Source organism: Salvelinus alpinus, chromosome 18 (genome assembly GCF_045679555.1).
Source record: "Salvelinus alpinus chromosome 18, SLU_Salpinus.1, whole genome shotgun sequence".
In the NCBI taxonomy this organism is placed as follows: domain Eukaryota; kingdom Metazoa; phylum Chordata; class Actinopteri; order Salmoniformes; family Salmonidae; genus Salvelinus; species Salvelinus alpinus.
In genome coordinates this window covers 30,991,777-31,063,865 of record NC_092103.1, presented here as the reverse complement: position 1 = coordinate 31,063,865, position 72,089 = coordinate 30,991,777, and positions in this window count along the sequence as shown.

The following is a 72,089-nucleotide window of genomic DNA, read 5'->3' as shown; positions in this document are numbered from 1 at the left end:
GGAACAAGGAAATAAGAGAAAAAGCTAGCTACTGAAATCATGTTGACAAATACGGTGAACTTAACCTTTGCTGTTCCTCTCTCTCATTCTCTGTCTGTCTGTCTGTCTGTCTGTCTGTCTGTCTGTCTGTCTGTCTGTCTGTCTGTCTGTCTGTCTGTCTGTCTGTCTGTCTGTCTGTCTGTCTGTCTGTCTGTCTGTCTGTCTGTCTGTCTGTCTGTCTGTCTGTCTGTCTGTCTGTCTGTCTGTCTGTCTGTCTGTCTGTCTGTCTGTCTGTCTATCCTCCCTCCCGCCCTCCCTCCCTCTCCTCTAGTGTCCCAGCCTTGATCGTGCACCCATTAGAGTGCATGTTTATATTATTCATCTCTGGCCTCAGACTCCCTAACACAAGCTGACTTACTCTCCCATTTCCATACCGCTCGTTACCATATATCTACTATTCATACATGCCTAACCTTAACCTGAACTCCCCAGGCCCCTGCGGTCACAAGTCCAACACCCCACAACACTTCCCCTTCACCCTTATTATGACACTTCCTTTTATACACCTCCTGGTATCCCAGGGTGATGGTGACAGGAGGAAAGAATAGTTCCTGTTTTAGTGTAGGTTAGCAGCACGAGCTCGCCCTGAGGTTATAAATACCATCAAGGATCAGGCCAGGAGTTTTTCCAGACTAGGATGTTGCCTGGTCAGGAAAAGGAACAGCTCTGGACCCCAGTTACGGTACGAAGTAATAAATGGTAGGAACTAGTGAAATGGCAACAAATTAATGATTTTATTCACCAAGCACCTCTTGAGAGTCACAATGATCTAATTACTCTCTGTTGGTTTCCTGTTCAGGACTGATTAGAACAGCGTGATGAATCTGTCATTACGGAGACTGAGGGCTTGCTGATGAGCCACACCACAAATCAGCTTTATGGGGGAAGCCAGTGGAGTGGCGTTGACAGCTTTACGACTCCCCCAGGATTAATGAACTGGACCTCTCTGCTCTGCATAGCTCTATCCAGTGTAGTGAGTCCCGTATGAGATGTTTGATAGTAGGGCCCATTTCAGATACTCCTATAGCCCTGAGCTATGGTCTACATCTACTGGTGCTCTGGTGATGACCATGTTGAGCTCATCTGGCTGATGCTAGTCAATAAGCTAGTCCTAAATATACAGTACCAGTCAAACATTTGGACACACCTACTGTACTCATTCAAGGGTTTTTCTTTGTTTGACTATTTACTACATTGTCGAATAATAGTGAAGACATCAAAACTATGAAATAACACATATGGAATCATGTAGTAAACAAAAAATGTTAAACAAATCAAAATATATTTTAGATTCTTCAAAGTATCCACCCTTTGCCTTGATGACAGCTTTGCACACACTATCAAAAACTAAAAGCGTTGTATTTGGGACATATCACTCTCTTATCCCTAAACCTAATTGAAATATTGTAATGAATAATGGGTCAATTGAGCAAGTTGAGAAGACTACTTATTGGTGTAACCCTAGATTGTAAACTGACATGGTCAAAACATAATGATGCAACGGTTGCCAATATGGGAAAAGGTCTGTCCGTGATAAAGCACTGTTCTGCTTTCTTGACATCACAATCAACCAAACAAGTCCTGCAGGTCCTAGCTTTATCACACCTGGACTACTGTCCAGTTACTGCATTTTTGGTTAAGGGCTTGTAAGTAAGCATTTCACTGTAAGGTTTACACCTGTATTCGGCGCATGTGACAAATACAATTTGATTTGATTTGAGTTATATGGTCAAGTGCTGCTAAGAAGGACATAGGAAAATTACAGTTGGCCCAGAACAGAACAGAATGGCTGGCCCTTAAATGTACATCAATGACATGCATGTAAATCTCTCCTGGCTCAAGTAGAGGAGAGATTGACTGCATCACTGCTTGTCTTTGTGACAGGTATTGACGTGTTGAACGCTCCGAGCTGTCTGTTCAAACTACTAGCACACAGCTCAGGCACCCATACATACCCCACAAGACATGCCACCAGGGGTCTCTTCACAGTCCCTAAGGCTAGAACAGAGGCTGGGAATTGCACAGTACTACATAGAGCCATGACTACATGGAACTCTCTTCCACATCAAGTAACTTAAGCGAGCAGTAAAATGTGATTTTAAAAAACTGATAAAACAACACCTCACGGCCCAATGCGAACTGTGAAAAGACACACACACACACACACACACACACACACATACAAATACACATATTCTGGCACACACACTCTATACACACGCACACATTGGAATATTGTAGTAGTTGTACTGCTGTAATATTATAAATGTTATATTGTACATTTGTAATGGTGGAGCAGTGTAAATGTGTATAGTGCACAATGTATTATGTGATGTATTATTTTATTCATGATGTAGACTATTGTTTTGTTGTTATATGTTGTTTTGTGGCTGCCTTGGCAACAGCTAATGGTGATCCTAATAAAATACTAAATACAATACTAATTACTAATGGGTGTTTGCAGTGACAACATAAGAACAAGGTTTCAGTATGTGTGTATGAGTGAGTGTTTGAGTGTGTGCAACAAGACGAGTTAGTCAGAAGTGATTTTCACCACAGATGGTGTACGCTCCATGACATGTACCCCTCTGCAGTGTTAACATACTGATACACAGCTCTTGCTACTGTTTATTAGTTCAAATTTACTGTATGTCCATGTTTGAAATAGAACACGGCTAGACAATAAATATTATGCAATATTTTGAATTCACGTCTCCAGACTCTATAAATACATTTCATTGTTATATTTGTAGGTGTTAACTAGTCCCCTCCAACCCATTTAAAACTAGCTTTCTGTTAGCTATGACCTCCTGTTGCACTTGGTATATGAAAGTCATGCTAACCTAACCTAACCTAACCTGCAACTAAACCTTTTAGTCTAAATCATCTCTAGATTATGTTAATAATGGTAAGGGAAGCAGCTGGAGGAGAGACAGTATTCCACTAGCTCCATATTAGAGCCATAATGTCAGATGTGCTTAAAGAGGCACCACTAATAAATACACACTATTTACATACCTCATTAATAACAAACAGAGGCTAGCCATTTATCTGCTGTGGTGCATGGTTCTTTGATTACTTCTCCATCAGTTTTAAACAGATAAACAGATGTACCATAGATAATATAAGTATGGAGAGTCTGAGGTCACCTTTCAGGCTGGTGAAAATACTATTACAGCAGCAGTAAATTCAAGCAGATTGCTTTCAAATGAGAGGGACGGGAAACAATATTAGAGAAGCACAAGAACAAAAACAAAAGTAAGCCAAAGGGAGACACAGTGGGGCGTCAGGCTCTCTCTCCCCGAAATGAGTTCTATCCAAAGCATAGAGCACCTACTGAATACTGAATACCATCTATCCCGCTGCCAGAACAACTCGATTTACAGACAAGATCTGATCTGCTTCATTCCCTCTGTGTGTGTGTGTGTGTGTGTGTGTGTGTGTGTGTGTGTGTGTGTGTGTGTGTGTGTGTGTGTGTGTGTGTGTGTGTGTGTGTGTGTGTGTGTGTGTGTGTGTGTGTGTGTGCGTGTGCGTGTGCGTGTGTGTGTGTGGGTGGGTGGACATGTTTAACTATACTTGTGGGGACCACAAGAATAGTAACAAACAAAAATGTGGCCAACTGGGAACATTTTGTTAGTCCCCACAAGGTCAAATGCTATTTCTAGGGGGTTTAGGGTTAAGTTTAGAATTAGTATTAGGATTAGAATTAGGTTTAGGGTTAGAAGCTAGGGTTAGTTTTATGGTTATGGTTAGGAGCTAGGGTTAGGTATAGGGGTTAAGGGTAGGGTCAGGGTTAAATTTAGGGACAGGTTTAGGGTTATGGAAATTAGGACTTTGAATGGGACGGAATTGTGTGTCCCCACAAGGTTACTTATACAAGACTGTGTGTGTGCGTGCATGCATGGAGTGTGTAGCCATGAGCGACATGTCTTAGTATGACATTTCTCTGACAGAATTTCCCTGGTTTGAAAATCCAACCACACAACATCAACTAACATTTACCCTATAATCTAATGTCTAAAAAGGCACACCCCAGAAAGACCAACCTCAACTGTGAATCTCAGAGTCTTAGCCAACGAGTTTTTTGTGCGTGTGCATGTGTATGAGAAACAGAGATGAAAGAGTTAGTGTGTGTGTTTATGTGCGTGCGTGTGTGTTTTTTGTTTTTCAATATGATCAAGCAGGCATGTCCAAATGCGGTAGTGAGAGAATCACAGCTTGTGTGTGTCATTTTTTCCATTAAGAGAAATTCATCCATATTCATGGTCTATCATCAATGAAATATTCATGGAAATGACAGTCAATCATCAAATGCACATCTGAGTGTGTGTCCCAAATGGCATCCTATTTCCTATATAGTGCACTACTTTTGAGCAGAAACCTATGGACCCTGGTCAAAAGTAGTGCACTATAAAGGGAATAGGGTGCCATTTGGAACATACATGTGTCTATTCATGTCTAAAACAGCCTCAAAGGCTGATACCTGTGATCATACCTCTCACTGAATGAATCATCTCACTTCAGAAACTGTACCATCACATCCTAGTAGCTCTGAGCCATTAGTGCTTTTTTGAAGTCGTTTCGTTTCGGTTCAATTATTAAAAAGTAACCACGGTTTTCGATTTTGGTTTTGACAAATTTTTTAAACATTAAACACACTTATGCATTATGTGGGTTGAATGCTGTAACAACACAGAATATAACAATTAATACAAATCCCATGATGGTAGTGACTGCACATTATGGCTCATCACTTATTAAACATAATTTATTCACATTACTTTACTTTAATAAAATATTTAAATTGTTGTGTTGACTTTATTATTTCATTCAAGGTCATCATTTCATATCTAGAGAGCTGCTGCCTATGCTGTCTGACAATATCACTATTTTAGTAAATAAGTTATTGTGCTGATGTTGCTTTCAGAGGCAGTTTGGAACTCGGTAGTGAATGTTGCAACCGTGGACAGACAATTTTTACGCGCTGCGTGCTTCAACACTCGGCGGGACCATTCTGTGAGCTTGTGTGGCCTACCACTTTGCGACTGAGACGTTGTTGCTCCTAAACGTTTCCACTTCACAATAACAGCACTTACAGTGGACCAGGGCAGCTCTAGCAGGGCAGAAATTTGAGGAACTCACTTGTTAGAAAGGTGGCATCTTATGACGGTGCCACGTTGAAAGTTAAGTAAGGCCATTCTACTGCCAATGTTTGTTTATGGAGATTGCATGGCTGTGTGCTCGATTGTATACACCTGTAAGCAAAGGCTGTGGCTGAAATAGCCGAATCCACTCATTTGATTGGGTGTCCACATACTTTTGTATATATAGTGTATCTCAGTCATAGTAAGTACAGTTTTCCTCAGTAAAGTAGCTATCAGCAAAGTCCTGAAATTGAAATAGCCATTGTGGCAATATTGAGGATTTCCACTTGTATATTGCCCTGTACTAAATGGAAGAGTTGGACTGTAAAGAACTGCGACCACAACCAAGTACAGGTATTTACTGTATACAAATTTTCCATCCATATCCATGTGTCTGTTTGCGCAAGATCATCGAGCTAACCTTACGTTCCCAGGAAATGTCTAATCAAATAAGAATAAACTTTCATTTGATTTGATTTGAAATTATGTTCTCTGGTAACGGAAAGTTACCTTGTGGTTCTTATTAAAAAAAAATCTCTCTCTCTCTCTATATATATACACTGCTCAAAAAACTAAAGGGAACATTAAAATAACACATCCTAGATCTGAATGAATGAACTATTCTTATTAAATACTTTTTTCTTTACATAGTTGAATGTGCTGACAACAAAATCACACAAAAATTATCAATGGAAATCAAATTTATCAACCCATGGAGGTCTGGATTTGGAGTCACTCAAAATTAAAGTGGAAAACCACACTACAGGCTGATCCAACTTTGATGTAATGTCCTTAAAACAAGTCAAAATGAGGCTCAGTAGTGTGTGTGGCCTCCACGTGCCTGTATGACCTCCCTACAACGCCTAGGCATGCTCCTGATGAGGTGGCTGATGGTCTCCTGAGGGATCTCCTCCCAGACCTGGACTAAAGCATCCGCCAACTCCTGGACAGTCTGTGGTGCAACGTGGCGTTGGTGGATGGAGCGAGACATGATGTCCCAGATGTGCTCAATTGGATTCAGGTCTGGGGAACGGGCGGGCCAGTCCATAGCATCAATGCCTTCCTCTTGCAGGAACTGCTGACACACTCCAGCCACATGAGGTCTAGCATTGTCTTGCATTAGGAGGAACCCAGGGCCAACCGCACCAGCATATGGTCTCACAAGGGGTCTGAGGATCTCATCTCGGTACCTAATGGCAGTCAGGCTACCTCTGGCGAGCCCATGTAGGGCTGTGCGGCCCCCCAAAGAAATGCCACCCCACACCATGACTGACCCACCGCCAAACCGGTCATGCTGGAGGATGTTGCAGGCAGCAGAACATTCTCCACTTCGTCTCCAGACTGTCACGTTTGTCACATGTGCTCAGTGTGAACCTGCTTTCATCTGTGAAGAGCACAGGGCGCCAGTGGCGAATTTGCCAATCTTGGTGTTCTCTGGCAAATGCCAAACGTCCTGCACGGTGTTGGGCTGTAAGCACAACCCCCACCTGTGGACGTTGGGCCCTCATACCACCCTCATGGAGTCTGTTTCTGACCGTTTGAGCAGACACATGCACATTTGTGGCCTGCTGGAGGTCATTTTGCAGGGCTCTGGCAGTGCTCCTCCTGCTCCTTCTTGCACAAAGGCGGAGGTAGCGGTCCTGCTGCTGGGTTGTTGCCCTCCTACGGCCTCCTCCACGTCTCCTGATGTACTGGCCTGTCTCCTGGTAGCGCCTCCATGCTCTGGACACTACGCTGACAGACACAGCAAACCTTCTTGCCACAGCTCGCATTGATGTGCCATCCTGGATGAGCTGCACTACCTGAGCCACTTGTGTGGGTTGTAGACTCCGTCTCATGCTACCACTAGAGTGAAAGCACCGCCAGCATTCAAAAGTGACCAAAACATCAGCCAGGAAGCATAGGAACTGAGAAGTGGTCTGTGGTCACCACCTGCAGAACCACTTCTTTATTGGGGGTGTCTTGCTAATTGCCTATAATTTCCACCTGTTGTCTATTCCATTTGCACAACAGCATGTGAAATGTATTGTCAATCAGTGTTGCTTCCTAAGTGGACAGTTTGATTTCACAGAAGTGTGATTGACTTGGAGTTACATTGTGTTGTTTAAGTGTTCCCTTTATTTTTTTGAGCAGTGTATATATATATATATACATTACCAGTCAAACTTTTGGACACACCTACTCATTCAAGGGTTTTTCTTTATTTTTACTATTTTCTACATTCTATAATAGTAGTGAAGACATCAAAACTAAGAAATAACACATATGCAATCATGTAGTAACCAAAAAAGTGTTGAACAAATCTAAATATATTTGATATTTCAGATTCTTCAAAGTAGCCACCCTTTGCCTTGATGACAGCTTTGCACACTTTTTGCATTCTCTCAACCAGCTTCATGAGGTAGTCACCTGGGATGCTTTTCCAATAGTCTTGAAGGAGTTCCCAGATATGCTGAGCACGTGTTGGCTGCTTTTCCTTCACTCTGCGGTCCAAGTCATCCCAAACCATCTCAACTGGGTTGAAGTCAGGTGATTGTGGAGGCCATGTCATCTGATACACTCTCCTTCTTGGTCAAATAGGCCTTACACAGCCTGGAGGTGTGTTTTGATGTCTTCACTATTATTCTACAATGTAGAAAATAGTAAAAGTATATCCCTTGAATGAGTAGATGTATCCAAACTTTTGACTGGTACTGTATGTATATTTATTTTTTATGGGGTAGATCAGCTTTAATATTGCAGAGGTTCTGGAGGTTCTTATTGATAGTCATGAGTTATGATGACATTATAGAAGCTCACATACACATTCCTTGTAGAAACCGAGCACTCTAGTCAACATTTTAATGGTATTGCGGAAGGAATTGAATGTTCCGCCAAGCACTCACATTCATCTTGAAGTGCAATTAGTGGCGATAGATTTGCTCCACACAAGTCCTGTGAAGTATGTCCATGGTCTTTTTCAAAGGACCCGGGGCTAATTTGCGTAAATGTCTTTCTAAATTCTGGCGTACGTGGAGATTCTTGGATTTGCCTATTCAGCTAATTATTGTGATTTATAAAACTGTCGCACGCAACATATACATGTTTTCATTGATAAATCAGAGCCATACTGTAGTTGTGTGCATGTGAACAAGTGCTACAACCTGGCCTGGAAAACGCCCTCCATTCACCTTTTTTGGTAACAAAAACGCCCTCATTTTCTGTATGATTTGGAGATGGAACTGGGCCATGATCATTTTGACTGCATCCCGAGTAGGCTATAGCATTATCCAATCATACAAACTTTGTAACAGCAGTCAAACAAAAGTCAAATTATTAAAGTTGCTAAGCTTGTTAGATAACCTCATTCAACAAATGACAGAATATTTCCTACATTTGGCAAAATTGAGTAGAAAATTATTTACTTTGTACTTATAAGCCATAAAATGTGCATTCTCCCTACTTCCTCTCACGCTACAACCAGCACTGCAGCTGCAATGAATGAGTATAGCAAAGGGTTTTGATAAGCTTGCATTGTTATTATTAGCGTCTTGTCTCTTTTCATATCGAGTAATATTTCACTTTATCTGGATATCGGATTAACAACATTAATTGGTGCATGAGGCAGAAATAATGCAGTGCGACTTGCGTTTCTCCATCATCTGGAAGACTCTGTCCCCGTTTCTCAGCGGAGGGAGAGAGAGCGGGGGAGAGGCAGCCTCACCGCTGCTCCCTCCCCTCAGACTGACCATCAGATGCAGGCCATCAGTCCAGTAAAAAAAAAAAAGCTAATTATTATGTCACTCAGCTGTGCCTCACAAGTAATACAACAAATTATCTATTATCCGTGTGATCATTTACCCAATTTTTTAAAATGTAATTTCAAAATTGTCTTAGAAGAACGACATTGGCAGGGAAATCCAAGCATCGCCAATATTCAGTGATAATGTACTCGGCATATAGCCTACTAGAAATCTCATTGCTACAGAACTGTAGAACAGAATTGTTTTAAGTTAATGTTGCTTAGGCTCATGTTTTTTTTTTTTTTATCTGAGCGGTAGATCTCGGCTTGCATTTTGACTCAGAAAGTGATCCTGACACAGAAAAAGTTATCGGTGACCACTGCTGTAGAGGTTTCCTGTATGGTTTATTAAAACCTCTTGACGCTAGGGGTCAGATTATTATTATTTTTTTAAATAACGTTCCCAAGGTAAACAGACTATTTCTCAGGTCCAGATCGTAGAATATGTATATAATTTACAGATTAGGATAGAAAACACTCCAAAGTTTCCAAAACTGTCAAAATATAACAAAACTGATTCTGCAGGCAAAAACCTGAGGAAATCTAACCTGGAAGTGATTCTTTTTTTAAAATCTGTGTTTCCTGGCCCGTCTTTCTTCCATTTAAAGGGGTATCAACCAGATTCCTTTTCCAATGGCTTCCTCAGGCTGTGACCAGGCTTTAGACATAGTTTCAGGCTTTTATTTTGAAAAATGAGCGAAAACTAGTCAGGTGTCCTCTGATTAGTTCCTGCGTGCGAGAGGGGTAGCTCTCCATTTTCTTTTTCTCTCTTATTGAATAGGTTACAGTCCGGTTGAAATATTATCGATTATGTTTGTTAAAAACAACCTGAGGATTGATTATAAAAAACATTTGACATGTTTCTACGAACATTACGGATACTTTTTGGAATTTTCGTCGAACGGAACGAGGCTTTGGTTTTCTGAACATAATGCACATCCCAAATGGCGGCTTTTTGTTATAAAAGTAATATTTATCGAACAAAAATAACATTTGTTGTGTAACTGGGAGTCTCGTGAGTGCAAACATCCGAAGATTATCAAAGGTAAGCAATTCATTTTATTGCTTTTCTGACTTTCGTGACATTGCTAATTTTGGGCTAGCTGTTGTAGCATTGATTGATACACTCACAAAAGCTTGGATTGCTTTCGCTGCAGAGCATATTTTCAAAATCTGACACGATAGGTGGATTAATCCCTCCTATAGGATGCACTATTTAGGGAATAGGGTGCCATTTGTGATAAAACCGTTATCTCCCTCAGTGTGTGTGATGTAATCCCCAGGTCTGTCTGCACTAATGGTATTACAGAGATGGGATTTAGTGTTAAAGCTTGAAGACCTGGACCTGAACTATTTCCTTGATTATAATATATCCAGTATATTCTAGAAACATATTTACACAAAAAAATCATCAGTAGTACACATCACATCTCAAAGCACTGTGTGTTAACTCTTTACTCTCACAGGAAGTGGGTCATTCTGCGGTCTCATGGTGAACTTAGTAGAGAAGACACTGTGCTTTGGTTAATAGTCATTTAAAGCAGTTGCCGTGGTAGCATCAATGGCCATAAGGTTGAAGCCTGGATCACAAGACGGCCTGAGCAGTGGCAGACATCATCATGGGATCCAGTATGATTGTCACAAGATGGTGATAAAATGGTGACAGCCAGCATCACATGTTATATGAATCAATCCCTACAAGACATAAGACTGAACTGATGTTTCCTATTGACCAATGAGAATGTATACATAGTTCTGTACGACCAATGACATGTTGTGTATGACAGTATATAAGGAGATGTAAGGAGATGGTTTGCAGGTGACCGGCAGGTGTATTATTAAACAAGTTGAACTTTGAGAACTGTCTGAGGTTCCTTGATTTGTTTCCTTACTCGTCTACAAGTCTGAGCATTGTTTGGCCTTCATGCTCTTCACCGAGACCTGGCCTGTTGCTCTGGCAGATGGCCAAGGGGGTGGATGTGTGTGTGTCTCATTTTCCTCTGCCATCAGCAGAGAGATAAAGAGGAAGGAGTCAGACCGGAAAGATAACAGGTACAGTAGTCTAACCTTTGCCATGGCAGTGATCAGACAGGATAGGATACTAGGCATTAATAAGCAAGCAGCAACAGCGAGCAGACTGGGAGGAGTAGAGGGCTCCAAATCATTGAAAACAACTCAGTCACAGATGAAACCGACTCACATCAATAGAGGACAACAAGAAAATAGATTTTGTGTAAAAGTCACTGTTATTCTATAGGTGATGCCAAGAAACAAGCCAGAGAAGACTAATAATGAGTCAGGTGAAGTGAGAGGGAAAATGTCTGTATACAGTATGTTAGAGCATGTGTCAAACAAGGCCTGTGGACAGAATCTGGCCAATGACACATCTCTATCTGGCTCACACAAGGATTTTGGGTTGTCAATTAATTCCATACCTCCAATCATGCACTATACTTCAAGTTACAGCAAGCACTGCCAATGTGCTGCACGCCAAACGGCAGTGCATTGCCATACACAGCCACCCCCCTCTTCCCAGACCCACACCTACACACGAGCCCCAGCCAGTGCACTGTATCATCTTATCACAAATGGAACTGACCAAATCTTCTACCAGACCGAAAGTTTAAAGGTGTTGTAAGCTAAATGTCCATGCCAAGTTTCGGTTCCAACAGGTCGTGGCTGTAGCCTACAGAAAATGTAATCTTGGTTGTCAAAAGGTTATAAGATAAAGGATTCACACGCGAGTATAAATTATACCTAGAGGACAATAGGACACACAAGCGAGTATAAATGAGACAACAGTTGAGTCATCTACTTCATGAAATTACAGCCTGATACGCTAGCATCGATGAGTTTAACTTCCATTGCGCTGCTTTCGTGTGTCCTGTTTATAGCATGCAGCATAGGTAAAGTGTACAGACACAAACCACAGTCCTAGCTAGGCTACTAAAGTGTTGCAGTCTGGCTTCGGATTTTAAAGCTTGACAATGAATAACCAAAAATCTAAGCCTGCAACAAAATGCAGAGGAGAAACATGTAGGCCTATTACAGCAACATTTGAACAGTAGCCTAGGCTGACTACTCAATTACAAGACTACAAGAGCGCACCATACAGCAATACTGCATTCAACTGCACCAGTGATGCGGTACAAAAAAATGTAAAACATGTTTTAATTTGAAATATTACAACAACCTAGCTACATTTTTGTTATTTGGAGTTGTTACATCCTTTTTGATTAGGGTTGCACATTTTCAAGCATAGCAGCAAAGGCTGGACAAATATTATCTCTTATGTTTAGTTTTAATATGTTAAAATGCTACATACAGCATCCTATATACAGTGGGGAGAACAAGTATTGGATACACAGCCGATTTTGCAGGTTTTCCTACTTACAAAGCATGTAGAGGTCTGTAATTTTTATTATAGGTACACTTCAACTGTGAGAGACGGAATCTAAAACAAAAATCCAGAAAATCACATTGTATGATTTTTAAGTAAATAATTTGCATTTTATTGCATGACATAAGTATTTGATCACCTACCAACCGGTAAGAATTCCGGCTCTCACAGACCTGTTAGTTTTTCTTTAAGAAGCACTCTTGTTCTCCACTCATTACCTGTATTAACTGCACCTTTTTGAACTCGTTACCTGTATAAAAGACACCTGTCCACACACTCAATCAAACAGACTCCAACCTCTCCACAATGGCCAAGACCAGAGAGCTGTGTAAGGACATCAGGGATAAAATTGTAGACCTGCACAAGGCTGGGATGGGCTACAGGACAATAGGCAAGCAGCTCGGTGAGAAGGCAACAACTGTTGGCGCAATTATTAGAAAATGGAAGAAGTTCAAGATGACGGTCAATCACCCTCGGTCTGGGGCTCCATGCAAGATCTCACCTCGTGGGGCATCAATGATCATGAGGAAGGTGAGGGATCAGCCCAGAACTACACGGCAGGACCTGGTCAATGACCTGAATAGAGCTGGGACCACAGTCTCAAAGAAAACCATTAGTAACACACTACGCCGTCATGGGTTAAAATCCTGCAGCGCACGCAAGGTCCCCCTGCTCAAGCCAGCGCATGTCCAGGCCCGTCTGAAGTTTGCCAATGACCATCTGGATGATCCAGAGGAAGAATGGGAGAAGGTCATGTGGTCTGATGAGACAAAAATAGAGCTTTTTGGTCTAAACTCCACTCGCTGTGTTTGGAGGAAGAAGAAGGATGAGTACAACCCCAAGAACACCATCCCAACTGTGAAGCATGGAGGTGGAAACATCATTCTTTGGGGATGCTTTTCTGCAAAGGGGACAGGACGACTGCACCGTATTGAGGGGAGGATGGATGGAGCCATGTATCGCGAGATCTTGGCCAACAACCTCCTTCCCTCAGTAAGAGCATTGAAGATGGATCGTGGCTGGGTCTTCCAGCATGACAACGACCCGAAACACACAGCCAGGGCAACTAAGGAGTGGCTCCGTAAGAAGCATCTCAAGGTCTTGGAGTGGCCTAGCCAGTCTCCAGACCTGAACCCAATAGAAAATCTTTGGAGGGAGCTGAAAGTCTGTATTGCCCAGCGACAGCCCTGCAACCTGAAGGATCTGGAGAAGGTGTGTATGGAGGAGTGGGCCAAAATCCCTGCTGCAGTGTGTGCAAACCTGGTCAAGAACTACAGGAAACGTATGATCTCTGTAATTGCAAACAAAGGTTTCTGTACCAAATATTAAGTTCTGCTTTTATGATGTATCAAATACTTATGTCAGGCAATAAAATGCAAATGAATAACTTAAAAATCATACAATGTGATTTTAGATTCCGTCTCTCGCAGTTGAAGTGTACCTATGATAAAAATTACAGACCTCTACATGCTTTGTAAGTAGGAAAGCCTGCAAAATCGGCAGTGTATCAAATACTTGTTCTCCCCACTGTACATCAGTGGACATTATAAAGGGCCATATTTTTTTCAAATAAAACAGTGACTGGTTTGGGTCGCATGTCTGGCCTGCGAATTCGAGCAAAGATTTATTTGAGAGAGTGGTTAGGGGTAAAATAGAGAGACTAACAGGATGGAGGGGAAAGGATGGAGAAAGAATGAGAGAGAGAAGGAGAAAGGATAAGAGAGAAAAAGAGAGAAAGAAAGAAATATAAATAAGATGTAGAAAGAAATATGAAGTATATGCATCCCCACCTAGGCACTGTTCCAGAGGGGTAGAGATCGTGTCTAGACCTGGGCTCCCTGACTGCCATCCATGCTGATTGGGCATTGTTTGTTTTACACTTCAAATGTCAGGAGGAGACAGACAGAGCACTAAAATGTCAGAGTCAGTCTCCCAGTCAGCACACAGGTTTCATATTTACACTGCAGCAGCCATCACCACAGCTCGTCTCCCAGGAAAGGTAAATCTAATTCTTAATTCACCTGCAGGGTAGAAATCAATAACTCCTCTCTCTCGCCCCTCCCCTCTCTCGCTCTCTTTCGCTCTCTTTCGCTCCCTCTCTCTTCCCCTTCTGTGGAAAGGTTGTGGACATGGTTTAATTTTTCCGGCTTTGTGAGAAATACCCAGGGGTAGGATTTTACAGTGAGAAGGCAACAATGCAGAACTGATTTTTCTTGCCAAGAGCTGTTTATTTGCAAGTGAAGTTAAAAATAGCCGGCGACGGTACAATATATTTACAAACAAAATAACAAACAGGCTTTAGAGCAAGTAGATCAAATTACCATAGAGATCTGTCAAAGAAAAACACAGGCTTAAACTATGCCTGTACCCGGCCACATGCCGACCTTACGCTGTCTGTGTGTCTCTGTCTGGCAAACAAAGTAATGACAGGTGCTAAAATAGGACTATGTATATATGTATATACTGTACTCTATATCATCTACTGCATCTTGCCATCTTTATGTAATACATGTACCACTAGCCACTTTAAACTATGCCACTTTATGTTTACATACCCTACAGTACTCATCTCATATGTATATACCGTACTCTATACCATCTACTGCATCTTGCCTATGCCGTTCTGTACCATCACTCATTCATATATCTTTATGTACATATTCTTTATCCCTTTACAGTTGTGTGTATAAGGTAGTAGTTGTGGAATTGTTAGGTTAGATTACTTGTTGTTATTACTGCATTGTCGGAACTAGAAGCACAAGCATTTCGCTACACTCGCATTAACATCTGCTAACCATGTGTATGTGACTAATAAAATTTGATTTGATTTGATTTGACTACCCATCATGCATCTGACCAATGAGAAAAATGCGTGACACAATGATAAATTAACATTGAAAAGTCAATAATTACAATACTCACATGTTCAGGCCCCGGTTTCCCAATAACGATGGAACTTAGGCTTGTGAGTGTTTTAACGATGCATCTTTCCTACAAAGAAGATGTAACAAGGGTTTCCAAATAAACACGCAGAGTAGGTTCGCTAAGTAAATTGTTGAGGCCTGTGTCAAAACTGATAGGATCTAAAGAAAGGCACCAGCGTTCTCCATTTCCAATCTAGAATTATACCACAATACTGACGATGGATCAGCTCCAAGAGAGATATTATCACCTATGGCTACAAATATTGAGGTGGCTTATTCTAATGCTTACCCTACACATCATGAAATATACAGTGCCTTCGGAAAGTATTCAGACCCCTTCATTTTCCCACATTTTGTTACGTTTCACCTTATTCCCAAATTGATTGAATTGTTTTTTCTCCTCATTAATCTAGACACAATAACCCATAATGACAAAGCAAAAACATATTTTTAGAATTATTTTGCTCATTTATAAAATAAAAAAACAGAAATAAAATCAAATTGTATTTGTCACATGCACCAAATACAACAGGTATACAACTACAAAACTACCAAATACAACAAACCCTTGTTACTGTAAAATGCTTACTTACAAGCACTTAACCAACAATGCAGTTAAGAAAATAGAGTTTAGAAAATGTATAAAATAAACTAAAGTAAAAAAAAGAAAAAGAAAGAAAATAAGATAATAGTTACAATAAAAGAACTATAACGAGGCTATATACAGGGGGCACCAGTATTGAGTCAATGTGCGGGGGTACAGTTTAGTCTAGGTAATTTGTACATGTAGGTAGATCTACAGTAACTATGTATAGATAATAAATAGTGAGTAGCTGGGGGGGTGGTAGAAGATGTTCAGGAGTCTTATGGCTTGGGGGTAGAAGCTGTTAAGGAGCCTTTTGGAGCTAGACTTGGTTCTCCGCTCCGGTACCGCTTGCTGTGCGGTAGCAGAGAGAACAGTCTATGACTTGGGTGACTGGAGTCTTTGACAATTGTTGGGGCCTTCCTCTGACATGCCTAGTATATAGGTCCTGGATGGCAGGAAGCTTGGCCCCAGTGATGTACTGGGCCATATGCACTACCCTCTGTAGCGCCTTACGGTCGGATGCCAAGCATTTGCCATACCAGGCGGTGATGCAACCGCTCGGGATGCTCTCGATGGTACAACTGTATAACTTTTTGCAGATCTGGGGTCCCATGCTAAATCTTTTCAGTCTCCTGAGGGGGAAAAGGTTTTGTCGTGCCCTCTTTTCAACTGTCTTTGTGTGTTTGAACCATGATAGTTTGCTGCTAATGTGGACACCAAGGAACGTGAAACTCTCGACCTGCTCCACTACAGCCCCGTCGATGTGAATGGGGGCATATTCGGCCCTCCTTTTCCTGTAGTCCACGATCATCTCCTTTGTCTTGCTCACATTGAGGGAGAGGTTGTTGTCGCTGACCTCCACCCTATAGGCTATCTCATCATTGTCGGTGATCACGCCTACCACCGTTGTGTCGTCAGCAAACTTAATGATGGTGTTGGAGTCGTGCTTGGCCACGCAGTCGTGGGTGAACAAGGAGTACAGGAAGAGACTAAGCATGCGCCCCTGAGGGGCCCCGTGTTGAGGGTCAGCGTGGCAGATGTGTTGTTGCCTACCCTTACCACCTGGGGGCATCCCGTCAAGAAGTCCAGGATCCAGTTGCAGAGGGAAGTGTTTAGTCCCAGGGTCCTTAGCTTAGTGATTAGCTTTGTGGTCAATAGGATGTTGAACGCTGAGCTGTAGTCAATGAATAGCATTTGTCCAGGTGGGAAATGGCAGTGTGGAGTGCGATTGAGATTGCGTCATCTATGGATCTGTTGGGGCGGAATACGAATTGGAGTGGGTCTAGGGTTTCCAGGATGATGATGTTGATGTAAGCCATGATCAGCCTTTCAAAGCAGTCATGGCTACCCACGTGAGGTAGTCATTTAGGCAGTTTACCTTCGCTTTCATGTAGGTACTACAGACTCGGTCAGGGAGAGGTTGAATATGTCAGTGAAGACACTTGCCAGTTGGTCCACGCAAACGGTTTTATAATCAATCCTCAGGTTGTTTTTAACATAAATAATCGATAATATTTCAACCGTACTGTAAACTATTCAATACGATAGGGAAAGAAAATGTTGAGCTACCACTTTCGCATGCAAGAACTAATCAAAGGACATCTGGCTCTCCACTGATGCTTTTTGATAAATCTCGCTCATTTTTCAGAATAAAAGCTTGAAACTATGTCTAAAGCCTGTTCACAACCTGTGGAAGCCATTGTAAAAGGAATCTGGTTGATAACCCTTTAAATGGAGGATAGGCTGGCAATGGAACAGGGATTTTTCAAAATAAGAGGCACTTCCGGGTTGGATTTCCTCAGGTTTTTGCCTGCAAAATCAGTTCTGTTTTAAACCGACAGATAATATTTTGACAGTTTTGGAAACTTTAGAGTGTTTTCTATCCTAATATGTCAATTATATGCATATTCTAGCATCTGGGCCTGAGAAATAGGCCGTTTACATTGGGAACGTTACTTTTCCAAACATAAAAATTCTGCCTCCTCGAGTCAAGAAGTTAACTGACTTGTCTAGTTAAAAAAAGGTTGTTCGTAATAGTTTACAAGCCCTACAACATCCAACGAGCATCAGCACAGGTGTAGTATGATTCAATCTTAGTCCTGTTTTGACACTTTGCTTGTTTGATGGTTCGTCTGAGGGAATAGTGGGATTTCTTATAAGCGTCTGGATTAGTGTCTCGCTCCTTGAAAGCAGCAGATCTAGCATTTAGCTCGGTGCGGATGTTGCCTGTAATCCATGGCTTCTGGTTGGGAAATGTACGTACGGTCACTGTGGGTACGACATCGTCAATGCACTTTTTGATGAAGCCGGTGACTGAGGTGTTGTACTCCTCCATGCCATTGGATGAATCCCGGAAGATTTTCCAGTCTGTGCTCACAAAACAGTCCTGTATCGTAGCAGCCGTGTCATCTGGCCACTTCCGTATTGAGCGAGTCACTGGTATTTCCTGCTTTAGTTTTTTCTTGTAAGCAGGAATCAGGAGGATAGAATTATGGTCAGAAATTGAGGGCGAGGGAGAGCTTTGTACGCATCTCTGTGTGTGGAGTAAAGGTGGTCTAGAGTTTTTTTCCTCTGGTTATACATGTGACATGCTGGTAGAAATTAGGTAAAAGGGATTTAAGATGGCCTGTATTAAAGTCCCCGCCTCTAGAAGCACCACTTCTGGATGAGCTTTTTCCTTTTTGCTTATGAACTTATACAGCTCGTTGAGTGCGGTCTTAGTGCCAGCGTCGGTTTGTGGTGGTAAATAGATGACTACGAATAATATAGATGAGAACTTTCTTCGTAGATAGTGTGGTCCACAGCTTATCATGAGGTACTCTACCTCAGGCGCACAATACCTCGAGACTTCCTTAGTATTAGATTTCGTGCACCAGGACCACTTTGTTGAAGCACCTTTGGCAGCGATTACAGCCATGACGCAATATGCATGGCACACCTGTATTTGGGGAGATTATTTTATTGTCAATACGGGGGCGCTGTTTTCACTTTGGAAAAAATCGTGCCCAAATGAAACGGCCTCGTACTCTTTTCTAGATCATACAATATGCATATTATTATTACTATTGGATAGAAAACACTCTCAAGTTTCTAAAACTGTTTGAATTATATCTGTGAGTAAAACAGAACTCATTTTGCAGCAAACTTCCATACAGGAATTGAAAAATCTGAAAACTAGGCTCTGTTTCAGGGCCTGCCTATTCAACTGGCTTTTATTTATCGATATGCATGCACTTCATATGCCTTCCACTAGATGTCAACAGGCAGTGGAAGGTGGAATGGGGTGTCTAGCTTGATCTGAGGTTGAATGAGAGCTTTTGGAGTGACAGGTCCGGAATTTTCTTTGTCTTCTAAGGCGCGCGGCGGAGCTCGACATTGTCTTCTGAATAGCGTTACGTATACACGGCGAATATCTCCGGCTCTGATTTTATTTGATACATGTGATAATAACATCATAAAGTAGGTTTTTTCAACCGAGTTTTATCAGTTTATTCATAGTTTATTGGGACTTTTGGAGTTTTCCGTTCTTTGCGTCAAGAGAGGATGGGAATGTTAGCAACCTTGGCTAGCATTGTGGCGCGAATTCGACAGAAGAAATGGACATTCTAAAACCAAACAACGATTTATTCTGGACCAAGGACTCCTTGTACAACATTCTGATGGAAGCTCAGCAAAAGTAAGAAAACATTTATGATGTTATTTCGTATTTCTGTGTAAAATGTTGAGTCCTATTCTCCGCCGTTTTGGTGAGCGCTGTCTCGCAATAACGCAAGCTGAATGTTATGGTAAAGTTTTTTTTTTTATCTAACACAGCGGTTGCATTAAGAACCAGGGTATCTTTCATTTGCCATACAACAAGTATTTTTATGTAAAGTTTATGATGAGTTCTTTGGTCAGATTAGGTGAGTGTCCAAAATATCTCCGGAGATTCTGGTGTATCGATGCTACGTATTCACAATGTATAACCAGGATTTGTAGCTATAAATATGCACATTTTCGAACAAAACATAATTGTATTGTATACCATGATGTTATAAGACTGATCTGATGAAGTTGTCCAAAGGTTAGTGATTCATTTTATATCTTTTGCTGGTTTTTGCGAAAGCTACCTTTGCGGTGAATAAATGCGTTTGTGTGTTTGGCTATTGTGGTAAGCTAATATAATTCTATATTGTGTTTTCGCTGTAAAACACTTAAAAAATCAGAAATATTGGCTGGATTCACAAGATGTTTATCTTTCATTTGCTGTACACCATGTATTTTTCATAAATGTTTTATGATGAGTATTTATGTATTTCACGTTGCTCTCTGTAATTATTCTGGCTGCTTTGGTGCTATTTTTGATGGTAGCTGCAATGTAAAACTATGATTTATACCTCAAATATGCACATCTTCGAACAAAACATAAATGTATTGTATAACATGTTATAAGACTGTCATCTGATGAAGTTGTTTCTTGGTTAGTGACTAATTTTATCTCTATTTTGTCGGTTTTGTGAAAGCTACCTATGCGGTGGAAACATGGTGAAAATATGTGGTTGTGTGTTTGGCTATTGTGGTTAGCTAATAGAAATACATATTGTGTTTTGGCTGTAAAACATTTTAAAAATCGGAAATGATGGCTGGATTCACAAGATGTTTATCTTTTATTTGCTGTATTGGACTTGTGATTTCATGAAAATTATATTATATGATATCCCTGTCCCGTTAGGCTAGGCTATGCTAGTCAGCTTTTTGATGAGGAGGATCTCGGAGAGAGAAGCGGTAGAGGTTATCCAATTCTTCTCTGCAGATCCTTTCAAGCTCTGTCAGGTTGGATGGGGAGCGTAACTGCACAATATGTTTATGTCTTTCCAGAGATGTCCGAACTGTTTCACGTCTGGGCTCTAGTTGGGCCACTCAAGGACATTCAAAGAATTGTCCCGAAACCACTCCTGCGTTGTCTTGGCTGTGTGCTTAGGGTCGTTGTCCTGTTGGAAGGGGAACCTTCTCCCCAGTCTGAGATCCTGAGTGCTCTGGAGCGGGTTTTCTTCAAGGATCTCTCTGTACTTTGCTCCGTTCATCTTTCCCTCTCCTGACTAGTCGCCCAGTCCCTGCCACTGAAAAACATCCCCATAGCATGATGCTGCCACCACCATGCTTCACCGTAGGGATGGAGCCAGGTTTCCACCAGATGTGACACTTGGTATTCAGGCCAATCTTGGTTTCATCATACCAGAGAATCTTGTTTCTCATGGTCTAAGTCCTTTTGGTAAACTCCAAGCGGGCTGTCATGTGCATTTTACTGAGGAGTTGCTTCAGTCTGGCCACTCTACCATAAAGGCCTAATTGGTGGAGTGCTGCAGAGATGGTTGTCCTTCTGGAAGGTTTTCCCATCTCCACAGAGGAACTTGAGAGCTATGTCAGAGTGACCATCGGGTTCTTGGTCACCTCATTGACCTACGCTAGGAAGAGTCTTGATGGTTCCAAACTTCTTCCATTTAAGAATGATGGAGGCCACTGTGTTCTTGGGGACCTTCAATGCTGCAGAAATGTTTTGATACCCTTCCCCAGATCTGTTTCTCAACACAATCATGTCTCTGAGCTCTACGGACAATTCCTTTGACCCCGTGGCTTGATTTTTGCTCTGACATGTATTGTCAACTGTGGGACCTTAATTAGACAGGTGTGTGCCTTCCCAAATCATGTCCAATCAATTGAATTTACCACTTGTGGACTCCAATCAAATCAAATCTTAGGATCATCTCAAGGACAATCAATGGAAACAGGATGCACCGGAACTCAATTTCAAGTCTCGTAGCAAAGGCTCTGAATACTTACGTAAATTATTTATTTATGTATTTTATTTTTAATACATTTGCTAAAAAAAAATCCTGTTTTTGCTAATTCATTCAAAATAATAGCGAGGCGATTTCTATGTAATACGTTGTCTGTTGCCTAAATGGTCTGCTGGAATAACATATTGAGAATAGGAGTCGTATCTAAATAACTCAATCAAAGAAGAGACAGTTACCTAAATCGAATGAATTCTAATAATAGCGGAGAGGTAATAGCGATAGAGTTGTGCCCACCGAAATGTGTTTTTTATTGTTATGGATTGACTGATGTATTTTATAAATTTGACGCTTTACATGTTATTTTTAAAGTCTTGGACATTTCATAAGTGTGAAGCCAAAAGAGAAGAGAAAGTTGTAGTTTGCTTTTAATCTTACGATAGAGGTAAGGCAGAACGTTGTTTGAGTAGGGGTTATATTTTTGCCTACTGGTAAGAATAGAAGAGTTGGTTGTGTGCGCTGGGCTATGTTGGGCTGTAAGGGATTCAGGTGTGACTAAGGAAACGTTTTGTGGTAAGTTTCTGATGATTGATGCTTGGTGAATTTGAGCAGGAAGTTTAATGTATTCTAACATTATAATCTGTTTCCATTATGTGGAACAGTGTCCGGGCATTACTGAGTGGAGGGGGAGCCTGGACATTTAGAATCTTGAATACAAGACATGTGTCAGTGTATTGCACAACATTTTTTCCAACTCAGGAGCTTATGCTTTCTGAGAATGTAACAGTGATTATAGCTATTGGACTTCCTATCAAGCACTTTGAGAGCCTGTTTGCAGACAGACTGAATGGGTTTTAATGTTGTAAAGCAAGCTTGGGCCAAACTAGTCAGGTAATATGTTAAGTGGGGGAGTATCATAGATTTGAAGTATAGTTTTGAAGTACAAATTTCATATGTTTTGGAAATTAGCTAGGTTGAATTTGGTTATTTGAGTTACCTTTTTCATTTGCTTTTTAAAAGAGAGGTTGGAATCAAGTATGATGCCGTGGTTCTTAAAATCAGATACAACCTGGAGCTTTTCCCGTGATACATAGACATCTGTCTCAGGGGCATCAGATACCACCTGGAGCTTTTCCCCTGATACATAGACCTCTGTCTCAGGGCATCAGATACCACCTGGAACTTTTCCCCTGATACATAGACATCTGTCTCAGGGGCATCAGATACCACCTGGAGCTTTTCCCCTGATACATAGACCTCTGTCTCAGGGGCATCAGATACCACCTGGAGCTTTTCCCCTGATACATAGACCTCTGTATCAGGGGCATCAGATACCACCTGGAGCTTTTCCCCTGATACATAGACATCTGTCTCAGGGGCATCAGATACCACCTGGAGCTTTCCCCCTGATACATAGACATCTGTCTCAGGGGCATCAGATACCACCTGGAGCTTTTCCCCTGATACATAGACCTCTGTCTCAGGGGCATCAGATACCACCTGGAGCTTTTCCCCTGATACATAGACCTCTGTCTCAGGGGCATCAGATACCACCTGGAGCTTTTCCCCTGATACATAGACATCTGTCTCAGGGGCATCAGATACCACCTGGAGCTTTTCCCCTGATACATAGACCTCTGTCTCAGGGCATCAGATACCACCTGGAGCTTTTCCCCTGATACATAGACCTCTGTCTCAGGGGCATCAGATACCACCTGGAGCTTTTCCCCTGATACATAGACCTCTGTCTCAGGGCATCAGATACCACCTGGAGCTTTTCCCCTGATACATAGACCTCTGTCTCAGGGCATCAGATACCACCTGGAGCTTTTCCCCTGATACATAGACCTCTGTCTCAGGGCATCAGATACCACCTGGAGCTTTTCCCCTGATACATAGACCTCTGTCTCAGGGGCATCAGATACCACCTGGAGCTTTTCCCCTGATACATAGACATCTGTCTCAGGGGCATCAGATACCACCTGGAGCTTTTCCCCTGATACATAGACCTCTGTCTCAGGGGCATCAGATACCACCTGGAGCTTTTCCCTGATACATAGACATCTGTCTCAGGGGCATCAGATACCACCTGGAGCTTTTCCCTGATACATAGTCATCTGTCTCAGGGGCATCAGATACCACCTGGAGCTTTTCCCGTGATACATAGACCTCTGTCTCAGGGGCATCAGATACCACCTGGAGCTCTTCCCCTGATACATAGACCTCTGTCTCAGGGCATCAGATACCACCTGGAGCTTTTCCCCTGATACATAGACCTCTGTCTCAGGGGCATCAGATACCACCTGGAGCTTTTCCCCTGATACATAGACCTCTGTCTCAGGGCATCAGATACCACCTGGAGCTTTTCCCCTGATACATAGACCTCTGTCTCAGGGGCATCAGATACCACCTGGAGCTTTTCCCCTGATACATAGACATCTGTCTCAGGGGCATCAGATACCACCTGGAGCTTTTCCCCTGATACATAGACCTCTGTCTCAGGGGCATCAGATACCACCTGGAGCTTTTCCCTGATACATAGACCTCTGTCTCAGGGGCATCAGATACCACCTGGAGCTCTTCCCCTGATACATAGACATCTGTCTCAGGGCATCAGATACCACCTGGAGCTTTTCCCCTGATACATAGACCTCTGTCTCAGGGGCATCAGATACCACCTGGAGCTCTTCCCCTGATACATAGACATCTGTCTCAGGGGCATCAGATACCACCTGGAGCTTTTCCCCTGATACATAGACCTCTGTCTCAGGGGCATCAGATACCACCTGGAGCTTTTCCCCTGATACATAGACCTCTGTATCAGGGGCATCAGATACCACCTGGAGCTTTTCCCCTGATACATAGACCTCTGTCTCAGGGGCATCAGATACCACCTGGAGCTTTTCCCCTGATACATAGACCTCTGTCTCAGGGGCATCAGATACCACCTGGAGCTTTTCCCCTGATACATAGACCTCTGTCTCAGGGGCATCAGATACCACCTGGAGCTTTTCCCCTGATACATAGACATCTGTCTCAGGGGCATCAGTTGTTTTCTTTGTGAGGAACATGCAGACTGTGCTTTATTTTATTGAGATGTAAACATGAGTCTCTGAGCAACTTTGTCATCTGAACCATTACTGTAGTGAGTTCTTGTGTAGCTTGTTGTTTGTTATTTGCATGCATTTATCACTGTATCATCTGCATACATTGGAACTTCAGACTCTGTACAGACAGAAGGACGATCATTAATGTACAAGCTGAACAGTATTGACCTTTGGGGAATGCAAACATTGTAGCTATGTGTGGAAAAAAATAGTTTTGACTCTTACGCTGATGAGACAGAACCAACTTTTTAAAGGTTTTAGATTTGTTAAACAACAGGTTTGTTTTTACAAATTTTATGTAACAGTTTGAAATGATTAGATTGCTGGAAAGGGGTTATGGGTTTGTTTAGTGTTTAGTGTTTATTGTTTATTTTAAGTGTTGATTTCACTTAATTAAACATTGTATTATCTGATGTGTTTGAGTAGGATTCTTTCTTCCGGGACGGATGGAAGTCACCTAAAGTATGTATGTTTAGACACAGGAGAACACGTCTACATTTTTATTAAATACCTGGGATAAAATATTGCTGATTCCTTATGCTGAGAATGTACTACATTTGCGACAGAGGAAAAAATAATTACATTTAGATAGTAATGATACCAGGATAATTGTATCTAGGGGTAGCGCATGTTCCATTAAGCATACATATACATTGATGTAGATTAAAACTAATGATTCATGATTTGAGGGAGTACAGTGGAATTATCATTATTATTAGGTTTTGTTTATAGTTAACTTTTGGGTTTCTGAATCGGTGTAGTATAATGAATGCTGACCAAGGCTTTGTGGGTTTTTTTCTGGGAAAATGAGTGTTTCATTGTCTCTCTTTGGAATGTTTCCTGGGGCTATAATCTTGGAGAGAGTGAGTGAGATAGAGGCCGTGAACTACCAGGTTGAAAGGACGTGGCAAGTTTTTGTTTGTTTTTACCTTAAGGTTTGCAAATACCCACACACAACACATTTGTTATGACTATTTGTTGGTGGTTTTAAAATACTATGTTTGTTTATGTGTTCTATTTCCTTTGGGTTTGGTGAGTTGTACATTTGTCTTAGTGCTAAGATATCTTAAAGGGGCATGCACACACATGGAATTTTTAGAAGTTTTTATTTTCTGAGTTTTTATTAAACACGTGAATTCTTTGAAAAGGAATGTTCTGGGAACCTGGGATACAACATGTAGGATATGTTGACTATTTTTCTTGAATTTGTCGAATATAGTAAACACTTCTTTGAAGGGTTTGTATGACCTATATCATGATTTTCTATTGTGGTTTGATCACCCTCATTGGAAAGCCATTTGGATAATGAATTTAAGGTCATTTGTAATACTGATTTCAAGGTTATTTGATTATAATTATGATGAAGTTTGTAGTTCTTAGCCATATTTGTAATTTGGACCAATGTGAAGAAGTAGAGGGCATTGCCTTTGACTAAGGGTAGGCTGCTTTAAGTCTATTTTCCTATGACCATATGGGCGTAAAATCATTTTTCTTTGTGGAGTTTTTCAGAGTAGTGATTTTAATTTGATTAGGTTATTTGACATTTTGTTTTATCTTTTGACCAGTAGTAGTGTTGTTTTATACATTACTCTCATGGAGAGTTATGTGTTAAAAATGGGGGAGGATACAGTCCTTTGAGGCTTTGGATTCAGTCCTTTGAGGTTTTGGAGTGAAGTTTACACACCTTGAGTGATATGTGAAGGAGTGTATTGTTGTGTTATTTGTTCTGTTCTATTCCCAATGGGTTATAGGTCTAACTTCCTGATCCTGTGGCTCTGCGAGGAAGTTGACAGTGTGATAGGGAGTATAAGCTAATTTGAAAGAATAGTTTCAATAGAATGTGTTGTTATTCTCTTTGACATATGTTTAGACATTTGTATTTAAGAATAATTGGTAAAAGTAATAATTTATCATGTAGTTAATGAACTGAATTAAACTGTTGTTCTGATCTGTTCTTTCGAGGTTATCATGAAAAGTGACATCAGACTGTCATGTTTTGTCTTTGATCATGTCTTGTCCCTGTGCTTCCCTCTGCTGGTCTTATTAGGTTCTTTCTCTTTCTCTCTCTCTATCGTTCCGTTCCTGCTCCCAGCTGTTTCTCATTCTCCTAACGACCTCATTTACTCTTTCACACCTGTCCCCTATTTTGCCCTCTGATTAGAGTCCCTATTTCTTCCTCTGTTTTCCGCTCCTGTCTTTGTCGGATTCTTGTTTGATGTTTGCTGTTCCTGTGTCCTTGTTTCGCCCTGTCGTGTTCTTTGCCTTCTTCAGATGCTGCGTGTGAGCAGGTGTCTATGTCAGCTACGGCCAGTGCGTTCCCGAAGCGACCTGCAGTCTGTGGTCGCGTCTCCAGTCGTTCCTCTCTATTGACGAGAGGATTTCAGTTTCCTGTTTTGGATTTACTATTGATTATCCAGGAGAATCATTATTTGTTTAATACTGGAATAAAGACTCTGTTACTATTACGTCGCTTTTGGGTCCTCATTCACCAGCATAACAGAAGAATCCGACCAAGATGGACCCAGCGACTATGGATTCTCTCAACACTGCCGTCGAGTTCCAGGGAGCAATGCTCGGCAGACACGAGCAGGAATTGTTTGCTGCTCGTCATGCCGTTGAGACCCTGGCCGCTCAGGTCTCCGATCTCTCTGGACAGTTTCAGAGTCTTCGTCTCGTGCCACCAGCTACTTCCTGGTCTTCCGAGTCTCCGGAACCTAGGGTTAATAACCCACCATGTTACTCTGGGCAGCCCACTGAGTGTCGCTCTTTTCTCACCCAGTGTGATATTGTGTTCTCTCTCCAGCCCAACACGTACTCTAGTGAGAGAGCTCGGATCGCTTACGTCATATCACTCCTTACTGGTCGGGCTCGGGAGTGGGGCACAGCTATCTGGGAGGCAAGGGCTGAGTGTTCTAACGATTATCAGAACTTTAAAGAGGAGATGATCCGGGTTTTTGATCGTTCAGTTTTTGGGAAGGAGGCTTCCTGGGCCCTGGCTTCCCTATGTCAAGGTGATCGATCCATAACGGATTACTCTATAGAGTTTCGCACTCTTGCTGCATCCAGTGACTGGAACGAGCCGGCGTTGCTCGCTCGTTTTCTGGAGGGACTCCACGCTGAGGTTAAGGATGAGATTCTCTCCCGGGAGGTTCCTTCCAGCGTGGACTCTTTGATTGCACTCGCCATCCGCATAGAACGACGGGTAGATCTTCGTCACCGAGCTCGTGGAGGAGAGCTCGCGTTAACGGTGTTTCCCCTCTCCGCATCTCAACCATCTCCTCCCACCGGCTCAGAGACTGAGCCCATGCAGCTGGGAGGTATTCGCATCTCGACTAAGGAGAGGGAACGGAGAATCACCAACCGCCTTTGCCTCTATTGCGGTTCTGCTGGACATTTTGTCATGTCATGTCCAGTAAAAGCCAGAGCTCATCAGTAAGCGGAGGGCTACTGGTGAGCGCTACTACTCAGGTCTCTCCATCAAGATCCTGTACTACCTTGTCGGTCCATCTACGCTGGACCGGTTCGGCTGCTTCCTGCAGTGCCTTGATAGACTCAGGGGCTGAGGGTTGTTTTATGGACGAAGCTTGGGCTCGGAAACATGACATTCCTCTCAGACAGTTAGGGAAGCCCACGCCCATGTTCGCCTTAGATGGTAGTCCTCTCCCCAGTATCAGATGTGAGACACTACCTTTAACCCTCACAGTATCTGGTAACCACAGTGAGACCATTTCCTTTTTGATTTTTCATTCACCTTTTACTCCTGTTGTTTTGGGTCATCCCTGGCTAGTATGTCATAATCCTTCTATTAATTGGTCTAGTAATTCTATCCTATCTTGGAACGTTTCTTGTCATGTGAAGTGTTTAATGTCTGCTATCCCTCCTGTGTCTTCTGTCCCCTCTACTCAGGAGGAACCTGGTGATTTGACAGGAGTGCCGGAGGAATATCATGATCTGCGCACGGTCTTCAGTCGGTCCAGAGCCAGCTCCCTTCCTCCTCACCGGTCGTATGATTGTTGTATTGATCTCCTTCCGGGGACCACTCCCCCTCGGGGTAGACTATACTCTCTGTCGGCTCCCGAACGTAAGGCTCTCGAGGATTATCTGTCTGTTTCTCTCGACGCCGGTACCGTGGTGCCTTCTTCCTCTCCCGCCGGAGCGGGATTTTTCTTTGTTAAGAAGAAGGACGGTACTCTGCGCCCCTGCGTGGATTATCGAGGGCTGAATGACATAACGGTTAAGAATCGTTATCCGCTTCCCCTTATGTCGTCAGCCTTCGAGATTTTGCAGGGAGCCAGGTGCTTTACTAAGTTGGACCTTCGTAACGCTTACCATCTCGTACGCATCAGAGAGGGGGACGAGTGGAAAACGGCGTTTAACACTCCGTTAGGGCATTTTGAATACCGGGTTCTGCCGTTCGGTCTCGCTAATGCTCCAGCTGTCTTTCAGGCATTAGTTAATGATGTACTGAGAGACATGCTGAACATTTTTGTTTTCGTTTACCTTGACGATATCCTGATTTTTTCACCGTCACTCGAGATTCATGTTCAGCACGTTCGACGTGTACTCCAGCGCCTTTTAGAGAATTGTCTCTACGTGAAGGCTGAGAAGTGCGCCTTTCATGTCTCCTCTGTCACTTTTCTCGGTTCTGTTATTTCCGCTGAAGGCATTCAGATGGATCCCGCTAAGGTCCAGGCTGTCAGCGATTGGCCCGTCCCTAAGTCACGTGTCGAGTTGCAGCGTTTTCTCGGTTTCGCTAATTTCTATCGGCGTTTCATTCGTAATTTCGGTCAAGTGGCTGCCCCTCTCACAGCTCTGACTTCTGTCAAGACTTGCTTTAAGTGGTCCGGTTCCGCCCAGGGAGCTTTTGATCTCCTCAAGAAGCGTTTTACATCCGCCCCTATCCTTGTTACTCCTGACGTCACTAAACAATTCATTGTCGAGGTTGACGCTTCAGAGGTGGGCGTGGGAGCCATTCTGTCTCAGCGCTTCCAGTCTGACGATAAGGTCCATCCTTGCGCTTACTTTTCTCATCGCCTGTCGCCATCGGAACGCAACTATGATGTGGGTAACCGCGAACTGCTCGCCATCCGCTTAGCCATAGGCGAATGGCGACAGTGGTTGGAGGGGGCGACCGTCCCTTTTGTCGTTTGGACTGACCATAAGAACCTTGAGTACATCCGTTCGGCCAAACGACTTAATGCACGTCAAGCTCGTTGGGCGTTGTTTTTCGCTCGTTTCGAGTTCGTGATTTCCTATCGTCCGGGAAATAAGAACACCAAGCCTGATGCCTTATCCCGTCTCTTTAGTTCTTCTGTGGCTTCTACCGACCCCGAGGGGATTCTCCCTGAAGGGCGTGTTGTCGGGTTGACTGTCTGGGGAATTGAGAGACAGGTAAAGCAAGCACTCACTCACACTGCGTCGCCGCGCGCTTGTCCTAGTAACCTTCTGTTCGTTCCTGTCTCTACTCGTCTGGCTGTTCTTCAGTGGGCTCACTCTGCCAAGTTAGCTGGCCACCCCGGCGTTCGGGGTACGCTTGCTTCTATTCGCCAGCGGTTTTGGTGGCCTACTCAGGAGCGGGACACGCGTCGTTTCGTGGCTGCTTGTTCGGACTGCGCGCAGACTAAGTCAGGTAACTCTCCTCCTGCCGGTCGTCTCAGACCGCTTCCCATTCCTTCTCGACCATGGTCTCACATCGCCTTAGACTTTATTACCGGTCTGCCTTCGTCTGCGGGGAAGACTGTGATTCTTACGGTTATTGATAGGTTCTCTAAGGCGGCACATTTCATTCCCCTCGCTAAGCTTCCTTCCGCTAAGGAGACGGCACAAATCATCATTGAGAATGTGTTCAGAATTCATGGCCTCCCGTTAGACGCCGTTTCAGACAGAGGTCCGCAATTCACGTCACAGTTTTGGAGGGAGTTCTGTCGTTTGATTGGTGCTTCCGTCAGTCTCTCTTCCGGGTTTCATCCCCAGTCTAACGGTCAAGCAGAAAGGGCCAATCAGTCGATTGGTCGCATATTACGCAGCCTTTCGTTTCGAAACCCTGCGTCTTGGGCAGAACAGCTCCCCTGGGCTGAGTACGCTCACAACTCGCTTCCTTCGTCTGCTACCGGGCTGTCCCCGTTTCAGAGTAGTCTTGGCTACCAGCCTCCTCTGTTTTCGTCCCAGCTCGCCGAGTCCAGCGTTCCCTCCGCTCAGGCTTTTGTCCAACGTTGTGAGCGCACCTGGAGGAGGGTCAGGTCTGCACTTTGCCGTTACAGGGCGCAGACTGTGAGAGCCGCCAATAAACGTAGGATTAGGAGTCCTAGGTATTGTCGCGGTCAGAGAGTGTGGCTTTCCACTCGTAACCTTCCCCTTACGACAGCTTCTCGCAAGTTGACTCCGCGGTTCATTGGTCCGTTCCGTGTCTCTCAGGTCGTCAATCCTGTCGCTGTGCGACTGCTTCTTCCGCGACATCTTCGTCGCGTCCACCCTGTCTTCCATGTCTCTTGTGTCAAGCCTTTTCTTCGCGCCCCCGTTCGTCTTCCCCCCCCCCCCCCCGTCCTTGTCGAGGGCGCTCCTATTTACAAGGTACGAAAGATCATGGACATGCGTTCTCGGGGACGTGGTCACCAGTACTTAGTGGATTGGGAGGGTTACGGTCCTGAGGAGAGGAGTTGGGTTCCATCTCGGGACGTGCTGGACCGTTCGTTGATTGATGATTTCCTTCGTTGCCGCCAGGGTTCCTCCTCGAGTGCGCCAGGAGGCGCTCGGTGAGTGGGGGGGTACTGTCATGTTTTGTCTTTGATCATGTCTTGTCCCTGTGCTTCCCTCTGCTGGTCTTATTAGGTTCTTTCTCTTTCTCTCTCTCTATCGTTCCGTTCCTGCTCCCAGCTGTTTCTCATTCTCCTAACGACCTCATTTACTCTTTCACACCTGTCCCCTATTTTGCCCTCTGATTAGAGTCCCTATTTCTTCCTCTGTTTTCCGCTCCTGTCTTTGTCGGATTCTTGTTTGATGTTTGCTGTTCCTGTGTCCTTGTTTCGCCCTGTCGTGTTCTTTGCCTTCTTCAGATGCTGCGTGTGAGCAGGTGTCTATGTCAGCTACGGCCAGTGCGTTCCCGAAGCGACCTGCAGTCTGTGGTCGCGTCTCCAGTCGTTCCTCTCTATTGACGAGAGGATTTCAGTTTCCTGTTTTGGATTTACTATTGATTATCCAGGAGAATCATTATTTGTTTAATACTGGAATAAAGACTCTGTTACTATTACGTCGCTTTTGGGTCCTCATTCACCAGCATAACACAGACGGTATCTTAATGCTTGGAAGAGATAATTGGACCGAACATTGTGTGTACCTCAAACCCCCTCTAACTGTCTGAAGAAGTGAATACGGCACTGTCCGCACCACTTCTACCGAGAGAAAGGAGCCGAGCCAGAAATCGGTGTACAGCATCAGATGTGTTCTCTATCAACTGCTTTTCTCTCATGTTTTTCTCAGGAGTGTGAGGAGTCCACGTGGAGTGAGCATGGGGAAAGGGCTGTTCTAAACTTCTCTTATGTGGCTGGTATACTGGTTGACGAATGGACAAGACATAATGGGTGGTAAAGGTGATGACGTCTAAGGTGAAACATTGAAATTGGGACATTATCATGGGCCATCCACTTTGAACTGTAAAGCTATCTGAAGAAGTACAAAAAGGACGCCAGAAGAATCAGTGCCTGAAGGAGGGGGTTGGTCAACTGTGCCCAATTTCTTTTTGACTTTTGGGGTATCAGGTTGATTGTAGAAGTCTACACCACGTAAAATTATAGTAATTTAGATTAAGAATGCATTGAGATACTGATCTGTATTATAATCGTGATAATAAATGAATAGTATAATTATGGGATAATTATACTGGATGTTAATTTAAATGTACATTCTGCTAATGTTGATTGCCAATGTTGATGTGTGTTAACTTTTACTGCCTCAGAAACCCGGATCCGGGAGCACCCCCCACCCCCCACACACTGATTAGCATAGATAGCATAGCTTCAGAAGTAGATAGTAGCATCTAAATATCATTAAATCACAAGTCCAAGACACCAGATGAAAGATACAGATCTTGTGAATAAAGCCACCATTTCAGATTTTTAAAATGTTTTACAGGGAAGACAAAATATGTAAATCTATTAGCTAAACACGTTAGCAAAATACACCACTATTCTAACTCCATCAGTTTCTTACTCCTTCAGGTGCTATCACCAATTCGGCTCAACTAAGATATTGATAGCCAATAACCTATAAAAAAAACCATCAGATGACAGTCTGATAACATATTCATGGTATAGGATAGTTTTTGTTAGAAAAAAGTGCATATTTCAGGTAGAAATCACAATTTACAATTGCACCGACCATCACAAATCCACTAGAATTACTAGATAGAGCAACGTGTATGACCAATTTACTCATCATAAAACATTTCATAAAAATAGACAAAGCATAGCAATGGAAAGACCCAGTTCTTGTGATTTCAGACCATATTTCAGATTTTCTAAGCGTTTTTCAGCGAAAACACAATAAATCGATAAGTTAGCATACTACATGTTCCAACGTTACCAGAGCATCGATTCCAGCCAAAGAGCGCTATAACGTAACCACCGCCAAAAGATATTAATTTTTTCACTAACCTTCTCAGAATTCTTCCGATGACACTCCTGTAACATCATTTTACAACATACATATACAGTTTGTTCGAAAAGGTGCATATTTAGCCATACAAAACCGTGGTTACACAATGAAAATACTAGGAAATCAAGCCTCAATATGTCTGACGTCATCTATCAGAGTGATCTAGTTTAATTAAAAGCTAATCATATACTTGACTAAAAAATACAGGGTTGACAGGAATCGAAAGACAAATTAGTTCTTAATGCAACCGCTGATTTACATTTTTAAAATTATCCTTACTTTTCAATACAGGGTTGGCCAAGTGAAGCTATACCAAACAAAATGGCGATGTATGCGTTTAAAATATTTCGACAGAAACACGGTTTATCATATTAAATATTGCTTACTTTGAGCTGATCTTCCATCATATTCTTGGGCAATGTATCCTTTCTATGTTATAAACGTCTTTTGGTCGATAGATGTCCTCTGTCCTTCGAAATGTCCACTAACAACGACCGAGACCGCGAAACGTTCCCAAAGCTAGAAAGTGCACGACAAATAAATTCCTCAGAATCGCACTAAACGGATATAAATTGCTATAAAACGGTTAAAATTCACTACCTTATGATGTTTTTAACAACTATAACGACTGAAAACATGACCGGAGAAATACTGCTGGTTAGAAAACGATTTGGAACGATGCAGGTCCGATGGCCTTCACGCTTGAGGCGCACGTTGAGAAAGAGGGGTCTCTGTACATTTTTGTCATTTATAATGGCTGTGAACGTCCCATAGAGTTCATTGAAAACGTGATGACGTACAGACACCCAGAGGAAGACGTAGGTAGTGTCGGTTTCTTCATAGCATTCACTGTGGCCTTATAAACAGACCCCAGATCAGAGGTAAAAATTTCTGAAATCTGAACCCTGTCATGAAAAGTGCTGTAGAAATTGTTCTGTACCACTCAGAGACAAAATTTCAACTCCTATAGAAACTATAGACTGTTTTCTATCCAATAATAACAATAATATGCATATTGTACGATCAAGAATTGAGTACGAGGCAGTTTAATTTGGAAATGTAAAAAAAAAAATAATGCTAACAGCTCCCCCTATTGACAAAAGGTTAAATTTAGTTTTTTACTTTGAGTGATAGGACCAATTTGAATCACTGAGCAAAGACATTTTAACATTTTGGTTGGATAATTAATTGGGTTCTAATTACGATTTTATTTGGAAATTGAATGATTTTTAAAACTGAAGGATTGATATGAGTTGAGTATGTTAATATCTATATGAGTGAAGCCATGAATGTATTAGGGATTGATTGTTTTGATTGTTATGAACTAAAGATGTTGACACTATTATAAGCATGTCCTGGTGAATGGAGAGGGTGAACTCTGATCTGGAGAGTGAAAATGATCCTAATCTATTTGATCTATAGGCATTGCCTTATAAATATTGGAATCATGATGCTTGTCTTGGGTCATGTTCATTAGGCACCAAGGGAATAGATTTTACTTTAACTAGAAGTCACTACCTGGATTTGTCCAACAAGATATGCTAATTTTAGTTTCTGGGATGGAAATAGTCATACTAGTCATCCAACATACTATGCTGATCCATTGGAGTGTGACAGATAACTAAAGCTTATTTTATTAAACCCCCATGTTGCATGCACTGCATTATGCATTAAAGATGTGCTTTTCACTGTCTATGGAAAGTGTGGCTTTGAATCTCATAAACTGTATGCATTTTTTGTTTTTCTTCGTGGGTTCGTGCAGGTGACTGTGTATCATAACCTTCCCAGACAAATTGCTAGAGTGCTTAGAAAAATGTGTTGGGGATTGAAACAAGAGACAGTGCTGAGTTTCTTGGAATGAGGCTGAGTTAGTGTTGTGGAAGCTGGTCATGTGCAGGAATCCCATGCAATGAGTTATTGTTTTGTGATTTTTAGTTTATGTAGGATATATGCATTTTCTATGTGAATGAATGTTCTTAAATTTTGTAATTTTCTTTTAAGTTGAGAGGACTCTCAAAATGGGGGAGATGTCGTGGAAATTGCAAGATTATGTTATAATGCTTGTATTTCATTATAATGGTTGTTTTATTTGACAGAATAGAGTGTTCTGTTAACTATTGCGTGTGTGTTCTACTGAGGATGGGCCTATATGAGATAACACTGACAGGGGAGATTTACGATGTCTTTGGGTGATAAAACCTAAAGAGCATTCCAGATAACATGAGGTAATGTTTTTGTGCTATACCATACCAGGGTGAGACGGTTCCAGTTTGAAATAGGAGGACCAGACACTGGTCTATACAATGAAAACTGTTGACACAGCAGTTGCTGTCTGCTATGTATTATAGATATCTTTCATACAAATCTTAACCTTGTGACCATTCTATGTATCTGTTGTTCGTCATGTAGGTTGAGAGGGGTGTATCTTGGCTATAACAGATCTTTGTACTTTTGTGTTGTCACTTTCAATGGTTCATTAGAAATGCTGCATCATTGAAAGTCATTGCTATTACAAAGCTCTTATTATTAAAGATGTAGTTTAAGTATAACTCTGACTTGTGTGTGAAGTTTGTCTCTCTCCTCATTTGGTAATACAGAAATTAAACACCACATTCTTCCTTTAAAAGTTGTGACGTACTAAAGCACATCTTGCGGGTGCCGCAGAATTCTATGGCAAGTTATTTAAGTGTCAGCCATTGTAGCCAGAATGACGCAATTTAGCACAATCTGCCACCATCTACCACAAACCGTCACGGAATAACCTCAAAACTTTTAAAGGAAGAACCACTGTAGAATTAAATGGATATATTGTATTAATCTATAGGCGGCTGTTAACAGTGTGTACACAGTGAGTCAGACACAAACAAGAGTGTGTATTGGAACACATCTGTTAGTTTACTTAAGTTTAGATAGAGTTGCAAATTAGTACAGCAACAGTGTGTGGCAACTGTAAAGAATAATTGATTCCTTAAAATAGCCTAATTAGTGTTTGGTTATTTTTCACATATCGCCTTGCTAGGGGGAACAAGTCAGAGAGACGTGCGTGTGTGTGCTTTTGTGTTTGTGTGTACTTCTCCTGCCACTGCTGCAGTACCTGTCACACTGCAGTATTCTATCACTATTGTTCTCTCTGGACTACTCTCTCTATCTCTCTCTCTCCCTCTCTTTCTATCCCCTACTCTCCCTCTCCATTGCTTCCATCTGTTTCTCTGTCCCCATTACTCCCTCTCTTTCCCTCGCTGTTTCTGTTGTTTTCATTCTGTTTCGCTGTTACTATGTTCTTGTGCATGTGTGTGTGTAGGGTTCTGTACCGCTGTGACTCTAGGGAGCTTGCGCCTTACTGCTGTGTGTGTGTGTGTGTGTGTGTGTGTGTGTGTGTGTGTGTGTGTGTGTGTGTGTGTGTGTGTGTGTGTGTGTGTGTGTGTGTGTGTGTGTGTGTGTGTGTGTGTGTGTGTGTGTGTGTGTGTGTGTGTGTGTGTGTGTGTGTGTGTGTGTGCATGCTCTCCTGTTAGACAGGAGAGTAAATTAAGAGATATGGGGCTGGGATGACAGCTTTGATGCCGGTGATTCATTTTCATGAAGCAGAAGTCTCCTCAGAGTTACTGGATGAGAGAGATGCTGACAGGTGTGTGTGTGTGTGTGTGCGTTCGCTCATATCTGGAGACCCCTTCAAATTAGTGGATTTGGCTATTTCAGCCATACCCATTGCTGACAGGTGTATAAATTAGAGCACACAGCCATGCAATCTCCATAGACAAACATTGGCAGTAGAATGGCCCGTACTGAAGAGCTCAGTGACTTTTAACGTGGCAGTGTCATGGGATGCTACCGTTCGAACATGTCAGTTCGTCAAATTTCTGCCCTGCTAGATCTGCCCCTGTCAACTTTTAGTGTTGTTATTGTGAAGTGGAAACGTCTAGGAGCAACAGCCGCTCATTCGCAAAGTGGTAGGCCACACAAGCTCACAGAACCGGACCACCGAGTGCTGAAGCGCGTAGCGTGTAAAAACCGTCTGTCCTCGGTTCCAAAACTCACTACCGAGTTCCAAACTTCCTCTGGAAGCAACGTCAGCACATGAACTGTTCGTCTGGAGCTTCATGAAATGGGTTTCCATGGCCGAGCATCCGCACACAAGCCTAAGATCACCATGCGCAATGCCAAGCGTCAGCTGGAGTGGTGTAAAGCTTGCCGCCATTGGACTCTGGAGCAGTGGAAATGCATTCTCTGGAGTGATGAATCAAGCTTCTCCATCTGGCTGTCCGACGGATGATTCTGTGCTTTCATCTTTTTGGCAACAGTTTGGGAAAGGCCCTTTACTGTTTCAGCATGACAATGCCCCTTGCATAAAGCGCAGGGCTCTGGCCTGCACAAAGCCCTGACCTAAACCTCATCGAACACCTTTGGGATAAATTGGAACGCAGACTGCGAGCCAGGCCTAACCTCCCAACATTAGTGCCTGACCTCACTGATGTTCTTGTGGCTGAATGGAAGCATCCCCGCAGCAATGTTCCAACATCTAGTGTAAATCATTCCCAGAAGTGTTGAGGCTGTTATAGCAGCAAAGCGGGGACCAACTGCATAGTATTGGCCATGATTTTGGAATGTGCCTGTATGTGTTTGCGCACACATGCTCCATTTCAATGCTGGTGCCTATGAATCCCTAATCTGTGTGGGTGAATTGGTGATGGATGAGGATGGATATCTAGGCCCTCCAGATTGGCTGGACAGACCCCTGACCTATACACTTCACTCGCCAAGCCACTGGACATATTACCCTGTAGGCTCTGGTACAAATATAGAACTATCAGCTAGAAGCCAGAATTTGACCTGCCAACTACAAGAGCACCACCAGCTCAAAAGCAGCCTTAAGGTTCAGCGTATTCTAGGTAATATAAATATCCTCGCTAATGTCCCGAGCTGAAGAGGTGGGATTGTTAGGGATTGAATCACATGAAAAGTATCTAATAATTGGTATGAACAAAACCTAATAAAAACATTGATGTATACCATCATTAGGACCAGGTTCTAATCCATGGTCTGGTTATGGTATGTTCTCCCTCTATGACTGTGTTTTTCTGGAGCGGTGGTTATCTACTGCCAGTGTGGTGAAATCAGACCTGAGTGTAAAAAAGATCCCTGCGCTCAATCTCACAGACACACTTCTGTTGTACCCCCTTTCAAATCATCCCCCTGGTCTCCCTGTGTGTCTGTCCAAGTAATTTCTCTCTCTCTCTGTGACTCATTTTCTCTTTCTTTCTTTCTTTCTTTCTTTCTTTCTCTGTCTCTTTTCTTTCAGTCTACCCCCTCCCTCTTTTATTCTTGACACTCACTTCTCCTGCTGTATCACACACGATGAAACACATCTTAAGTTATAATTTTTCTCTCCCCTGCGTCTATTAGATTAAAACTCTTCCAGACCCACAGCTCCAGCCAGCCCACTGCACTGTGCTAACCTGCCCGGGAGCAGAGTGCCTGTGTGGGGCCGACATGACAACCTGTATCCCCTCCCTGGCTCTCCTCTGGTAACTGTCACAACTCACTATTTCATCTAGAGGAGGACAGAGAAGGAAAGAAAGGACTTTGTTCTGGTGGTTGAAACTTTTGTTTCTTGTTTCCTGTGGACAATCTGGTCCGAGTGCAAAACCTCTCTTTTCTTCTTTCTATCATGTCTGTTTTGCCTTCTCTCTGTCCCTTTCTTTCTCTCTCTCTGCATGCTGGGAGTGTTGGTGCATGATGGGAATCGAATGAGCGAGTGCAAGTGGTGTCTGGAGCATGATTTTTTTTGTGATAGAATTAGGTATATTGTATTTCTTGTTGAAATGAACCTGGTTTTGATGGGGATTGCAACCCACATGGGGACGCAGTACCTTTCACTTCGGCATGGCTTTAGGTGTGTTACTGAAGCTACTGTCACTATGCAGGATTTTCTGGTCACCGTAGGAGTGAAGGTAGGCTATGAAGATTTTGCTTATGCGTTGCAGATGAATAAAGCGGTGGTGGTTTTTCTTAAAGAAGAGCATCTTGTTGATCGGATGGTTAAGCATGGCGTACTTCTTAAAGAAGAGCATCTTGTTGATCGGATGGTTAAGCATGGCGTACTTCTTAAAGAAGAGCATCTTGTTGATCGGATGGTTAAGCATGGCGTACTTCTTAAAGAAGAGCATCTTGTTGATCGGATGGTTAAGCATGACGTACTTCTTAAAGAAGAGCATCTTGTTGATCGGATGGTTAAGCATGGCGTACTTCTTAAAGAAGAGCATCTTGTTGATCAGATGGTTAAGCATGGCGTACTTCTTAAAGAAGAGCATCTTGTTGATCGGATGGTTAAGCATGACGTACTTCTTAAAGAAGAGCATCTTGTTGATCGGATGGTTAAGCATGACGTACTTCTTAAAGAAGAGCATCTTGTTGATCGGATGGTTAAGCATGGCGTACTTCTTAAAGAAGAGCATCTTGTTGATCGGATGGTTAAGCATGGCGTACTTCTTAAAGGCAATGCTACCAAATACAAATGTAGTTTATGTACACTTCGGACCCACTGGGAATGTGACGAAATAAATAAAAGCTGAAATAAATCATTCTCTCCACTATTATTCTGACATTTCACATTCTTAAATAAATTGGTGATCCTAACTGACCTAAGACAGGGAATTTCTACTCGGATTAAATGTCAGGAATTGTGAAAAATGAGTTTAAATGTATTTGGCTAAGGTGTATGTAAACTTCTGACTTCAACTGTACCAACATTTAATTCCCAATGCACTATTGAAGCACGAGTTATTGCAGTTTGGGAAGTTTGAAAGTTCAATAAAAATTGGCCCGTTGGGTTGCAAACACCCTGCTCTGAAACAGGTTATCTTTTTAGTGACGGGCCAGTATTCGGAAATTCTGATGAATGACATTCCCAAAGTAAACTGTCCTGTTACTCAGGTCCAGAAGCTAGGATATGCATATACTTGGTAGAATTGGATGGAAAAAACTCTGAGGTTTCTAAAACTGTTAAAATAATGCCTGTGCGTATAACAGAACTGATATGGCAGGTGAAAACCCGAGGAAAATCCATCCAGGAAGTGGGATTTTTTTGATGTGAGTGGTTTTCCAATTTTTATGAATTGTTCAGCAGTCTAATGGCTTGGAGGTAGAAGGTGTTGAGGAGCCTTTTGGTACTAGACTTGGTGCTCCGGTACCGCTTGCCGTGCGGTAGCAAAGAAAACAGTCTATAACTTGGGTGACTGGACAATTTTCTGGGCTTTCCCCTGACACCGCCTATTATATACGTCCTAGATAGCAGGAAGCTTGGCCCCAGTGATGTACTGGGCCGTACGCATTACCCTCTGTAGCGCCTTACGGTCAGATGCCGAGCAGTTGCCACACCAGGCGGTAATGCAACCGTCAGGATGCTCTCGATGGTGCAGTTGCAGAACCTTTTGAGGATCTGGAGACCCATGCCAAATCTTTTCAGTCTCCTGAGGGGGAAAAGGTTTTGTCGTGCCCTCTTCACGATTGTCTTAGTATGTTTGGACCAAGCTAACTAAAAAGCAGCATTCCCCAAGTGAGGATGGCTTTCGCTTCAGCAGTAATAAATTCATGAACTTCTTTGAGGAAAAGATCATGATCATTAGAAAGCAAATTACGGACTCCTCTTTAAATCTGCGTATTCCTCCAAAGCTCAGTTGTCCTGAGTCTGCACAACTCTGCCAGGACCTAGGATCAAGAGAGACACTTAAGTGTTTTAGTACTATATCTCTTGACACAATGATGAAAATAATCATGGCCTCTAAACCTTCAAGCTGCATACTGGACCCTATTCCCACTAAACTACTGAAAGAGCTGCTTCCTGTGCTTGGCCCTCCTATGTTGAACATAATAAACGGCTCTCTATCCACCGGATGTGTACCAAACTCACTAAAAGTGGCAGTAATAAAGCCTCTCTTGAAAAAGCCAAACCTTGACCCAGAAAATATAAAAAACTATCGGCCTATCTCGAATCTTCCATTCCTCTCAAACATTTTAGAAAAAGGCAACAACTCACTGCCTTCCTGAAGACAAACAATGTATACGAAATGCTTCAGTCTGGTTTTAGACCCCATCATAGCACTGAGACTGCATTTGTGAAGGTGGTAAATTACCTTTTAATGGCGTCAGACCGAGGCTCTGCATCTGTCCTCGTGCTCCTAGACCTTAGTGCTGCCTTTGATACCATCGATCACCACATTCTTTTGGAGAGATTGGAAACCCAAATTGGTCTACACGGACAAGTTCTGGCCTGGTTTAGATCTTATCTGTCGTTTGTCTCTGTGAATGGTTTGTCCTCTGACAAATCAACTGTAAATTTTGGTGTTCCTCAAGGTTCCGTTTTAGGACCACTATTGTTTTCACTGTATATTTTACCTTTTGGGTATGTCATTCGAAAACCTAATTTTAACTATCACTGCTATGCGGATGACACACAGCTGTACATTTCAATGAAACATGGTGAAGCCCCAAAATTGCCCTCGCTAGAAGCCTGTGTTTCAGACATAAGGAAGTGGATGGCTGCAAACTTTCTACTTTTAAACTCGGACAAAACAGAGATGCTTGTTCTAGGTCCCAAGAAACAAAGAGATCTTCTGTTGAATCTGACAATTAATCTTGATGGTTGTAAAGTCGTCTCAAATAAAACTGTAAAGGACCTCGGAGTTACTCTGGACCCTGATATCTCTTTTGACGAACATATTAAGACTGTTTCAAGGACAGCTTTTTTCCATCTACGTAACATTGCAAAAATCAGAAATTTTCTGTCCAAAAATTATGCAGAAAAATGTATCAATGCTTTTGTTACTTCTAGGTTAGACTACTGCAATGCTCTACATTCCGGCTACCCGGAAAAAGCACTAAATAAACTTCAGTTGGTGCTAAATACGGCTGCTAGAATCCTGACTAGAACCCAAAAATTTGATCATATTACTCCAGTGCTAACCTCCCTACACTGGCTTCCTGTTAAGGCAAGGGCTGATTTCAAGGTTTTACTGCTAACCTACAAAGCATTACATGGGCTTGCTCCTACGTATCTTTCCGATTTGGTCCTGCCGTAGTTTCCTAAACGTACACTACGGTCACAAGACGCAGGCCTCCTAATTGTCCCTAGAATTTTTAGGCAAACAGCTGGAGGCAGGGCTTTCTCCCATAGAGCTCCATTTTTATGGAATGGTCTGCCTAACCATGTGAGAGACGCAGACTCGGTCTCAACCTTTAAGTCTTTACTGAAGACTCATCTCTTCAGTGGGTCATATGATTGAGTGTAGTCTGGCCCAGGAGTGTGAAGGTGAACGGAAAGGCTCTGGAGCAACGAACCACACTTTCTGTCTCTGCCTGGCCGATTCCCCTCTCTCCACTGGGATTCTCTTCCCCTAAACCAATTACAGAGGCTGAGTCACTGGCTTACTGGTGACCTTTCATGCCGTCACTTGGAGGGGTGCGTCACTTGAGTGGGTTGAGTCACTGACGTGGTCTACTTGTCTTGGTTGGCGCCCCCCCTTGGGTTGTGCCATGGCGGAGATCTTTGTGGGCTATACTCGGCCTTGTCTCAGGATGGTAAGTTGGTGGTTAAAGATATCCCTCTAGTGGTGTGGGGGCTGTGCTTTGACAAAGTGGGTGGGGTTATATCCTTCCTGTTTGGCCCTGTCCGGGGGTATCATCGGATGGGGCCACAGTGTCTCCTGACCCCTCCTGTCTCAGCCTCCAGTATTTATGCTGCAGTAGTTTATGTGTCGGGGGGCTAGGGTCAGTTTGTTATATCTGGATTACTTCTCCTGTCTTATCCGGTGTCCTGTGTGAATTTTAGTATGCTCTCTCTAATTCTCTCTTTCTCTTTTTTTCTTTCTCTCTCTCGGAGGATCTGAGCCCTAGGACCATGCCTCAGGACTACCTGGCATGATGACTCCTTGCTGTCCCCAGTCCACCTGGCCATGCTGCTGCTCCAGTTTCAACTGTTCTGCCTGCGGTTATGGAACCCTGACCTGTTCACCGACATGCTACCTGTCCCAGACCTGCTGTTTTCAACTCTCTAGAGACAGCAGGAGCGGTAGAGATACTCTTAATGATCGGCTATGAAAAGGCAAATGACATTTACTCCTGAGGTGCTGACTTGCTGCACCCTCGACAACTACTGTGATTATTATTATTTGACCATGCTGGTCATTTATGAACATTTGAATATCTTGGCCATGTTCTGTTATAATCTCCACCCGGCACAGCCAGAAGAGGGCTGGCCACCCCTCATAGCCTGATTCCTCTCTAGGTTTCTTCCTAGGTTTTGGCCTTTCTAGGGAGTTTTTCCTAGCCACCGTGCTTCTACACCTGCATTGCTTGCTGTTTGGGGTTTTAGGCTGGGTTTCTGTACAGCACTTTGAGATATCAGCTGATGTAATAAGGGCTATATAAATACATTTGATTTGATTAAATTTGATTTGATGATAGTTCGTTGGTGATGTGGACACCAAGAAACTTGAAACTCTCTACCCGCTCCACTACAGCCCAGTCAATGTTTGTGCTGACAAACTGCCTGGGAGCTCCTCAGTGGTGAAACTCCTCCTCCTTCAATCAGTGGTGAACCAGGTGGAACAAATCTTCCAGGCAATCTGGGCGTGCCAGCACCTGGCTCTGCTGTTGTCTTTGTACCGCAGTGAAAGGAGCATTTATAACACCACAAGACCAAGGGAACTTCATCTTTGTGATCAAGGTGACTGTGCAAGTCCAAGCCCTCCACAAAACTGTGAAAGACAGCCGGTAAGCGCCATATTAGCCATGCTTGGCTAGACTGACTTAAGCAGTGCACTGCTAATGATACTCTGGAAAACACAGACTCTTAACTCTTAACTTTGATAGGACTTTTGCAGTGGTATTTATAACTTCAAAATGTTGTTTGTGGGGTATAAAGGAAAAGTAAGAAGAGCCAAATTCATTGTTGACAAAGAACTTGTTTGAAATGGTTAAAAGTAATTTAAACTTTGTAGAAATCTTAGTAAACCAAGTTCTTAATTCAGTAACAAATGTATAGTCTATAAAATCTTTGGCTAAAAAATGTAAGATTTGTCTGCTTAACTACTGATTAGAAAATAAATGTAATTTTTTACTACTAAAAATATTTTTAATGTATTTGGCTAAAATGCAAATTTAGAGAAAATATACTGATTCTGCTCATTTGATTAAAAATGGTGGGTTTCTATTTTGGGAAACATTTGCTTAAAAGTGGAAACCTTGTGTTTTATGGTGGCAGAAATGTGTTTATCTGGGGTGAATGTGGATAATTTTGTGTATTTGATTGGGCTGTCAACTCAAATAGTAACTTGTATTTGTCATCTCTTTTTTGAGGTTTTTCACCTGTTTACTGCCAACCAAAGAATGGTAAATAAAAGACAAACAACTGATTCCATGGCTGTTTATTGAGTGAAATCCAGTTCAAATCTTCATGTGGAGGGACTGTCCTTTTCAAGTGGGGAATTGCACAAGAAAGAGGTCAACTTGACAATGTTAATTTGGGGCCTGTTCGGCCCGCCTTTTCCTGTAGTCCACGAACAGCTCCTTTGTCTTGCTCACATTGAGGGAGAGGTTGTTGTCCTGGCACCACATGGCCAGTTATCTGACCTCCTCCCTATAGGCCATCTCATCCTTGACAGTGATCAGGCCTACCACTGTTGTGTCGTCAGCAAACTTAATGATGGTGTTGGAGTCGTGTTTGGCCATGCAGTTGTGAGTGAACAGGAAATACAGGAGGGGACACCCCTGAGGGGCCCCAGTGTTAAGGATCAGCGTGGCAGACGTGTTGTTGCCTACTCTTACCACCTGGAGTTGGCCCATCAGGAAGTCCAGGATCCAGTTGCGGAGGGAGGTGGTTAGTCCCAGAGTCCTTAGCTTAATGTTGAGCTTTGTGGGCACTATGGTGTTGAATGCTGAGCTGTAGTCAATGAACAGCATTCTCACATAGGTGTTCCTTTTGTCAAGGTGAGAAAGGGCAGTGTGGAGTGCGATTGAGATTGCGTCATCTGTGGATCTGTTGGGGCGGTATGTGAATTAGAGTAGGTCTAGGGTGTCCGGGAGGATGCTGTTGATGTGAGCCATGACCAGCCTTTCAAAGCACTTCATGGCTACCGACGTGAGTGCCACGGGGTGGTAATCATTTAGGCAGATTACCTTCGCTTTCTTGAGCACAGGGACTATGGTGTTCTGCTTGAAACATGTAGGTATTACAGACTCAGTCAGGGAGAGGTTGAAAATGTCAGTGAAGACACGTGATAGTTGGTCCGCAAATCCTTTGAGTACACGTCCTGGTAATCCGTCTGGCCCAGCGGCTTTGTGAATGTTGACCTGTTTAAAGGTTTTGATCACATCGGCTACCGAGAGCGTTATCACACGGTCAACCAGAACAGCTGGTGCTCCCGTGCATGCTTCAGTGTTGCTTGCCTCGAAGCGAGCATAAAGGCATTTAGCTTGTGTGGCAGGCTTGCGTCACTGGTCAGCTCGCATCTGGGTTTCCCTTTGTAGTCCGTAATAGTTATCAAGCCCTGCCACATCCGACGAGCGTCAGAGCCGAACAGGAACAGGAGGCGACCTCGCTCCGACGACAGTCTACCCGCGGCCCGGCAGCCACACCATTGAGTTTTTTGAGATGTGCGCCAATCTCATCAAGCTACTTGCACGATAGCTCACAATCAAGTCAAAACATTAGCCTTTTTTTCTCTCCGAGTGTCCTTATAAGCAATAAGCATACAACCGATTCATGGCTCAATTCATCCCCACCTCGGGCGTTTGAGCTGGCTAGGGTTGTTCCATGGCACTGATGATGCAGGTTTGGTTTGCACCTACCCTGACTCACGGGGGGGTGGGGGGGGGGGGGGATTGGTCAGAGCAGAGGTGCGGGCGTGGTTTAGAGAACGTTGAATGACAATGACCAAGCCACTTTATTATATTCATGATGACAGAAAACTATTTTAGAGATGGTTTTACATTTTCACGATCATTATAGTTGGCAGACGATGATTTCTTCCTCCTTTTAGATCACATTCCACCCTTACATATATAGGCTAAGTCTGAGTGATACACTGAATTTGCTTTACTGTACTCAGTGGGCTTTGCTGTCCTTTTTTTCAGTAGAGAAAACAAAACCCCAAGTTTTTGTGTGCAGAAAGGAGAGCTATAGGGGGGTAGGGTGGCTGAGGGGAAGGATGCAGGAGGCTCTTTTGCTAAGTAGTTTTCATATTTCTCTCCTGCTCTGTCTTTCTCTACAGTAGATGTCTGAGAACCTGTACAGAAAGATAGGAAGCTGAACTGCAGGCCTTTCAGGGTTAGCTGCACTGACCATAACAAGGGTTGTCATGCCAACGATGCCCGTTGACTCACTGAGGAAGTGCAATGACCCTGTATATTTCTTACTCGATCGTGTCAGGTGGAAGAAAGGAGTTAGCACTTAATCCAAATTTTTGTTTAGATGTTTTTTGTTAATTGAATTAAGACGTCCATGTTTTTTCGCATTATTGTAAAAGAATAAATGTTTGGATTTGTTTGTCCTCTACATTTTATATATAAATAAAAAATGCATTTGGAGATATTTATCAGTGCTTTAAGTGGGAATTGTAGATTACATTGAGAAATTATTATGGAGTGAAATCTTTCTTGAATTTTTGCATTACGACTATTGCTGGATGACATTTTATTCCTTTTACTGCTTTCTTAAAATCAATTTCACAGTTTTGAATCAGTTATTCTATACACAGTTTTTCCTCACTATCTCCAAGAGTTCTTTGCTGTTAGTCAAAATGAGACGTACACTATCCTATACTTAATTCAAAGTACTTTTATTATTTGACCAATTTATCTTTGAGTTTGAGGGCTATATACATTCATACATCTGAATGTCTCTTGACTGAGTGACATGCCTTTTAGCAGGATTTGACCAACATTCAGTTTGTACACATTCCTATTCATCAAGTTACACATTGAGAAATTGGGACCATTGAGTGGGGATTTGCAGCAAGTACATGTGCATGGACAATGTAAATTGATAAAGGAAACAATCAGAACAACAATCATTTCACTTTTCTTGGCCCACATTCCCCACAATAGATAACTTTGGATGTAAGTTTACATATTTGCCCAAACCTTACATTTATTTAATGTGCTCCTGGAGAAAGTGTTTTTTTAAATGTGTATCTTGAGTGTCAAGACTGAGATTGAATGAGAGTTAAAGTCACTTCGGTTGCATCAGTGTTGGCTGCCTTATCATTATCAGTACTGTTGATCAAAAAAACGACGCCAGGTCAGCGGAGTCAATCACCACCTTCCGGAGACACCTGAAACCCCACCTCTTTAAGGAATACCTAGGATAGGATAAAGTAATCCTTCTAACCCCCCCCCCCCCCTTAAAAGAGTTAGATGCACTATTGTAAAGTGGTTGTTCCACTGGATATCATAAGGTGAATGCACCAATTTGTAAGTCGCTCTGGATAAGAGCGTCTGCTAAATGACTTAAATGTAAATGTAAATGATCAGTTTTATATCAGTGAATATAAAAACATCTACTTCTATCCTCTTATGTGGGGCTGGTTTTGGTCTGAATAAATGACGCGAATGGATTGTGACTGCAGGGTCTAATTTGTAGACCAAATTATCATTAAAACATTTGTAGGATTAAAAACAAAACTTCTTTTAGTTTTCAAGGACAGTTGCAAGTTCTATTCCAAATAGTGCATAAGGTGAATTGTGGGGTTGTTGGAAATAAGTTAGTGTGAGACCATGTTCTTCTAACGGCTTACTGAGGAAGTGCAATGACCCTGCGTCTTTCTTTCTCAACCATGTTCTAACGGCTTATGATGTAAGTTGCACATTTGGTGAGTAGTTTTTCTCCTTTTTGAGTGGGAGTGTTAAGAGCTGACTATTTGCAGGAGAAATATCTTTCATTGTACTTGTATTAACTGCTTTAGTTAAGAAATCTTGTTTTAATTTTATTTGGTGTGTAAAGGGACCCTACTACTATAATGACCATGTATCAATGGACAGTGTGTTTAAATCATTTGTACACACAACTGCCTAATAAACAGCAAAATTGCACAGGTTTTCATGTCTACCCTTGTTTCTGTTGGCATTGGAAAATTTGTAAAATAAAAAATTAACAATACTATGATGCATGGCTGCAAATATAAAACTGTCCCAGATTTAAAGAGTAGCAAAAGACCTGAAAGCATGTAGCTATGTAACAAAAAATATATATAATTTATTGGTCACATACACATTTAAATCAAATCAAATCAAATTTTATTAGTCACATACACATGGTTAGCAGATGTTAATGCGAGTGTAGCGAAATGCTTGTGCTTCTAGTTCCGACAATGCAGTAATAACCAACAAGTAATCTAACCTAACAATTCCACAACTACTACCTTACACACACACACAAGTGTAAAGGGATAAAGAATATGTACATAAAGATATATGAATGAGTGGTGGTACAGAACGGCATGGCAGATGCAGTAGATGGTATAGAGTACGGTATATACATATGAGATGAGTACTGTAGGGTATGTAAACATAAAGTGGCATAGTTTAAAGTGGCTAGTGGTACATGTATTACATAAAGATGGCAAGATGCAGTAGATGATATAGAGTACGGTATATACATATGAGATGAGTACTGTAGGGTATGTAAACATAAAGTGGCATAGTTTAAAGTGGCTAGTGGTACATGTATTACATAAAGATGGCAAGATGCAGTAGATGATATAGAGTACAGTATATACATATGAGATGGGTAATGTAGGGTATGTAAACATTATATTAAGTGGCATTGTTTAAAGTGGCTAGTGGTACATTTTTACATAATTTCCATCAATTCCCATTTTTAAAGTGGCTGGAGTTGAGTCAGCATGTTGGCAGCGGCCGCTAAATGTTAGTGGTGGCTGTTTAACAGTCTGATGGCCTTGAGATAGAAGCTGTTTTTCAGTCTCTCGGTCCCTGCTTTGATGCACCTGTACTGACCTCGCCTTCTGGATGATAGCGGGGTGAACAGGCAGTGGCTTGGGTGGTTGTTGTCCTTGATGATCTTTATGGCCTTCCTGTGACATCGGGTGGTGTAGGTGTCCTGGAGGGCAGGTAGTTTGCCCCTGGTGATGCGTTCTGCAGACCTCACTACCCTCTGGAGAGCCTTACGGTTGTGGGCGGAGCAGTTGCCGTACCAGGCGGTGATACAGCCCGACAGGATGCTCTCGATTGTGCATCTGTAGAAGTTTGTGAGTGCTTTTGGTGACAAGCCGAATTTCTTCAGCCTCCTGAGGTTGAAGAGGCGCTGCTGCGCCTTCTTCACAACGCTGTCTGTGTGGGTGGACCAATTCAGTTTGTCCGTGATGTGTACACCGAGGAACTTAAAACTTTCCACCTTCTCCACTACTGACCCGTCGATGTGGATAGGGGGGTGCTCCCTCTGCTGTTTCCTGAAGTCCACAATCATCTCCTTTGTTTTGTTGACGTTGAGTGTGAGGTTATTTTCCTGACACCACACTCCGAGGGCCCTCACCTCCTCCCTGTAGGCCGTCTCGTCGTTGTTGGTAATCAAGCCTACCACTGTAGTGTCATCCGCAAACTTGATGATTGAGTTGGAGGCGTGCATGGCCACGCAGTCGTGGGTGAACAGGGAGTACAGGAGAGGGCTCAGAACGCACCCTTGTGGGGCCCCAGTGTTGAGGATCAGCGGGGTGGAGATGTTGTTACCTACACTCACCACCTGGGGGCGGCCCGTCAGGAAGTCCAGGACCCAGTTGCACAGGGCGGGGTCGAGACCCAGGGTCTCGAGCTTGATGACGAGTTTGGAGGGTACTATGGTGTTAAATGCTGAGCTGTAATCGATGAACAGCATTCTCACATGGGTATTCCTCTTGTCCAGATGGGTTAGGGCAGTGTGCAGTGTGGTTGCGATTGCGTCGTCTGTGGACCTATTGGGTCGGTAAGCAAATTGGAGTGGGTCTAGGGTGTCCGGTAGGGTGGAGGTGATATGGTCCTTGACTAGTCTCTCAAAGCACTTCATGATGACGGAAGTGAGTGCTACGGGGCGGTAGTCGTTTAGCTCAGTTACCTTAGCTTTCTTGGGAACAGGAACAATGGTGGCCCTCTTGAAGCATGTGGGAACAGCAGACTGGGATAAGGATTGATTGAATATGTCCGTAAACACACCAGCCAGCTGGTCTGCGCATGCTCTGAGGACGCGGCTGGGAATGCCGTCTGGGCCTGCAGCCTTGCGAGGGTTAACACGTTTAAATGTTTTACTCACCTCGGCTGCAGTGAAGGAGAGCCCGCAGGTTTTGGTAGGGGGCCGTGTCAGTGGCACTGTATTGTCCTCAAAGCGGGCAAAAAAGTTGTTTAGCCTGTCTGGGAGCAAGACATCCTGGTCCGCGACGGGGCTGGTTTTCTTTTTGTAATCCGTGATTGACTGTAGACCCTGCCACATACCTCTTGTGTCTGAGCTGTTGAATTGCGACTCGATTTTGTCTCTGTACTGGGACTTAGCCTGTTTGATTGCCTTGCGGAGAGAATAGCTACACTGTTTGTATTCGGTCATGCTTCCGGTCACCTTGCCCTGGTTAAAAGCAGTGGTTCGCGCTTTCAGTTTCACGCGAATGCTGCCGTCAATCCACGGTTTCTGGTTTGGGAATGTTTTTATCGTTGCTGTGGGTACGACATCGTCAATGCACTTCCTAATGAACTCGCTCACCGAATCAGCATATTCGTCAATATTGTTGTTGGACGCGATGCGGAACATATTCCAATCCGCGTGATCGAAGCAGTCTTTCGCAGCAAACTTCCAGACTGGAAGTGAAAAATCTGAAAACGATGCTCTGTTCCAGGGCCTGCCTATTCAATTGCCTTATATTTATTGATTTGCATGCACTGCATACGCCTTCCACTAGATGTCAACAGGCAGTGGAAGGTGGAATAGGGTGTCTAGCTTGATCTGAGGTCGAACAAGAGCTCTTGGAATGACGTGTCCAGAATTTCCTTTCTCTACCTAGGCGCGGGAAGTACCTCCATGTTGTCTTATGATAAGCGTTCGGTATACACGGCTAATATCTCCGGCTTTGTTTTTATTTGATACATATTAGAAAAACATAAAGTAGGTTTTTTCAACCGAAGTTTAATGGGACTTTTGGAGTTTTCCGCTCTCTGCGTCGAGAGAAATTGGGAACGTCATCAGCATTGGCTAGCCTTGTGGAGCGAATTCGACAGGAGAGAAGGACATTCTAAAACCAAACAACGATTTATTCTGGACAAAGGACTCCTTGTACAAGATTCTGATGGAAGCTCAGCAAAAGTAAGAACAATTTATGATGTTATTTCGTATTTCTGTGGAAAATGTTATTTCTATTATCTGCCGTTTTATTGCCGCTTTGTGAAAAGTTTTTGATGTTTTGTGTAAAATGGAGAGTTATTAAATGGAATTTTGAGTCCTTGAGACAATGATGGGAGGTTAGGAAGGCCCAAATACGTATGTTTTGTCATCAGTATAGTGCTCTGTCTAGTATTGAAATTAAAGAGACTATCAGGGCCCTTGAGCAGGACATCAAATCTATTGAGTTGAAGTTGCTCACGCAGAATGACCCCGGACAAGTTATGAACTTACAGGACAAGAGACATGAACTGGGGTTGTTTTTACATGAAAGAGTGAAGGCTGCCTATCCTTGCTACCCTCATGGATATGGATGCTCCTAGCGCTTAAAAAAAAAAAACCTTGGGCAGTCGACATTGCAACGCAAAAGATGGTCTGCCTTCGTTCCCTAGTGGGAAGATGACCACGGATGACGGTGAGATGCGCCAACATTTCTACTCTTCCCTCTACAAGGCGTAAGACTGTGATCCTCTGTGTGCTGAACAGTTGTTACATGGCCTTCCTCAATTGGCACCTGAGCAGAGAGCTGCTTTGGACTCTGACATTACTCTGCAGGAGCTGTCCACTACAGTTATGCAGCTCTCATCAGGCCAAGCCCCTGGCATCTATAAGCACTTTTGGGGTCTATTGGGTGGGATTTTATGAAGTGGTATGTGAATCCTTTTATGAGGGTTCTCTCAACGTGCTGTGCTTTCATTGTTGCAAAAAATGGGGGGTTTGTAACATTTTATTTTCACAACATGCCTACCACTTTGAAGATGGAAAAAAATAATAATTGTGAAACAAGCAAGAAATAAGACAAAAAAAACAGAACTTGAGCATGCATAACTATTCACCCCCCCAAAGTCAATACTTTGTAGAGCCACCTTTTGCAGCAATTACAGCTGCAAGTCTCTTGGGGTATGTCTCTATAAGCTTGGCACATCTAGCCACTGGGATTTTTGCCCATTCTTCAAGGCAAAACGGCTCCAGCTCCTTCAAGTTGTTGGGTTCTCCTGGTGTACAGCAATCTTTAAGTCATACCACAGATTCTCAATTGGATTGAGGTCTGGGCTTTGACTAGGCCATTCCAAGACATTTAAATGTTTCCCCTTAAACCACTCAAGTGTTGCTTTAGCAGTAGGTTTAGGTTCATTGTCCTGCTGGAATGTGAACCTTCATCCCAGTCTCAAATCTCTGGAAGACTGAAACAGGTTTCCCCCCAAAAAATCCCAGTATTTAGCGCAAATCCTTCATTCCTTCAATTCTGACCAGTTTCCCAGTCCCTGCCAATGAAAAACATCCCCACAGCATGATGCTGCCACCACCATGCTTCACTGTGGGGATGGTGTTCTCAGGGTCATGTGAGGTGTTGGGTTTGCACCAGACATAGCGTTTTCCTTGATGTCCAAAAAGCTACATTTTAGTCTCATCTGACCAGAGTACCCCTTCTTCCATATGTTTGGGAAGTCTCCCACATGTCTTTTGGCAAACACCAAATGTGTTGGGCTACTTTTTTTTTAAGCAATGGCTTTTTTTTCTGGCCAGTCTTCCGTAAAGCCCAGTTCTGTGGAGTGTACGGCTTAACTTCCTATGGCTCAAATCCCGTTACCGGGATCGATTTGACAACAGCCAGTGAAAGTGCAGGGTGTCAAATTCAAACAACAGAAATAATTATTAATTATTTCATTCATTATCTCATAATTAAAATTCCTCAAACATACAAGTATTATACACCATTTTAAAGAAACTTGTTGTTAATCCCACCACAGTGTCCGATTTCAAAAAGGCTTTACAACGAAAGCATACCATGCGATTTATGTTAGGTCAGCGCCTAGTCACAAAAACACCATCAGCCATTTTCTAGCCAAAGAGAGGAGTCACAAAAAGCAAATATAGAGATAAAATGAATCACTAACCTTTGATGATCATCAGATGGCATTCATAGGACTTCATGTTACACAATACATGTATGTTTTGTTCGATAAAGTTTATATTTATATAAAAATATTTATATAAAAAATCGGTTTACATTGGCGTGTTATGTTCAGTAATGTTTTGCCTCCAAAACATCCGGTGATTTTGCAGAGAGCTACATCAATTTCCAGGAATACTCATCATAAAACGTTGATGAAAGATACAAGTGTTATGCATAGAATTAAAGATATACTTCTCCTTAATGCAACCGCTGTGTCAGATTTCAAAAAAGCTTTACTGCAAAAGCACACCATGCGATAATCTGAGTACAGCGCTCAGCCACCATACAGATACCTGCCATGTTGTGGAGTCAACAAAAGTCAGAAATAGCATTATAAATATTCACTTACCTTTGATGATCTTCATCGGAATGCACTCCCAGGAATCCCAGTTCCACAATAAATGTTTGTTTTGTTCGATAAAGTCCATCATTTATGTCCAAATACCTCCTTTTTGTTCACGTGTTTAGTCCAGTAATCCAAATGCACTAGGTGCGGGCACTAAATCCAGACAAAGTCCAAAAAGTTCCATTACAGTTCGTAGAAACATGTCAAACGATGTATATAATCAATCTTTATGATGTTTTTATCATAAATCTTCAATAATATTCCAACTGGACAATTCCTTGTCGTTAGAAAGGAAATGGAATGGAGCTCGTGCTCACGGCAGCGCGCATGACTAAACTCAAGGCTTTCTGCCTGACCACTGGTTCAAACAGCTCTTATTCGCTCCCCTTTCATAGTAGAAGCCTGAAACAATCTTACCCCTTTTACACTGTATATTGGATAGGCAATCACTTGAAAAACTACAAACCTCAGATCTCCCACTTCCTGGTTGGATTTTTCTCAGGTTTTTACCTGCCATATGATATCTGTTATACCCACAGACATTATTTTAACAGTTTTGAACACTTTAGAGTTTTCTATCCATTTCTACTAAATATATGCATATTCTAGCTTCTGGGCATGAGTAACAGGCAGTATACTTTGGGCACGCTTTTCATCCGGACATGAAAATACTGCCCCCTTGCATAATTTAAAGTGGTCCTATGGACAGATACTCCAATCTTGCTGTGAAGCTTTGCAGCTCCTCAGGGTTATCTTTGGTCTCTTTGTTGCCTCTCTGATTAATGCCCTCCTTGCATGTTCCGTGAGTTTTGGTGGGCGGCCCTCTCTTGGCAGGTTTGTTGTGGTGCAATATTCTTTCCATTTTTAATAATGGATTTAATGGTGCTCCATGGGATGTTCAAAATTTGAGATTTTTTATAACACAGCTCTGATCTGTACTTCTCCACGACTTTGTCCCTGATCTTTTTGGAGAGCTCCTTCGTCTTCATAGTGCCGCTTGCTTAGCGGTGTTGCAGACTCTGGGGCCTTTCCGAACAGGTGTATATATACTGAGATCATGTGACAGATCATGTGATACTTAGCTTGCACACATGTGGACTTTATTTAACTAATAATGTGACTTCTGCAGGTAATTGGTTGCACCAAATCTTATTTAGGGGCTTCATAGCAAAGGAGCTGAATACATATGAATGCACCACTTTTACGTTTTAAATGTTTTTTTTTCATTTCACTTCACCAATTTGGACTATTTTGTGTATGTCCATTACATGAAATTCAAAAATCTATTTAAATAACAGGTTGTAATGAACAAAATAGGAAAAACACCAAGGGGTGTGAATACTTTTGCAAGCCAATGGATCTCTAAGTTTCTCTCAAACAGGTTGAAAGAGTATCTGGGGCTGTTGGTCCAAATGGACCAGTCTTACTGTGTACCTGACCGCTCTGTTGTTGACAACTTGTTTCTAATAAGAGATGTTTTAGACATTTGTAAACTGTCTGATGTGAATGTGGGTTTACTTTCTTTGGATCAGGAGAAGGCTTTTGATCGTGTGGACCACCAGTGCTTGTTCAAAACAGTGAAAGCCTTTGGGTTTGGATGTTTTTTTGTCTTGGATGAGTTTACTGTATGCTGGGGCCTCATGTATGGTGAAGGTGGGGGATGGTTTGAGCTGCCCCATCCCCATCCATAGCGGTATTAGGCAGGGATGCTCAATTTCAGAAGAGTTATATTGTCTGGCAATTGAACCAATGCTTTATTTTTTAAGAGCGAGGCTTACTGGTTTCTTTGTGCCTAGAGTTTTGAAGGGTCCAACAATTGCACTGTGTGTATGCAGATGATGTGACCGTTTTTATTACAGGGGGTGAGGATGTTAAGGTTCTCTCAAACGCTTTAAAGGTGTATGAGGGGGCCTCCTCAGCTAGAGTCAATTGGGAAAAGAGGGAATCGCTGTGGGCAGGTCAGCTTCAGATAGGGTCCGCTCCTTCAAAAAAATAACTGGGAGAAGGTGTGTGCCAGATTGTCTAGGTGGAAATGGGTGCTACCCCAGCTGTCTTATAGGGGAAGGGTGCCTGTAGCCAATAACCTAGCTGCTTCTACCCTGTGGCACAGACTAATGATTTTACAGCTATCCGGGGTTCAAAGGACCCTTGTCAATTTCTTCTGATCTGGACAACATTGGATTTAAGCTGCGTCCCTGTACCTGCCACTGCACGAGAATGGGCAAGGCCTGGTGGACATTTATTTTAGAATCATGGCTTTCCGGCTTCAAGCAGCCCAGAGACTGTTGTACAGTGACATTTCTAGCTGGGTCAGCACAGCCTATACATTGATGTGGAGAGCGGGCTGTTTGGGCTTAGACAAGCACCTCTTAAAGCTAGAGGGGGGTGATTTGTCTGGCTTGACTCCATTCTATGAGTATGTTATGCAGGCTTGGAGAGTTTTCAACATGTCCCGTAAGGCCGGCATGCCACCAGGGATGTGGATTTTCGAGGAGCCTTTTTTTTCATCCAGTCCCATGCTATGGGTTTAGCAAACCTACATTCATGCCTGTTAGGTGTGGGGTGTACCAAGCTGGGTCATCTGATGCAGATCGTTGGAGGAGCTGGGAGAAAGAGCGGGGGATCCGATCATCTCGCCAACTGAGGAAGGTCGTAGCTGAGGTCAGCGATTCCTTGCTAGTACTTCATCGGCAGTGTGTGACAGATACATCCAATTCTTTTCGATGGACAAAGGGTCTGGATTATGTGTTCTCTGCGCTGAATATTAGTGCTGCGGCGGGGGAATTAGAGGAGGACGTGGGGATGCTGCTTTCCTTCGATAACCTAAAGCTGGGTGAGTTCAAGGCGGCGGGGAAGAAGGCCATGTACATAATATATGTAAAAGTGTCCCGTGCTTCTTCCCTGGAATGGATAAAATCGACGAGGTGGGCGGGTGTGTTGGGTCCAGGTGCCTCCCCAAAAGGCTGTTGGCGGTCTTTATATAAACTGCCTATTGAAAAGAGGACAGCTGACCTCCAATGGAGGATAATACATGGATCCATAGACCACCAACATGCATCTGCTACACCTGGACCCTGCTGTTGGCGAAGGTTGTCCATTCTGTGCTGAGTCTGAAACTCTGGCACATCTGTTTTTACAGTGTCCCAGGTTGGTCTTAATGATTGACCTGATCACTAGTTGGTTCTCAGCTCTGGGAGAGGTTTTCTCTTCGCAACTGTTTAAAATTGGGCTGAAGTACAGGTTTGGTCGAAGGGGTGTGGTTCTCTTACTTAGTGTCAGGGGCAGCTAAATTAGCAATTTGGAAGATATGAAAGAACAGTATTCGGGGACACGGTGGGCATGCTGGATGGGATGTTGGCAGCGAGACTGAGTTGAGTTTGCTTATTACAAACTGGTTAATAACATTGGGCTGTTTATGAGCATATGTGGTATTCAGAGGTTGTTGTGTTTAGTTACTGTGGAGGAAGATTTGGTGTCATGTTTTTAATGGATGTTTAACCATGTTTTTGTTTGTTTGAATGTTTATTGTGTTGTGTGTTCCTAGACCCAATGTTTTTTTTTAACTCAAACTCTCTCTCGCTCTCTTTCTCTCACCCTCTTTTTTTCTTTCTCTTGCCCCCTCACCCTCTTTCTTTCTTTTCCTCCCTCACCATCTTTCTTTCTCTCTCACCTTTCTTTCTCTCTCACCCTCTTTCTTTCTCTCTCTCCTTCGTTCTCTCTCTTTCTCAATTACAGTATATCCCTGTATGATCTGTGTCCTGGAGTGTGTAATGATCCACACTATAAAGCATTTGTGAAACGCAAATGAACCCTGGCTGAAACTAATCTTGGACCTGTGTGAGTAGCAGCTCGAGTTGCATTGAACTTTTTGCCCGTTTTAAACAAGCTAGCTTACATGACGTCATGTAGATTATGTGTCTCGCAAATCGCATCCCGAAATGATTATTTTCAGGATTTATTAACGTATTTTGTAGAATTTTCATAAACACTCCCTCGAAACCGAAGGAACCGAATTTCATTTGAAAACGCCCTTTGTGTAATGAAACAAACCTAATTTTACTCTAATTAATTAGAACTTGCGGTGTGAAAATTCAGACAACACACGTCAGTTATTTCCAGCTTATTAACAGATTTTAATACATAGAAACATGATCTGGCCTGCTGTTGATCTGGCATGATCTGGCCATATGCTGTTGAGGATTCCCTATGGAGGGTGGCGTTGGAAATGGTCTCCGTAACTTTCCACACACACACACACACACACACACACACACACTACCAGCTGTTCCCATATATATAGCTTTTCCATATTCTTCCTAATCACAAAGTCTCTCACTCTCTCTCTTACCGAACAACGGGAGTCCCAGGTGACAGGTCGTGTTTTAAGAAATGCCGTGGTTAGAGACACCTGTATTTGGGCACAGATCTATTGTGAATCATAGTGGGTGAACAAAGGGAACCAAAAGGACCACTACACTGTGTCTAAATGATTGGAGGAATACAATTCAAATTGCAGGCAGCACACTGTATGAACAGTTTTATTAATTGCAGATCTGTACTATTCTATTACTGTACCTTCCCTGGGCTTCAGCCACTAGGTGCTCTTATCACCACTCTCCACCACCTAGCGTCCACCTTTCATTCATATTTGACATTGGCCAATAAAAGTGAGTGGATCATTAAGTTGTGTAATGAAGAGGTCATGGGAGGTAACATGAGGACTCACTACCAGGGGCTCTGATGATGATGATGATGTAGTCAGAGTGGAGATGTAGTTCTCCACCTGTTGGCTTTGAATGACGTTGAGCTTTATTGTGATACTGTAACTGTGGTCATAGAACTGCTAAGTTGTAGCACGATGGTTGTCTCCACAGTTAAGTGCTTCGTGTGTGTTTGAAAATGGGTGCATATGTGTGTGTATGTTTTCATCTGGTATGTTTGTGTGTGTACATATGGTTCCTCTCATTAGCCAAGCCTGTTTTTAATCAGTGTGTGGTGTGGAGTTTGGAGGCGGCTCCCTGGTTTCCATCTTGGTTGGGTTATTATCTATTTATGATATTTAATACGCCGTCTCTGATTTACGAATACACACACACAGGGGAATCATCTGGCCCCGCTCACATACAGGATGTGGGGGGTTTGAGAGCCGAGCGATCAATCCTTAATTAGCCCAAACACAGCTGCATTCTGGGAGATATGAGTGGCTTTGAAGTTGAGAGATAGAGAGAGGGAGTATGGAGAGAGAGAGACAAAGAGAGAGGTGGAGAGAGATGGGGTAGGCAGAGCGGGAGGGAAAGCAAGAACAAAAGAGAGAGAGAGATGTTGGCAGGCAGAGAGTAAGAGAGATGGGGGAGTGAAGGAGATATGGGGGTGAGAGAGAGAGAGAGAGAGAGGGGAGAGGGCGCCAGGAGGCCCGCAATGTACGACTGACGTGTTTTTCGTTTGCTCCCGCAGTATTCTTAAAGTTATTGTGAATTTTGCAGCAAAACGTTATTTATTTTCAGATATAAGTTTGGTGATCCCTTTCCGTAATAACCAAGACTACTTTGCTTTCAAAAGTCAGCATGTCAACGAAATACAAGACCCATTTTTATCACCGCCCTCTCCTGAGTCTGAGGGCCCGGAGACTAGCACTTTACCCGGGGGTGTGGCTTTGCCTGGTGGCGCTGAAATGAACATTCTCGAGGCCATCAAGCTAGAACGCTCGGAGATAGTTGAAATGAAAACGGAGGTAGTTGCTACGATTGAGGCCGGAATATCAGAGGTTTCTGATACTTTAAAAGCAGATTTAACTATCCTGCGAAACGAGACGTGCCAGCGATCACATCACTCAAAACAACAACAGAGTTGCACACCATGACGATTGCAGCACTGAAGACCTTCGCTACCAGTGTCTCCGACCTGACTACCTCCCTGGAGGCTGACGTAAAATGCCTGAGTGCGGATCTGAATAAGGTACAGGAGAGCTGTATCGACCCTCTGGGCTGCTTGAGCTTAGAGGGATTTTCTCGCCCCAATAACCTGGGACTGGTATCGGTCCCAGAGTCGGCTGCTGAAGGATGTTCTCGCCATGGATGAGAAGCCCCTGATTTGTAAGTAAGCATTTCCCTGTAAGGTCTACATCTGTTGTATTTGGAGCATGTGACAAATACAATTTGATTTGATTTGATCATGCCCACCGGTCACTGCGCCCAAAGCCCCTGGACAGTGAGAGGCGCCGTGACATCATTCTTCGAGTGCACTTTTTCCATGAGAAGATGGAGATTCTCCAACGAGCCCGCAATACCACTGAGCTTTCAAGGACATAGCTTCTCTATCTAACAGGCCAAACGACTACTACGGGACTTTCCAGGTGTAAAGTATGGACTGCGATTCCCGGACCGTCTATGGCTTTCTCATGATGGAAAAGACTGCACCATTGAATCTCTGAAGTAGGCTATGGCTCACATTCAACGACACATCAAGACGTCTTGAACTTGTTCATAGATCAGCAACTGTTGCTTTCTAACCGTGGATAGTAAGTAACTACCCCTCCTGTGGTATAACTATGTTTAGTTATAACTACTATTCCTGTATAGTTGGGCAGTTGGCGAACCCACTCAGGCTTATTTGATGTGATCTAATGTTTTGTTCATCTAGTGTGCTTGCCTTAAAAACATTCAGTCATTTTTATTTCATTTTATTAAGGGTTTACGTAATTTGTTTCTTTCCATGTTTGTTTCATTGACCTATTGAGTTTGTTTACATACAGTTGAAGTCGGAAGTTTACATACTGTACACCTTAGCCAAATACATTTAAACTCAGTTTTTCACAATTCCTGACATTTAATCCTAGTAAAAATTCCCTGTCTTAGGTCAGTTAGGATCACCACTTTATTTTAAGAATGTGAAATGTCAGAATAATAGTAGAGATAATTATTTATTTCAGCTTTTATTTCTTTCATCACATTCCGAGTGGGTCAGAAGTTTACATACACTCAATTAGTACACTGCTCAAAAAAATAAAGGGAACACTTAAACAACACAATGTAACTCCAAGTCAATCACACTTCTGTGAAATCAAACTGTCCACTTAGGAAGCAACACTGATTGACAATAAATTTCACATGCTGTTGTGCAAATGGAATAGACAAAAGGTGGAAATTATAGGCAATTAGCAAGACACCCCCAAAAAAGGAGTGATTCTGCAGGTGGTGACCACAGACCACTTCTCAGTTCCTATGCTTCCTGGCTGATGTTTTGGTCACTTTTGAATGCTGGCGGTGCTCTCACTCTAGTGGTAGCATGAGACGGAGTCTACAACCCACACAAGTGGCTCAGGTAGTGCAGTTCATCCATGATGGCACATCAATGCGAGGTGTGGCAAAAAGGTTTGCTGTGTCTGTCAGCGTAGTGTCCAGAGCATGGAGGCGCTACCAGGAGACAGGCCAGTACATCAGGAGACGTGGAGGAGACCGTAGGAGGGCAACATCCCAGCAGCAGGACCGCTACCTCCGCCTTTGTGCAAGGAGGTGCACTGCCAGCGCCCTGCAAAATGACCTCCAGCAGGCCACAAATGTGCATGTGTCTGCTCAAACGGTCAGAAACAGACTCCATGAGGGTGGTATGAGGGCCCGACGTCCACAGGTGGGGGTTGTGCTTACAGCCCAACACCGTGCAGGACGTTTTGCATTTGCCAGAGAACACCAAGATTGGCAAATTCGCCACTAGCGCCCTGTGCTCTTCACAGATGAAAGCAGGTTCACACTGAGCACATGAGCACATGTGACAGACGTGACAGAGTCTGGAGACGCCGTGGAGAACGTTCTGCTGCCTGCAACATCCTCCAGCATGACCGGTTTGGCGATGGGTCAGTCATGGTGTGGGGTGGCATTTCTTTGTGGGGCCGCACAGCCCTCCATGTGCTCGCGAGAGGTAGCCTGACTGCCATTAGGTACCGAGATGAGATCCTCAGACCCCTTGTGAGACCATATGCTGACACATGCACATTTGTGGCCTGCTGGAGGTCATTTTGCAGGGCTCTGGCAGTGCACCTCCTTGCACAAAGGCGGAGGTAGCGGTCCTGCTGCTGGGTTGTTGCCCTCCTACGGCCTCCTCCACGTCTCCTGATGTACTGGCCTGTCTCCTGGTAGCGCCTCCATGCTCTGGACACTACGCTGACAGACACAGCAAACCTTTTTGCCACAGCTCGCATTGATGTGCCATCCTGGATGAACTGCACTACCTGAGCCACTTGTGTGGGTTGTAGACTCCGTCTCATGCTACCACTAGAGTGAGAGCACCGCCAGCATTCAAAAGTGACCAAAACATCAGCCAGGAAGCATAGGAACTGAGAAGTGGTCTGTGGTCACCACCTGCAGAATTACTCCTTTTTTGGGGGTGTCTTGCTAATTGCCTATAATTTCCACCTTTTGTCTATTCCATTTGCACAACAGCATGTGAAATTTATTGTCAATCAGTGTTGCTTCCTAAGTGGACAGTTTGATTTCACAGAAGTGTGATTGACTTGGAGTTACATTGTGTTGTTTAAGTGTTCCCTTTATTTTTTTGAGCAGTGTATTTGGTGGCATTGCCTTTTAATTGTTTCACTTGGGTCAAACGTTTCGGGTAGCCTTCCACAAGCTTCCCACAGTAAGTTGGGTGAATTTTGTCCCATTCCTCCTGACAGAGCTGGTGTAACCGAGTCAGGTTGGTAGGCCTCCTTGCTCGCACACGCTTTTTCAGTTCTGCCCAAAAAATGTCTATAGGATGGAGGTCAGGCTTTGTGATGGCCACTCCAATACCTTGACTTTGTTGTCCTTAAGCCATTTTGCCACAACTTTGGAAGTATGCTTGGGGTCATTCTCCATTTGAAAGACCCATTTGCAACTAATCTTTAACTTCCTAACAACACTGTAACAGAAGATGGTGCTGACTGACACATTTAAAGGGTTTGAACGCAAATTTAGCATTTCTACAAAAGACTGTTCCACTCTAATTTTCGTAGTAAATCAAGATGTGCTGCCATTCTGGTTGATAAATATACTCCCTTTGTAGCTTCTGAGGTTATTCTGAGCCTAAGGGACCATAAATCATAGTAACTGGTGAACTGGCTTCTTCGCTTCTTGTTTTGGCTAGTGTTTATGCTCCCAATTGGGATGATACAAGTTTCCTTTCTACCTTTGTATCTGCTATACCAAATTTAGATTCCCATTCATTGATTTTAGGGGGGGGGTTTCAACTGTACAATATACCCAGTTCTTGACAAGTCCTCGCGAAGAACTACAGGCCCATCTAAATGTGCCCTACTTATTCATTATTTTCTGCAGAAATATGCTATCTGTGAAGCCTGGCGTTTCCTACACCCTACAGATAGACAGTATTTCTTTTTTTCTGATTACTTATTTTTGGACAAACTTCTGCCTACCCTTCAGAGGTGTACTTTTGATAGTATTATTATTTCTGACCAATTCACCATTAGTGCTTGAGCTAGAGTTTCCACAGGTGTTTTAACTCCATTTTACTCTCAGATAAGGAGTTTCTCAATTTAATTTATTTGGAAATCACCTCATTCCTAGAAATGAATTCAACCCCTGGTATGTCCTTCTCTTTCATATGGGACTCCCTCAAAGCTTACCTACGTGGCCAAATTATTTCTTATACAGCCAACAAAAACAAAGCTCGCTCTCCGCGGCTTCGAGACCTGAGCGAAGCCATAGCTACATTGGAGGAGAAGTATGCTACAGATCCTTCCTCTGATCTATATAAAGAACACCAGCTATTACAATCGGAATTTGACAAGCTCTCTACCAGACAAGCTGAACAATTACTCTTATGAGCTCGACACAGAGTGGATGAACAAGGTGACAGGGCCAATAAACTCCTTGCACATCAGATCCGTAAAACTGAGACCTCACGTTTAATCCCACAAATAAGGACCCTGTCTGGTGCTACCACAGTTATACATAAAGAGATAAATGATAAATTCAAACAATTTTACTCTGTGCTCTACACCTCAATCTCCTCAAGACCCTTTGCTGATTGATTCGTTCTTTGATGGTCTGAATATACCTTCAATTGATACACACTCCCATGACGGTTTAGAAGAAGAATTTACACCTGAAGAGATTGCAACTGCAGTGTCCGCAATGAAAAATGGTAAATCACTGGGTCCGGACGGTTTTCCAAACAAATTTTACAGGATGTTTGTCGGTCTGCTTTGCCCATTCCTGTCTCGATTATTTTCAGACTGCCTTTTAATAAACTCAACAAAAAAAGAAACGTCCCTTTTTCAGGACCCTGTCTTTCAAAGATGATTCGTAAAAATCCAAATAACTTCACAGATCTTCATCGTAAAGGGGTTTAACACTGTTTCCCATGCTTGTTCAATGAACCATAAACAATTAATGAACATGCACCTGTGGAATGGTCGTTAAGACACTAACAGCTTAAAGACGGTATGCAATTAAGATCACAGTTATGAAAACTTAGGACACTAAAGAGGCCTTTCCACTTACTATGAAAAACACCTACAGAAAGATGCACCTAGTCCTTGCTCATCTGCGTGAATGTGCCTTACGCATGCTGCAAGGAGGCATGAGGACTGCAGATGTGACCAGGGCAATAAATTGCAATGTCCATACTGTGAGACGCCTAAGACAGCGCTACAGGGAGGCAGGACGGACACCTGATCGTTCTCGCAGTGGCAGACCACGTGTAACAACACCTGCACAGGATCGGTACATCCGAACATCACACCTGCGGGACAGGTACAGGATGGCAACAACAACTGCCCGAGTTACACCAGGAAAGTACAATCCCTCCGTCAGTGCTCAGACTGTCCGCAATAGGCTGAGAGAGGCTGGACTGAGGACTTGTAGGCCTGTTGTAAGGCAGGTCCTAACCAGACATCACCGGCAACAATGTTGCCTATGGGCACAAACCCACCGTCGCTGTACCAGACAGGGCTGGCAAAAAGTGCTCTTCACTGATGAGTCACGGTTTTGTCTCACCAGGGGTGATGGTCGGATTCGTGTTTATCGTCAAAGGAATGAGCGTTAGACCGAGGGCTGTACTTTGGAGCGGGATCGATTTGGAGGTGGAGGGTCCGTCATGGTCTGGGGCGGTGTGTCACAGCATCATCAGACTGAGCTTGTTGTCATTGCAGGCAATCTCAACGCTGTGCGTTACAGGGAAGACATCCTCCTCCCTCATGTGGTACCCTTCCTGCAGGCTCATCCTGACATGACCCTCCAGCATGACAATGCCACCAGCCACACTGCTCGTTCTGTGTGTGATTTCCTGCAAGACAGGAATGTCAGTGTTCTGCCATGGCCAGTGAAGAGCCCGGATCTCAATCCCATTAAGCACGTCTGGGACCTGTTGGATTGGAGGGTGAGGGCTAGGGCCATTCCCCCCAGAAATGTCTGGGAACTTGCAGGTGCCTTGGTGGAAGAGTGGGGTAACATCTCACAGCAAGAACTGTCAATCTGGTGCAGTCCATGAGGATGAGATGCACTGCAGTACTTAATTCAGCTGGTGGCCACACCATATACTGACTGTTACTTTTGATTTTGACCCTCCCTTTGTTCAGGGACACATTAATCCATTTCTGTTAGTCACATGTCTGTGGAACTTGTTCAGTTTATGTCTCAGTTGTTGAATCCTGTTATGTTCATACAAATATTTACACATGTTAAGTTTGCTGAAAATAAATGCAGTTGACAGTGAGAGGACGTTTCTTTTTGATAAAAATATATATATATATTTTTTTTAACTTCAGTTTATTTTAGTAAATACTTTCTTAACACTTTTTTCTTAAAACCGCATTGCTGTTTAAGGGCTTGTAAGTAAGCATTTCACTGTAAGGTCTACACCTGTTGTGTTTGGCGCATGTGACAAATGAAATTTGATTTGCTCTAGCAGACAGTTTGAAACAATCTTTTACTTTTTGTAAGTCTCTTTCTCTTATTGGAAGGATTCATGTCATTAAAATGAATGTGTTGCCCAAATGTTTTTATTTATTTCAATGTTTAGCCATTTTTATTCCAAAATCTTTTTTTTATTCACCGGACAATTTTATTTGGGATGGCAAGGTACCACAGATTGGTAAAAAAAACATTTACAGAAGCCTAGGGCATTTGGGTGGCTTAGCTCTGCCAAATTGTCAGATATACTATTGGGCTGCAAATCTCAGAGCCCTTTTGTACTGGCTCCGGACTGATCCTACTGGACCAAGACCACTCTGGGTTTTTGGCATTTGGCACTCACTGGGCCTCTCCTCACCAGCCCAACTATTTTTCAATTATACATTTTTCTCTTTTGCTCAGTTACAGGAGAGTTCAACCTTCCCCAATCCCACTTCTTCCGCTATCACCAGACTAGGAACTTTGTTAGAGCTAACACACCTGAATTTCCCAATAGGCCTGCGAGTACAGCTATAGAGAGCATCTTAGAGCTAAACAAACTTCCCAAGGGTGCAATCATTAATGACTTACAGAACCCTTATTTGTTGCCTTTAAAGACTGGATGGGAAAAGGATTTGGGGGAGGAACTTGGAAGACACCTGGGAATCGTGCTGCACAGGGTGCATTCTTCCTCTTTCAGCACTAGACACAGCCTCATTCAATTCAAGGTGGTTCATCATATCTACTGCTCTGGGGCCAAACTCTGAAAAATATGATCTGATTTTAATCCTACCTTTGTTCGATGTAAAACGGAACCACCAACACTGGTTCATATGTTTTGGGACTGTCATAAACTGATTTCTGAGAATTCATATTTAAATGTTTCTCTGATATACATGGCACTGTTATAGATCCGTCTCCTCTTACAGCCCTTTTTTGGAGTACTGCCCATGTGTACCCCCTTAAGAATTGAGTCGGATACTGTTGCTTATACAACTCTTTTACTCCAGAACTGGAAGATGGCAGTTCCTCCATCTTATAATTATTAGGTGGGAGATGTGATGTGCTCTCTGAAATTAGTTTTTTTTTTTATTCAATACACGCGGGAACTTCAAATTGTTTTACAAAAAAAAACTTGTAAACTTTCATTTTGGTCCAGCGGATGGTCAGTCTATGGCCATGACTGTCTGTGAGTGTGAGTGGTTGCATTTCTCCTCCCCTATCCGGAGTCTGTTAACTACAGTTAACTACAAATTGCCCTTTAACCTCTGTACCCGTCTGCCCAGTGTGTTTAACATGTCTAAAGAACAGTATCTTTATAGGTATTCTTATTTTTCTTTTTTTCTTTGTTTTCTAGTGAGTATATTATTTATATTGTTTCTCGTGTTGTCTTATTATGTGTGTAAAACTGAACCTGCAGAGTTCAAATGAGAGAGAGGCGCGGGGGGTGAGAGAGGGCGGTACTGAGAACCATTGCTCTGTACCTCCTCAGGGTTACAGGATGTTGGTTTTCACCCTAAAGTCATGGTTCACAACCAAAGGTCACGCAGAGGTCATGTTCTGACTCTAACTGAAGGAAGTTGTTGATGTTTTCGTTGTGAAACAGGTTGTAGAGCAGCCTGGCTATTGTATTGTCCTTGTTCCGGAGGAGGTTAGTGGCTTAAGGTCGACCTAAACAAGCCATGTTGTACTGGCTATGTAATACTTACAGGATATAGAAAAGCTTATATGATCTAGCAATGCTATTTCCATGGAAACAGCCTAAGTCTTCGGTGGCTCGTCAGCATGTGTGCCTGTGTCTTGGTGCCTTCGATTATTGTGTGGAAATCCCTATGCTCTGTTTGTTACCATTGACACCTGTATGCAATGAACAATAGCCTGGAGAAAAACAGCAGAAGTAAAACATATTTTTTTCATTAGCAACTACACTGAGTGTACAAAACATTCGGAACACCTTCCTAATATTGAGTTCCACCCCCTTTTTCCCTCATAACAGGAATCAATTCGTCGGGCATGGACTCCACAAGGTGTTGAAAACATTCCACAGGGATGCTGGCACATGTTGTCTCCAATGCTTCCCACAGTTGTGTCAAGTTGGCTTGATGTCATTTAAGTGGTGGACCATTCTTGATACACACGGGAAACTGTTGAGTGTAAAAAATCTAGCAGCATTGCAGTTCTTGACACAAACCGGTGCGCCTGACACCTACCATACCCCCTTCAAAGGCACTTAAATCCTTTGTCTTGCCCATTCACCCTCTGAATGGCACACAGACAATCCATGTCTCAATTGTCTCAAGGCTTAAAAATACTTCTTTAAACTGTCTCCTTCCCTTCATCTAAACTGATTGAAGTGGATTTAACAAGTGACATCACTGAGGGATCATAGCTTTCACCTGGATTCACCCTACACATCTACAGTATATTATTTCTGCTTACACTGGTAATGGTGAGGAGAAATGATGCCAATAATTTTGAAAGTAGTATTGTTTGTGTGGAGCAGTTTAATGGCTTATCACTGTGCCGCGTACCCCCCCTCCTCCACTCCCTGAAATGTCACAGAATAACTGTTGCTTTGCTTTGCCTCATGGGCAGCGTTTGTGTTTTTTCATCTAAAACGAATAATAATGTTGGAGGGATGCCCTTGGAGGATGGTTGTCCTCACCTTTTTCCTTTTTTTCACAGATCACCATATGTTTTATTCTCTGCACATAAATGCATATTATAGGAACAGCACAGGGAGAAATGCCAGCTGTAATTTTGAAATTGATGGCAAATGTAATTTATTGCAGTCTCTATGTATGTCAGGAAGTATGCTATAAAATAAAACAATTATAAATAAATTGTGGCCAGTGCTTTGTTACACGCACACACGCACACACACACACACACACACACGGGTGATGATAAATACAATTCTGTAGGAAAGTAAAGAGGGAGGGGAGGAGGGTATTAGGATATGATGTCTTACCTCTAATTTTGCAGTATTGTTTGCGCTCAGGTGGGTGCTACATATTGGCAGTGGATCACAAAAGTTTCTCCCAAACAATTTGAATATCTTTAAGCATTTGAAAAAGCACTATGTAACCAAACACTTTCTCAAGAGGTAGGCCTCTTTGTCTTTTACCTGTTCCTTCACTATCGGGTTTTGGCCCTCAGGTTGGCTAGCATTGCTCTCTGTCCACACAGTAACGTGTGTATTTATCGTAATAATTCTTAGGGTTAACGTTAGTATATTGGTATATGGCTCTTCATATACTGTATGGCCACTGGGCCCTCTTACATGAAATACTATGAGAATAGAATAGAAGTAGCAATTTTTCATTGTTATAGACATTGATTTTCAATGCATAGTGCACCTACGGGAGAGGTTAAAGTCCAGTTGAAATTGTGTTATTACCACGGCCACTGCAGTCAGCAAAATATCATATGGTGAGAAGTGTGTGAAACGAGAGAATGAATGACAGATGAGGAAAAGCTGTGGAGGAGACGAGAACAGGATTTGTCCTCACTAGCAAATTCTTACAGATTAGTTAAATAAATAGGCTTCCTTTTCACTCTATTAAACCTCTATAGATCTCGAACAGGCGTTTCAATATTTTCTCTGAATTCCCTATGAAGTGCACTACCCCATAGGGAATAGGGTGCCATTTAGGACTCAGAATGTCAAAGGTGTAGTGTATTTGAGGTTTAAAAAGCCTCTTGAAGTTTGTAATTTCCATATACAAAAAATGTATTAACCCCTACATAAATGTCCATTAATTATAATCCACATAATAATTCAAATTTTCTGTTGCTGCAGGACTATCTTCCTGCTTTAGAAAACTTGCTCACAATTAAGATCCTACATCTGTATGTGGCACCAAAAGTAATGGGGCCATCTTATAGTATCCCTCAGGAGTCCAGAGCAGAAACGCTATATGACTCATTCTTCAGAGGGGTACCATAGCCCATCGTCTACCACGCTGCTGTACAAGACTGTGTCATTACTCTTTTATATTGTCATTTAGTTAATTAAAGCCTTATTATTTAAGGAATTAATAACACTTGATAGTGATCAGAGTTAAATATGATTGATAGTGAGAGTGGAATGTATGTGTCACTGGTGTTTCCTCTCCAGTCCACTCTGTTGAAGTAATGTCACACTGTCAGTATATAGGCTCCAGTAATACCTTCAAATAAAATGTTATTTGTCACATGCTTCATAAACAACGCTTGTGTGTGTGGTGTGTCCAAGCGTGTGTTGGTAGCAGCAAGATTGTGTGTCTCTGTGTGTGTGTGTGTGAGGTTTAAATAGGTAGAAAGTGTTGGGGTTTAGATAGATGGACAGTGTTGGGGTTTAGATAGATGGACAGTGTTGGGGTTTAGATAGATGGACAATGTTGGGGTTTAGATAGATGGACAATGTTGGGGTTTAGATATATAGATGGACAGTGTTGGAGTTTAGATAGATAGATGGACAGTGTTGGAGTTTAGATAGATAGATGGACAGTGTTGGAGTTTAGATAGATAGATGGACAGTGTTGGAGTTTAGATAGATAGATAGATAGATAGAATGTGTTGGTGTTTAGCTAGAGATACATATAGAACTTCTGCACAGATTCTGTCAGACCTGGGCCCTGACAGTAAATCTCAGTAAGACCAAAATAATGGTGTTCCAAAAAAGGTCCAGTCGCCAGGACCACAAATTCCATCTAGACACCGTTGCCCTAGAGCACACAAAAAACTATACATACCTCGGCCTAAACATCAGCACCACAGGTAACTTCCACAAAGCTGTGAACGATCTGAGAGACAAGGCAAGAAGGGCCTTCTATGCCATCAAAAGGAACATAAATTTCAACATACCAATTAGGATCTGGCTAAAAATACTTGAATCAGTCATAGTCACCATTTATTGCCCTTTATGGTTGTGAGGTCTGGGGTCCGCTCACCAACCAAGATTTCACAAAATGGGACAAACACCAAATTGAAACTCTGCATGCAGAATTCTGCAAAAATATCCTCCGTGTACAACGTAGAACACCAAATAATGCATGCAGAGCAGAATTAGGCCGATACCCACTAATTATCAAAATCCAGAAAAGAGCCGTTAAATTCTACAACCACCTAAAAGGAAGCGATTCCCAAACCTTCCATAACAAAGCCATCACCTACAGAGAGATGAACCTGGAGAAGAGTCCCCTAAGCAAGCTGGTCCTAGGGCTCTGTTCACAAACACAAACACACCCCACAGAGCCCCAGGACAACAGCACAATTAGACCCAACCAAATCATGAGAAAACAAAAAGATAATTACTTGACACATTGGAAAGAATTAACAAAAAAACAGAGCAAACTAGAATGCTATTTGGCCCTAAACAGAGAGTATACAGTGGCAGAATACCTGACCACTGTGACTGACCCAAACTTAAGGAAAGCTTTGACTATGTACAGACTCAGTGAGCATAGCCTTGCTATTGAGAAAGGCCGCCGTAGGCAGACATGGCTCTCAAGAGAAGACAGGCTATGTGCTCACTGCCCACAAAATGAGGTGGAAACTGAGCTGCACTTCCTAACCTCCTGCCCATTGTATGACCATATTAGAGAGACATATTTCCCTCAGATTACACAGATCCACAAAGAATTCGAAAACAAATCCAATTTTGATAAACTCCCATATCTACTGGGTGAAATTCCACAGTGTGCCATCACAGCAGCAAGATTTGTGACCTGTTGCCACAAGAAAAGGGCAACCAGTGAAGAACAAACACCATTGTAAATACAACCCATATTTATGTTTATTTATTTTAACTTGTGTGCTTTAACCATTTGTACATTGTTACAACACTGTGTATATATATAAAATGACATTTGTAATGTCTTTATTGTTTTGAAACTTCTGTATGTGTAATGTTTACTGTTAATATACAAAAGTGAAATAAACAATAAAAATTATCTACCTCACTTGCTTTGGCAATGTTAACACATGTTTCCCATGCCAATAAAGCCCCTTGAATTGAATTGAATTGAAAGTGTTGGGATTTAGATGGATAGACGGACAGTGTTGGAGCTTAGATAGATAGATAGATAGATAGATAGATAGATAGAAT